Source organism: Silurus meridionalis, chromosome 2 (assembly GCF_014805685.1).
Source record: "Silurus meridionalis isolate SWU-2019-XX chromosome 2, ASM1480568v1, whole genome shotgun sequence".
NCBI lineage: Eukaryota > Metazoa > Chordata > Actinopteri > Siluriformes > Siluridae > Silurus > Silurus meridionalis.
The window spans coordinates 8433573-8493714 of record NC_060885.1 but is presented as its reverse complement, the minus strand read 5'-3'; the positions used below and the strand labels follow the sequence as shown (position 1 = coordinate 8493714).

Below are 60142 nucleotides of genomic sequence, written 5' to 3'. Positions count from 1 at the left end.
TCAGCTCATCCATCACAGTCCCCTCTTGGTTTGTGAAGTGTCCTAATTGGACAATGTGGGGTCCTGAATATTAGAGTAACCGTGTTGTTACTGTATTTATTTTACATGCATATTTTACATGTAATTGTTTGCCATATTTATCAATCATACATTGGTTTATGTGTCTAATAATTGTTATTTTTCAATATGAAATAATGTTTTTTATAGCTGTGTGGTCATAACTAACACAAATTAATACACAATTATAATAAAAATATACAATATATTATATTAAAATAATTGTTTTTTCTTAAAATATAAAAAGGTGGCACAGAAAATTAAGAAAAGAATAATTGCATACACAAAGCAGTTGAACCTGAATTCATTCACCTTTCACAGTTTTCATTGCACTCATTTTAATGCAAGGTATAATGTTTGTCTGTACTAATGTTTTTTAGTCAAGTTGTTTGCTTTTGCTGTATCAACTGCTATTTTATACTTGGATCTTTCCTCAAGAACCCTCATTTATTTTTGAGCTATGAAATTGTCTAAAATACATCTATGCTCTTTTCTTCTTCTTCTTCTTCTTCTTCTTCTTCTTCTTCTTCTTCAACATGTCCAGACCATCTTAATCGCGCCTCCCTCAACTTGTTTCTGAACGTCTTACTGTACATGTGCTGTCCTTCTTATAAACTCATTTCTAACCCTCACATACTTCTCTGACACGCCTGACTTCCTCATGACATCATATTTAAACATTTAGCAATATTTTAGAGATAAAAGATGGCTATTCAAATTATATTATCTACATGAGCTTAAAGGAAAAGACTGGAGTCAATAATCACATCAATAATCACATCAATAATCACATCAATAATCACATCAAGGGTTTTTTTTATTGCTGCACATGGAAGACAGAAAGACCTTCTAGAGGTAATATGTAATCAGAAAGCTTACTTCTAGCTGCATGTGATCTGTGTGAACATGCTTCCTTCTTTTTAGAAGTGGTAGAGGGACGTCAACAAGCATTCACTGTCTATTGTCCTTCAGACATTCCTCAACATTTTGAGCAGATGTCTCTCATTTGGTTTTGCCGAAACATACAACTGTGTGTCATCAGCATTACAATGGAAGCTAATACCATGTTTCAGAATAATTTCACTCAGAGGTATCACATATGAAGAAAAGGGCTAAAGTCAGTTTTTAATTAAGAGTTAGATAATTGCCAGCTTGAAAGATGTAGGTACCTGTAACAGCTCCCATTGAGGGTCCACCTCCGCCAGACCAGAGGGAACCTTCACCCGAATACTGAACACCTTGTAAACCAAAACACACCACGACTGTGTTTTGGATTACGTTTGTGCTGTTATTCTTATTACCGCATATGGATTCTACCATGCCTGTCCTAGGAATATGCTACAGTACCAAACCATTGTTATAGGTAAAATGTTTTATTTTTACAAGCTTGATTGCTTCAGGAATTATCTTTTTGAAGAAACGTGCAAGTAAATGATTGAATAGGGTTAGGGTTAGGGTTAGAGTTAGCTAGTTGATGATTTTAATGCAGAAATAGGTGCATTAATTTGATCTCTTGCTAAAAGATTTTATGTTATATTTATATTATGTATAGGGTGATAATTAAATTCCCTGTCTTTAAATGATAGTCAGGATTTTTTGCTCTTATATTTTCAATTTTGTCATCAAGTCTTTTCCAAAAATTATTACTGCCTATTGATGGTGTGCATTTTACTGTGATGCTTCTATTCCCATTTCATTTTGCTACAGTGCAGAATAAAATCTAGATTATGTTTCAGGATCTGAGGGACCCTGCTAGGTTTCTACATTTTTGTTTTGTTTTTCATTCCCTGAGTTTCCCTGTTTTCCAAACACTCCTGTGTTTAAGTTCTGTTTTCTGCATTTGTTTTCCTGAATTTTCTACCCTATCCAGTGTAGCCCTGTGCAATCCTTGTTTAAGATTATTTATTTATTTGCTCTAGGGAAAGACATTGTTGAGAGGACAAAGATCAGAGAATTTTTTGTGAGGATGTTTTTAGAGGATTTTTAACCTGCCTTATTTTAATTATTGACTCGTTCCACTTTTGTTATGGATTCTGGGACCGGAGATTGTGGAATGATATTTTTGCTGTTTTGTGGGTTTTTTTTTTTATATTTTTGCCTCCTGCAGCAGAGAGTCTGCAGTGCACCCAGAGTCTGTGTCTGCACTTGTTCACACTCCCCTGTGGCAGACTGCTGGGGTTCCCCCCCAAAGGAGATGTGGTAATTACCTAAACTTCAGACTGGAATCATGACTATTTTTAATATTTAACCGTTCTGTCTTTCATTTTTTTTTACATGGATTTTGCATGGCAGGTTTGTTCCATTACTTTTGCATCTTCTAATATTTTTGAGAATTGCTTCCTTGGTAACTTTTTTCTTTTGCAGTCCCTGTTTTTTGTGACTGATTCAGTGCTTTTTGTTTGTGTCCACCTGTATGTCCAGTGCATGTTTTTTTTGTCTCCTCAGTGTCTTTTATATGAATTAAACATAAGCTCTGTGTTTGCATCCGTGTAATTACTGTTTTAAGTAACCCCTGTTAGGGTTGAGACTCAAAACAGGGTTGGCTATGTGAGACAGGTTGCCCCTTATATTATTCATTAGCAAGAAAATCACAAGCAGTCTAAAGTCCATAAACAAAATGTCCACAGATCAAAAAGTGGAATACAACTCACAAATACTAAAACAAGAGTTTGCACCAAAATATTTACTAATGAAATCTATTAAAGTAAAAAGGGTAAACAATTACACTGGAGTAATTCATGAAAAGACATGGGAAACAAAACACAAAAGCCAGACTGCCTGAACTAACAAGGGGAACTTGTACACTGAGGGTGATTGATGGCAGGTGGAAACAGTTAGACAATTAGTACTCGTGTAAGGGCAAATGATAAACTGGTGACATCTAGTGGGGCAACGGAAGAAGTCCTGACAGTGACCCTGAAATCCTGATAATATTAGTAGCATACTCTTAGTAAAGGGAAATTAAGGTCATTTTTGGATCAGCTGGAAAGGTGCTTATATAATTTCCCCCTTTACATTTACATGTTATTGTGGTCACATCCATGTTGGGCCAATGTACAGAATCAGAATCTGGAAAAATGTTTTATTAGCCAAGCAAGATTTCATTTACATGCAGTTTACCTTAACATTTAACATAAAGGTCACTGTAATTAAACATATAATACAATAGAACTATAGACATACACAATAAACAAACCTTTTTGCATTTATAGAAATACAGTTAGCTTTTTCTACTTGTCTCTATTCACTTTTATAAATGAACATCATCTAGAAGATATGGTTTTTCATCATCAGTGTCAATACTAGGAAAAAAAGTAAAAGTATCAACTTTTTATTTGTTTATTTATTTAACTATTTATCAACATTATTATAAGTTATTACAGCATTATCATAGTTCATTAATGTTTAATATGATTTTGCTGTATATTAAACCACTTAAAAGTAATCAATTTAATTGTGAATTTGAAATCACGCTACATCTAGAAGCATCATTGTATTTTATTGAAAATCTGTGATCTCACTCTTACACAATTAGTATAAATAAATAAAAAAATGTTGACACCTTAAATGTACAACTAATATAAAATTACTTTAAAAGCAAATCCAATCTTAGAGCTTGTTTAATCAGATTACGAATCTTTGTGTAAACTGCATTTAAAAACCTGCCTATCTTTTCAAACAGTGAGGTGTTTTTCTCAGCCATCAATCTTGCCAGCAATGCTTGTTCCCATTGAAATTTTTTTATTTCTATCTCAAATGCTTCTCCCTCAAACTTCTTCCTCAGCTCTTCTATCACCTTCTGTCTCTGTGCTTCATTCTCTTTCAGGATTCGTTGTTTCTCTGCTTCTATTGCTCTCTCTGCCTCCTGAAGCATTTCTGTAGTGTAATGTCCTCCACCATTTAAAGTGACCATCGTATCAATCTGGTCGAGGAGTTGGATGACTTGTCCTCGATTCTGATCTTCATTATTAAACATATGGTATCCACCTTTGCATTTCTGGAGGAAATTCAGAAGCTTTGTATTGTTGCGTACAAACTGATGAATAGTTTTCCCCTTTAGCTGATCTCCATGAGTAAATAGAGCCATAGTGTAACTGGAAGATCTTTCCCCAAAAATTGCTTGAAAAATCTCAACAGTTTTTTCATCCTCCTCTGTAAAACTGCCTATTTGAATCACAACTAAGAGGACATGAGGTCCTGGAGCAGAGAATGGAATGCACAGCCTAATCCGATTAATCACCTCATCTGCAGATAACTGAGTGTCAAACAGACCTGGGGAGTCGATAACAAATACTTTTCTGCCATGTATATTTCCATCTGCTTTTTCACACTGTGTGGTTACAGACGAAGAAGATATTTCAGATTTAAAAGCCTTATTTCTAAGTATGGTGTTTCCTGTTGCACTCTTGCCCACACCGGTTTTTCCGATTAGCAACATCCGAAGATCATCACTGAATTCTGTAACTATAGAACATAATATAATTTCATTTATTAATATTATTATTTTTTGTTACTATTTTTGCTAATGTTACTGTACAGTACATACCTTCTTCACTTAAATAATTGTCCTGTTTAAAAATCTGTGGGGACAAAAGGCATTTAGTGTGGTCTATATTATACGTGTACAATTCAATATAAAAATACAATGTACAAAAATCTTGCATATACGATTGGGGGAAATCTGTCAATCAACAGTCAATCAACTTGACATTAGCTTATTATACTCTATAATGAAATTCTTTTTGACTGTTATATTTTGGATAAATTTGATGTTTGAGGAAGTATGCAGACACTTTCATAAGAAAAAAAATCAATACCTGCTGTATACTCTTTGATGTTATGCTTAATCTACTTTTAGATAGTTAGTCTACAATAGAAAACAAAAATTTAAAACTTTACTCTTAAAAAGAGACGCATTATATTATTATAATTATTAGAGTATTATATCATTTGTGAGATTTCAGCTTACCTTAATCCCAATAGCTACCACACCCACAAAACATGTCAGAAGCAGGAGCTTAGAAGAAAGAAGGCAGGCCATGTACTGCTTTAATCGTCCTGAAAAATTTTACATTATGGCTTATTCAAAACTTTTGATATCTTACCATATGACCATAAGGTGAGATATTTAGATGCAAACACCACAATAAGTTCAAGTTTAAGTTCAAGTTTAAGTTCACATACACCAGGGGTGGCCAACCAGTCAAGAGACAAAGAGACACATTTTTTACTGTGTTACCGGAAAGAGCCACATCATACACATGGGCACATACGATAATCACCCATCCCTTCCTCACACACACGCACGCACGCACGCACGCACACACGCGTGTCTCTAGGTTATATGGTAATATGTTTTTTTCTAGGTGCGTGTTCGCTTCGCATGAGTTCATTACAGTATTTTCGTCAAATGCGCATGTGCGTAAAATGAAAATACCGCAAAGTTTCCCGGTAGGGGCAAGATCATTTAAGTCAGGGGTGTCAAACTCAGGCCCGCAAGATCATATCAAATGTGTATTAGAGCTAATACTACAAATCCCAGAATGCTTTGTTAGTGCGTTGACGCGTCAGTCGAGACCGCTGAAAAACTCAGCGCTGGATTTACCAACTTTGCGAAGTACGACTGTGTGTGTGCTGCACAGTTTCCATGTTTCTCCCCGACATACTGTTCAGACTCCGTGCCCAAGCTGCTCAAACACTCTCTGTGTTCAGCAGCACATATCTGTGTGTGTAACTGTTCTCTTTAATGAAGATGAACAAAACACCATTTAGGAGTCTCACTGATGAACACCTTTACTCAATCCTGAAGATTTCCTCACCTCAGAGAATAAACCCCAGACATGATGCACTTGTATCTAAGAAGAGATGCAGGAATTTGACTTCAACCAATCAGTGTCAATCAGAGTGTATACACTGAGCTTGAATAAATGTTGTCTTTATGCACTTTTGTACTCCAAGGCATGGACTGTTAATAGTTGAAAGATTGATGAAAGGCTAGAGAGAGAGAGAGAGAGAGAGAGAGAGAGAGAGAGAGAGAATAAGAAACGAATACCACTGATGTTTTATTTCTAATTTAATTTCTCATCTGTTTATAATATAAAATTTTGTTGTTTCAGATTCAATGTTAATGAAAAACTAAAGTTTGTTTCCATATGGAAAGGGTCAATATTACCTATCTGGATAGAAGGAAAACATGCACAATTGCAGTACATTTTTCAATAAATATTGAGTTTGGCCCTCGTCCCTCGGCCCTCAACCTCGTCCCAGTTTTTAATTTCGGCCCACTGTGAATCTGAGTTTGACACCCCTGATTTAAGTCTTACAATACCGTATTGAACTCAAGCAAAGCGAACACGCACATTAAACAAAACACAAACACAATCTTCGATATGAACGTAAGAGCCGCATGAAACCAGGCATAGAGCCGCATGCGGGTTGGCCACCCCTGACATACACATACATAAAGAGTACGACATGCAGTGAAATGATTTATACGACCGTCCGACATTTAAGCATGAAAAAGGAATAGAATATTAGGATAAAAAATAAAGATAAAGTAGATAAATAAAAAAGTATAAACTAAAGAAAATATAGAAAATATGTGTATATACATGAATCTAGATGGAGATGAATGCTTATGGCAGATATTGACAATACACATTAAAGTGATTTAGTGTCAATGTGCAGTATAGCGTGGTATAAAGTTACAAAACCATTGACAATTTATGAATGACAACCATTCATACATTTTCTTATTAGAAATTAACAGTTAAACACAACTAGGTATATTTAAAGTAGGGATGCACCGAATATTCGACCACAGAAAATTTTCGGCCGAAAATGGCCCAAAAGTGCATTTTCAGTTTGTTGTGATGACGCAAACAGAAACCGCTGCCTGCACGTGCATGTCTAAAACAACATGTCTGTGGTGTGGACGTATTTCAGTATATCTGAGAAAGACCCACGGATAGCGATGTGCAAAACATCTGTCTGTGAAAACTTTCTCCACGTCGGGTTTAATTTATCACCTGAAATCCAAACATCCCGATCGCTATGCTGAATATGAGAAAACGCGGCACAGAAAAGCAAAACCCCTCCGAGCATGCGCACTCCGTCTGTGGCGAACGTTTTTAAAAAGGCAGGAAGTTTCCCAGTGATAGTGTTGTATTGTATCTTTAAGCAGTTGCACTTGTTCTGAATGCACTTTGTTTTTATGAAAGAACATATTTAATTTTACAACCTTTCAGCAGGCCAGAGGGCCTGTACATTATTATTTAATGTACACATGAGTGCATTTAAGTTAAACATTTAAGTTAGAATTTTTATTTATTTTATCCTGTGCATTGTTGCAATGTGCTATAAATAAATATTTTCATAATTTGTAATTGATTTATTCTTTGAATCTTTAATATTTAATTTATGCAATTGAAATGCCTTGATTTTAGTAAGTTTAGTACACAGTCATAGCCATAAATGCAATGGTAATAATAATTGGCATAATATCTTTCGGTGTTTCGGTTTTCGGCCAAGAATTTTCATTTCGGTGCATCCCTAATTTAAAGAAAGTGACAATAAAATATTTTTAGATTTATGACTCACCTGCCATCTTGCTTATGTATGTTGAAGTCTATTTAATCTAACTGTTCACTGTTTCTCAGAGCATAAGTTTTGTTTTACCCGGAAAACTCAGTTTCGCTTTTGAGCAATTGCCCCTCCTATTATTGGCACTTGGCCAAGACTTGAAAAAAAATCAGTCTGCTTTTGTTTTGTGAGAAAATGTATTAATTCTTAATGTTATGTTAACTATGGCAGTCTTTTATTACGATTATAAAATTGAAATTAATGATTAGTTGCTAGAAATTCCTAGCTCTGAAACCTTTTTGGCCATAATTTCCTAATGCTATACATTTTAATGCTACAAGTAGATGTCAAGTCAAGTCAAGTCAAGCTTATTTCTATAGCGCTTTTCACAACAGACATTTTCTTAAAGCAGCTTTACAGAAATCAACAGTTAAGGTGAATGGTGTGTATTTATCCCTGATGAGCAGTTTGATCATAAATCTTTCAACAATACAGAACACTGGGGAGTGAGAACTAACATGAGCACTGGAGTATAAGATTATAAGTAATGTTCTTTCTACAGTCTTATACAGACTTTATGGTTATAAAACTAGGAGCTACTGAGCTCAACATTTGTGATCATCACAGATCCAGCATCAGCTTCTCCATGCCAGAGCCTTTAAACACTCCAGGAGGTCCAATGTCAAAACAACACACATGTAGTGGGATCCAATTGGCACTGGTACGTCTCTAGATGGTTCGGGATGTTCGGTATCTACTTCTTCAAAGGTCCATAATCTTGATGATGTGGGACGTGACTGGAGCTGGCCAAACCTCAGGATGCCTCGGGATGGGGAGAGAAAGAGAAACAGTGGAGAGAAATTAGCGTAGCTACTGTTCATGATATTAACAGCACAAGCTGATAATGTGCATGTGATCATATGTTCTGGAGCACAAGGTTATGATGTGATAACGGTGTTATATATAGATGTGTGAATAACAATTAAAATAATTAGTGCAGACAGCAGAATCTGGTAAATCTCAGGAAATTTGTTGTATGCTTTTACATGATGACTACTACTACTTAATAATTATAAATTATTTATTATTGTTTTTGTATTATTTATTATTATTATTATTATTATTATTATTATTATTATTATTATTACTACTACTATTACTACTACCACTGCTACTAAAACTAGTGCTTATACTACTACTAACAATAATAAGCAATGAAGATTACCTCATTAAAAATGTAAATGATATACTGGTAGTAAAACATGCAGAAATAATAGTAAGCAATTTTAAGAAAATAAATTTAACTTACCAGTAAAACTTTAAACTGCCTTATTGTTCTCATTTTTCATCCCACTCATTTTACTGGTGAGATATAATGTTAATCTGTGCTGAAAGTCAGTGGTATTTGTTTTGTGTTGCTGTAGCAGATAGTTTACATACTCTGATTATAACACATAATTTTTTTTTATGAGCTTAGTGACGATCCATTATAACTATGCTATGTATATTATTTTTCTAGGGTGGATCTCTGAAATGTTTGTTAAGTCAAACTAGTTTAACAGATGGTAATAAGTAAGAATTATTTTGTGTTTGGCCATACTTAAGGTGTGGACTGTGTGCATACAATTTCTAGGGATTTTTCTTTATTGTAAATAAATCTAAAAATAACAACATTGAACTACTGTATTTGTTATTTCACTGGCAGTAACTGAACTGAGAATAGTGGGGTTTTTTTTCAGGATTAAAGCAGAAACGAGAGCTTTGCACTATATATTTTTGGGCAGGCCAGAATTCACCTGCAGTAATTACCAGACCCATATACATTATTTGACAGGGAACCTAATTTAGAACCAAGTACATAACAGCTTTGTTGTCATGGACCCACTATTAGTTTTTCTGATTTTATATTTTGTTTGTTTACTTGTTTTCCTGGTCTTTGTTTGCTTTTTTCTACACAGTCTCACCCCACATCGTCACATATCGACGTTGCCTCGGATGGCGTACACATACGACGCAGAAGGGAGCCCCTTTGCGTCGTTTTTTTAGATACCCGTCCTATACACTTCAATGCAAATCCCTCATCTTCGGATTGGGGTTAGGGTTTGGGTTAGGGTTAGGGTTAGGGTTAGGGTTAGGGTTTGGGTTAGGGTTAGGGTTATGGTTAGCGTTCGGGTCATCTTCGGATTTGGACGCGCCCGGGGGACAACCAACGAATCGGTCGTATGTAGTGGACATTTCGTAACATTATTATTATTATTTATTAAATATAGTATAAATAATCCGATACACTTATTATTATAAATAACAAGTGTTTATTAATATAAATAATATTTATTATAAATAATAAGTGATTAAGTGTATAGGACAGCCATCTACGTTGAAAAGCGACGCAAAAGGGCTCCCTTCTGCGTCGGATATCTACGCCATCCGTGGCAACGCCGATATGTGACGATGTGGGGTGAGACTGTGTTGCTTTTTTCAGTTGTCGTTATTTCATTTTGTACTCACATTCAAACACAAATTTCTCAGTTATAAATGTAAAAGCTACAAAGTAGCTTTTGTGAATTACAGTTATACTGTGGTATTTTAACGTAATCATGGGAGGTAAGTAAGGAATATGAGTAATAAATTTTTATCTACAAATGTTTGCCATCTTATCTGTGATGTAAATGTTGAAGAGAACAAAACTCAGTTGCAGTGACTTATTATGGGCGAAAGGAATTCTGAGATAATGACTAGCATTCCATACTTCAATGCCTTGTGATTCCATCTGGAACTAACTTCACCAAACAACAGTACAATGACCCAAAGCATACATACAAGCTCTAAATGCATAATTTACAGATCAAACAGTCGCAGTGTTATCTAGCATGCAGTGGCCTGCCCAGTCACTGAACCTACTGAACTGCTTTTGGATGAGCTGGATCGCAATTTCAGAAATAATTTTTCAACTAGTACAGAATACCTTTGTCAAATTCTACAAGAGGCATGGCAAAGTATTTGAGCCAGGTTTTTGGAGAATTGTTTTTGGAGAATCGGTGCTGATACCGGTCTTTAAGCATAAGGGAGATGTGCAGACCTGCAGTAACTACAGGGGAATTAAGTTGATCAGTCACACCATGAAGTTATGGGAAAGAGTAGTGGAAGCCAGGCTGAGAGATCAAATCAAATCAAATCAAATCAAATTTTATTCATCACATACACATACATACAGGGTACTACATGCAGTGAAATGCTTATTATGACGGTCCGGCATGAGGGAATAGGATGGGGAAAAGATAAATAAAGTATAAAAAACTATATAAAATAAAATATAAGAATATAAAGATATAAAAGATATATAAAGATATATGTATGTGAGACAAAAAGAAAAAGACGTATATACAAGAAAAATGCTACAATTATTTGGTGGTTTAGATTGTCCATAGAGTGTTCGTGTGCGGTATGCTGTGGTGTAAAAGTGCGTAAGTGTCCGTGTGCGGTATGGTGTGGTGTAAAAAAGTCTGTAAGTGTCCGTGTGCGGTATGGTGTGGTATAAAATAAAATATAAAGTGCACTGTGCTGTGCAAGTCCAGAGATTAAAGTGTCGTGGTGCGAAGGTGAGATATGTATAGAGGGGAATTGTGATGATGGAGAGAGTGGGCCCGTTTTTAGATCCTGGGTGTTTCCTGGTTTAAACTCTGAATGGTCTGTGGGAAGAAGCTCCTCCTCATTCTCTCTGTGTTCGCTTTCAGGGAGTGGAAGCGTTTCCCCGAACGCAACAGAGAAAAGAGTCCATTGTTGGGATGGCTGAGATCCTTCATAATCTTCCTCTGGTCCGGCACCGCGTGCTGTAGATGTCCTGCAGGTCAGGGAGCTTGGTGTGGATGGTACGTTCAGCTGAACCTGGAGGGCTCGTCTGTCCTGCATGGTGCTGTTCCCGAACCAGGAAGTGATGCTACCCGTCAGAACGCTCTCAGTGGTGCAGGTGTAGAAAGTCTTAAGCACCTGTGAGGGTAGTTTAAAGTCCCTTAAGCGTCTTAGATGGTACAGACGCTGCCGGGCCTTTTTCACCAGGGTGTTGGTGTGACAGGACCAAGACAGGTCCTGTGTGATGTGAACACCTAGGTACCGGAAACTGTCCACTCTCTTCACTGGGGTCCCGCTGATGTTTATCGGTTGGTATGACCGCTCCTGCTTTGTGCTGAAGTCCACGATCAACTCCTTAGTCTTGCTGACATTCAGGAGAAGGTTGTTCTCCTGGCACCATCTCCTTAGGTTTTTAACCTCCTGTAGGTAGGCCGTCTTATCGTTGTTGGAGATCAGACCCACCACAACAGTGTTGTCAGCAAAGTTGATGATGGTGGTGGAGTTGGAAGTGGCCACACAGTCATATGTGTACAGTGAGTACAACAGGGGGCTAAGAACACAACCCACAACTCAGTAGAGCGGTTCTGGTGGAGAGAACGGGAATGAAAGTCAGTAGGAGTAAGACAGAGTACATGTGTGTGAATGAGAAAGAGGGCAGTGGAGTGGTGCGGTTGCAGGGAGAAGAGGTGGAGAAGGTGGAGGAGTTCAGGTAACTGGGGTCAACAGTGCAAAGTAATGAAGAGTGTGTGTTAGAGAAGTAAAGAAAATAGTGCAGGCAGGTTGGAGTGGGTGGAGAAGAGTGACAGGAGTGATTTGTGATAGTAGAGTATCTGCAAGAATGAAAGGGAAAGTTTATAGGACTGTGGTGAGACCTGCGATGTTGTATGGTTTAGAGACAGTGGCATTGAGTAAAAGACAGGAGGTGGAGCTGGAGGTAGCAGAGCTGAAGATGTTAAGGTTTTTGTTGAGAGTGACGAGGATGGACAAGATTTGAAATTAGTTGATCAGAGGGACAGCCCATGTAGGATGTTTTGGTGACAAGGTGAGGGAGGCGAGATTGAGATGGTTTGGACATGTGCAGAGGAGGGACATGAATTATATTGGTAGAAGAATACTGAGGATGGAGCCACCAGGTAGAAGGAAAAGAGGAAGGCCAAGGAGGAGGTTCATGGATGTGGTGAGGGAAGACATGCAGGTAGTTGGTGTGAAAGAGGCAGATGTAGAGGACAGGGTGGTATGGAGACGGATGATCCGCTGTGGCAACCCCTAATGGGAGCAGCCGAAGGAAATAGAAGAAGAAGTTTTTGAAGAAACTAACTGTTTACATTTAAAGACTATGTAAAGCTGTTATACCAAGGAGGGATTTTTCAATGAAAATTAAGTTTCTTTTCATTTATATATTTGTTTGTTCAAGTAAATCTTCAAACCGATAAATAACCTAGTTTTTTTTGCATATACTAGATGTGTCCAAACTTTTGACTGTACATAAAGTATAATATAATAAATAAATAAATAAATAAATAAATAAATAAATAAATAAATAAATAACAAATTTAAGTTAAACTCTGACAACTGCACAAAGATGTTCATAAAAGAATAAATAATAATTTCAAAAAGATTTATTTAGCGGCGAAGGAAAGAACTTTACAAGTGCATGACAAAAGAAACAAAATTATGTGTGGAACAAACACATAAATAATATACTTGGCATAACGACCTTGAGAAAAAACATAGGTAAAGATATGATATGTAAATATATTTTCTAAGGCACCAGGCTTTAATTAATACTTCAGCCTTTTATACTTAAACCGATTATTCTGTCTGTCTCTATTAACTGTGTAATCATCAAAGCTTATTGTTAACCTATAGTCCTAATGTAAAATCTATGGACAGAAATAGCAGTATCATCTAGCTCAGTTAGCCACATTGCATGGGAAATAACATGTTTTAAGTTTTATTTTCAATAATACATTTCACTTATGCTAAATAGCATTGTGCCTAATAACTTCCTTATCCAAAAGAAAACAGAGACTTCAAAGCCCCTGATGTGACTAATTGCTTTAAATGTATAGTGTTGTAGAGAGTATAAAAATTTGTTATTAGAAACAGATTCAGTATTTTATACAGATAAAGTGTGAGTAATAAAAACTGTACAAATGTGATGGCATCTTTAACTGTAAAGTAAAAACATAAATGACCTGATGCAGCTTTGATTCAGAACAATACATTTTGTAATTTTGTTAGTCTGGCCAGACATTACAGATCCATTATCATTAATGGAGAAAATTTTGTGAGTAATTATTTGGAACTGTGAAAATGATTAAAATTGAAATTTGAAACATGGCCTAGTGGTGTCACTCCAAAATACCAGAATTAAATTGTCAATCAAAATCTGAAGACACTGCCCAAAATAATAAAAGTAACCCTTTTCTGCCTTTTCTTTTGCTTCCTCTTGGTGTTGCTGAGTTTTCTTCTTATTTTCTCTATCAAATGCTTCTCCTTCAAAATTTTTCCTAAGATCATCTATCTCTTCCTGCTTCATTTTCTTTCAGGATTTGTTGTTTTGTTGTTTCCCTGCTTCTATTGCTCTCTCTGCCTCCTGAAGCATCTCTGAAGTGTAATGTCCTCCACCATTTACAGTGACCACCTTATCAATCTGGTCCAGGAGTTGGATGACTTGTTCTGGATTCTGATCTTCATTATTAAACATATGGTGTCCACCTTTGCATTTCCTGAGAAAATTCAGAAGCTTTGTATTGTTGCGTACAAACTGATGAATAGTTTTTCCCTTTAGCTGATCTCCATGAGTAAATAGAGCCATAGTGTATATGTACATAGTGTAGCCATAGAAACTCAAAAGCATTGCATTGCTGCGTACAAATTGTTGAATATTCTTTCCATTTAGTTGATCTCCATGAGTAAAAAGAGTCAATATAATTACACAAGAAATTATAGTATAGTATTATTTTGTATAATCATTATTTTGAATACAAGAGTTCAATTCAAAGATATTGCTCTTTAAAATAATAAAACATATGACTTTAAATTAGAGCACATTTTTGACTAAATATTTTAAAATAAAATACATTGAAACATTAAAAATGTAACATTTTCAGATGTTATGGTTTTTAAATTTGTATCTCATTGCTTTATCATTTAATTCTATGTGCAAATTTAACCCAACATCTAATATAAAAAATAAAATAGTAAATAATAGGATGCACTTGAGAAATCCAGAGCTAGTATATTACCTTTTATATCTGCATTATAAAGTAGACCTCAGCAGATCTCTTTTTTTCTCAAGCCCATACTATTTTTAGCATTTTGCAATATATGCCATATTTAAAATTTAAAGTGAATTTACAATGATTAATGTGATAAGAACAAGAACTTTTCATGCAAAGTCTAGCTAGATGTTTATTTCCTTGTTTTACATATTTTCAGCCATATATTCTTTTTATTTAATTAGTCAGTCTTTAAACTCTCCATCAAAACACTTAGTCCACGCTCTGAATCATGTGTAACATCCGGCTATTAGGCAAGTCGTGACGTCATCGTGTTGACACAGCGTCTTATTCCCTCAGGCGGGTTCATGATGAAGTTACAGCCTAATTCTTTCAAGTATTCTTGATCCATTCCCCTTATGAATTCCAGGCGCTCCCTGTTTTTGCACCAATGAAGTTGCTACCTTGGTCACTGTGAAGTTGACTTACATTGCCACGTATAGAAATAAAGCAATGCAGTGCATTAAGTAATGCATCAGTACTAAGATCATCTAGTACTTCAAGATGAACTGCTCTTGAACACATGCAAGTAAACAGAAGACCATATTTCTTCAGCTCTTTCCTTCCTTCTTTAATATAAAATGGTCCAAAACAGTCAATACCACTGTAAGTAAATGGAGGTGTAGTTTCCCTCCTCTTAGGTGGGAAATCGCCCATCCTTTGTTCCTGATTACACTTTGTTCCTGATTACACTTCCTGCACTTAATGCACTTGTAAATGAGAGATGACACTGATCCGGTATGAAAATCTGCTTTGTGATCCGCAGATTCAATTTGGCACTATGTTGTACATGGTTATTCTGTGGCAGCTTCTCTAAAGTGGATCTCTGAAACACCTTAAATTTTTACAAAAGAACATCAACCTGTTTGTAGAGCCAAACTGTAGTGACAGATAAACATTTAAATCATTTAACAGACACCATTATTCCAGAGCAACTTACTAACTGTTTAATTGCCTTAAAATAAAAATTTCATATTAGTCTAAATACTGTAAATACTGTAACCATTGCCATTGTTAATAAGAAATTTGTACACAAACTAACAAGTATAATGGCAGTGCCATGTGTTTCAGAACAATTTTCATTAAATTTTTATTGATGAGATCATTAAAAAGGCTAGTGGGATTTATAGGACCTCAAGAGATTCTCAGTGTGTGATAGGGAAAAAAAAGTAGATCATGAAGTAAATCTACACCAATTCACTGCACATCTCAACAATGATCAAACTGTATTGACATTCGGTGCCACCCAGATGAGGATGGGGTCACTTTTGAGTCTGGTTCCTCTCAAGGTTTCTTGGGTTTCTAACCTTTGTTCTCTGTCTCCGCTGTGATGGCATCGTACATGTGTCTCCCACGGAAAACTTTTATTCTGAGCAGTCAATAGATCTGCAGTGGTGGAAAGTCAGCAAAAGATTTCTATATTTCTGTCTCTATTTCCATATATGCAACATTGCATAATGTTGCATATATTCTACATTATATACACACACACACACACACACACACACACACACACACAAACACACACACATCTGTAGTGCTGTGCTTTGCATGCAGATGTTTTTTTTTTTTTTTTTTTTTTTAAGTGGTATTTTTTGCAGTTGACAAGAGCTTTTCACCAACACATAATCTACACTTAACATTATTCCTTTCTCCTTTTCCTCGACTATTTCAAAATAATAAGAATACTTCCATCACAGTAATGTAATTCTCTGGTTTGCCATCTCCGCTTCTGACCAGCTTCTGTTCCCGCGGCTCGCACGTATGAGTGCGCGATTCTACGTGACTACGTTCATTTTAATTTATTAATTTTTTTATGCAAAATAATTTAACTGAAAAGTAACTCACATTACTTTAAAAAAAAATAACCCAGATATGAATGTGTAAATTTATAAAGTAACGCGCTACTTTACTCGTTACTCCAGAAAAGTAATATTATTACGTAACGCACGTTACTTGTAACGCGTTACCCCCAACACTGCTCATCAGAGTGTTTTTCTGCATCATGTAATGACATTATATGTAAATTTTAGCAATATTTCAGAGAAAAAAGAGGGCTATCCTAATTATATTATCTACAGAAAAGACTGGAGTCAATAATCACGTCAAGGGTTTTTTATTGCTGCACATGGAAGGCAGAAAGACCTTCTAGAGGTAATATGTAATCAGAAAACTTACTTCTAGCTGCATGTGATCCATGTAAACATTCTACCTTCTTATCAGAAGTGGTAGAGAGAAGTCAACAAGCATCCACTGTCTAATGTCCTTCAGACATTCCTCAACATTTTAAGCAGATGTCTCTCATTTGGCTTTGCCAAAACATACAATTGTGTGTCATCAGTATTACAATGGAAGCTAATACCATGTTTCAGAATAATTTCACTCAGAGGTATCAAATATGAAGAAAAGGGCTAAAGTCAGTTTTTAATTATGAGTTAGATCAGGGGTGTCAAACTCAAATGAGGCCAAAATGAAAAACTGGGACGATGTCGCAGGCCAAACTCAATATTTATTAAAAATTGACTGCAATTGTGCATGTTTTCCGTCTTCCCTTTCATATGGAAACAAACTTTAGTTTTGCATAAGCATTGAATCTGGAACAACCAAAGGTTAATATTATAAACACATGAGAAATTAAATTTAAAATAAAACACACATCAGTGGTATTCGTTTCTTATGTCTCTCTCTCTCTCTCTATAGACTTTCTAATTTCTTTATAAGGTAGTCGTCAACTTACGACCATTCGACCATTAAGACCACAATCGCTAGCCGCGGCGTACGACAGTGCGTACCAGCTTCCGGCATAATTTCTCAATACTGTACATATAGCCTACTCTACTTACGACCAAATGTTACGTGTTGCGACCGATTTGTCAGTCCCAATCGTGGTCATAAGTCGACGACTACCTGTAATGTAAATCTTTTTTTTACAGGGCAACAACAAAACAACCAATAATAATAATATTTTCCTTCAATTAAAAAAAACAATCTTTCAGCTATTAACAGTCCATGCCTTGGAGTAGAAAAAGTGCATAAAAACATCATTCATTCAAGCTCAGTAGCTACACTCTGATTTACTCTGATTGGTTGAAGTCAGATTCCTGCATCTCTTCTTAGATACAAGTACATCATGTGTGGGGTTTAGGCTCTGAGCTGAGCATCATGTCTGGGTTTAGTCTCTAAGCTGAGCATCATGTCTGGGTTTAGTCTCTGAGCTGAGCATCATGTGGGTTTAGTCTCTAAGCTGAGCATCATGTCTGGGTTTAGGCTCTGAGCTGAGCATCATGTGGGTTTAGTCTCTAAGCTGAGCATCATTTCTGGGTTTAGTCTCTGAGCTGAGCATCATGTCTGGGTTTAGGCTCTGAGCTGAGCATCATGTCTGGGTTTAGGCTCTGAGCTGAGCATCATGTCTGGGTTTAGTCTCTGAGCTGAGCATCATGTCTGGGTTTAGGCTCTGAGCTGAGGAAATACTCAGGATTGAGTAAAGATGTTCATCTCCAGTGAGACTCCTGAGTGGTGTTTTGTTCATCTCCATTAAAGAGAATAGTTACACACACAGATATGTGCTGGTGAACACAGAGAGGATTTGAGCAGCTTGGGCACGGAGTTGGAGCAGTGTGTCGGGGAGGAAACATGGAAAATGTGCAGCACACACAGAGTCGTACTTTGACTTGATCGTGTCTCTACAGTGGAGTTCAATCAGCTCCATTTGGAGTTTGGTTGGTGCGCTTTCCACGTCAACCACAAACGGATTAGTGAGCAGTTCAAATCTGCATTTCTGTGCTTCAAAATCGGTAATTCCCCGTGTAAATTCAGCGCTGAGTACACGGAGTTTTTCAGCGCGGAGTTTCTCAGCGGTCTCGAATGACGCGACCGCGCACTAACAAAGCATTCTGGGATTTGTAGTATTAGCGGTGTATGCGTTATATACTGGCGGGCCAGCTTTAATACACATTTAATATGATCTCGCGGGCCAAATATAATTACACCGCGGACCAGATTAGGCAAAGAGAAGAGAATTTTTGTGAGGATGTTTTTAGAGGATTTTACCTGCCTAATTTTAATTATGGACTTGTTCCACTTTTGTTTTGAATTTCTGGGACCAGAGTTTGTTATATGATATTTTTGCTGTTTCGTGTTTGTAATTTTTGGACATCAAAAATAAAAATTCTAACGTTTCAAGTCTTTCTATGCATGTGTTCAACCCCTTCTGCACCCAGAGTCTGTGTCTGTACTTGTGTTCACACTCCCCTGTGGTAGACTGCTGGGGTTCCCCCAAAGGAGATGAGGTAATTACCTAAACTTCAGATTGGAATCATGACTAATTTTTAATATTTAATAGTTCTGTCTTTGCTTGTTTTTTTAAAGTGATTTTGCATGGCAGGTTTGTTCCATTACTTTTCCATCTTCTAATATTTTTGAGAATTGCTTCTTTGGTAACTTTTTTCTTTTGCAGTCCCTGTTTTTTTGTGAATGCTTCAGTGCTTTTTGTTTGTGTCCACCTGTATGTCCAGTGCATGCTTTTTTTCTTTCCTCTGTGTCTTTTATATGAATTAAACATAAGCCCTGTGTTTGCATCCGTGTAATTACTGTTTTAAGTAACCCCTGTTAGGGTTTGAGACTCAAAACAGGGTTGGCTATGTGAGACAGGTTGCCCCTTATATTATTTATTAGCAAGAAAATAACAAGCAGTCTAAAGTCCATAAACAAAATGTCCACAGATCAAAAAGTGAAATACAACTCAGAAATACTAAAACAAGAGTTTGCACCAAAATATTCACTAATGAAATCTATTAAAGTAAAAAGACTCAAACATAGGAAACAAAACACAAGAGCCAGACTGCCTGAACTCACAAGGGGAACTTGTACACTGAGGGTGATTGATGGCAGGTGGAAACAGTTAGACAATTAGTACTTAGGTAAGGGCAAATGATAAACTGGTGACATATAGTGGGGCAATTAAAGAAAGAGAAAGACAGAAAAGAAAACAGAGTCCTGACAGTGACCCTGAAATCCTGATAATATTAGTAGCATACTCTTAGTAAAGGGAAATTAAGGTCATTTTTAGATCAGCTGGAAAGGTGCTTATATAATTTCCCTCTTTTTGTTTATATAGTTTCCCTCTTCATGTTAACATTGTCACAGCCATGTTGGGCCAGTGTACAGAATCAGAATCTGGAAAAATGTTTTATTAGCCAAGCAAGATTTCATGTACATGCAGTTTACCGTACCATTTAACATAAAGGTCACTGTAATTAAACATATAATACAATAGAACTATAGACATACACAATAAACACACTTTTTTCCTGCTTTAGGCATTTATAGAAATACAGTTAGCTTTTCTAAGATTTTTCCACTTGTCTCTAGTCACTATATATATATATATATATATATATATATATATATATATATATATATATATATATATATATATATGTACAGTATAAATGAACATCATCCAGAAGATATGGTTTTCCAGCTTCAGTGTCAATACTAGGAAAAAAAATGAAAATATAGTATTAACACAACATTATTATTATAATTACTATTTTTATAGTTCATTAATGTTTAATATGATTTTGCTGTATATTAAACCACCTAAAAGTAATTCATTTAATTGTGAATTTGAAATCACGCTACTTCTAGAAGCATCATTGTATTTTACTGAAAATCTGTGATCTCACTCTTACACAAATAATGTAAATAACAACTGATATAAAATTACATTAAAAGTAAATCCGATCTTACATCTTGTTTAAAACAGATTACGAATCTTTGTGTAAACTGCATTTAAAAAATTGCCTATCTTTCCAAACAGTGAGGTGCTTCGCTCAGCCCTCCATCTTGCCTGCCGTTCTTGTTCCTCTTGAAATTCCCGTCTTGCTTTTTCAAATGCTTCTCCCTCAAACTTCTTCCTCAGATCTTCTATCTCCTTTTGTCTTTGTGCTTCATTCTCTTTCAGGATTCGTTGTTTCTCTGCTTCTATTGCTCTCTCTGCCTCCTGAAGCATTTCTGTAGTGTAATGTCCTCCACCATTTAAAGTGACCATCTTATCAATCTGATCGAGGAGTTGGATGACTTGTCCTCGATTCTGATCTTCATTATTAAACATATGGTATCCACCTTTGCATTTCTGGAGGAAATTCAGAAGCTTTGTATTGTTGCGTACAAACTGATGAATAGTTTTCCCCTTTAGCTGATCTCCATGAGTAAATAGAGCCATAGTGTAACTTGAAGATTTTTCCCCAAAAATTGTTTGAAAAACCTCAACAGTTTTTTCTTCTTCCTCTGTAAATCTGCCTATTTGAATCACAACTAAGAGGACATGAGGTCCTGGAGCAGAGAATGGAATGCACAGCCTAATCCGATTAATCACCTCATCTGCAGATAACTGAGTGTCAAACAGACCTGGGGAGTCGATAACAAATACTTTTCTGCCATGTATATTTCCATCTGCTTTTTCACACTGTGTGGTTACAGACGAAGAAGATATTTCAGATTCAAAAGCCTTGTTTCCAAGTATGGTGTTTCCTGTTGCACTCTTGCCCACACCGGTTTTTCCGATTAGCAGGATCCGAAGCTCATCACTGAATTCTGTAAATATTAGAACATGATATTACTTTCATTTATTAATATTATTATTATTTTTTTAACTATTTTTGCTAATGTTACTGTACAGTACATACCTTCTTCACTTAAATGATTGTCCTGTTTAAAAATCTGTGGGGACAAAAGGCATTTAGTGTGGTCTATATTATACGTATCCATTTCCATATAAAAATACAATGTACAAAAATCTTGCATATACAATTGGGGGAAATCTGTGGCCAGCAAGCAGTCAAACAACTTGACATTAGCTTATTATACTCTATAATGAAATTCTTTTTGACTGTTATATTTTGGATAAATTTGATGTTTGAGGAAGTATGCAGACACTTTCATAAGAAAAAAAAAATCAATACCTGCTGTATACTCTTTGATGTTATGCTTAATCTACTTTTAGATAGTTAGTCTACAATAGAAAACAATAATATAAAACTTTACTCTTAAAAAGAGACGCATTATATTATTATAATTATTAGAGTATTATATCATTTGTGTCATTTCAGCTTACCTTAATCCCAATAGCTACCACACCCACAAAACATGTCAGAAGCAGGAGCTTAGAAGAAAGAACGCAGGCCATGTACTGCTTTAATCGTCCTGAAAAATTTTACATTATGGCTTATTCAAAACATTTAATATCTTACCATATGACCATGAGTTCACATACACATACATAAAGAGTACGACATGCAGTGAAATGATTTATACGACCGTCTGACATTTAAGCATGAAAAAAGGAATAGAATATTAGGATAAAAATAAAGATAAAGTAGATAAATAAAAAAGTATAAACTAAAGAAAATATAGAAAATCAAATCAAAATCCAATCAAATTTTATTTGTCACATACACATACATACAGGGTACGACATGCAGTGAAATGCTTATTACGACGGTCCGGCATGAGGGAATAGGATGGGGAGAAAAATAATACATAGAAAAAGAAGACTGATAAATAAAGTATAAAAACTATATAAAATAAAATATAAGAATATATAAAGATATATATATATATATATATATATATATATATATATATATATATATATATATATATATATATATATATATATATATGAAAGAAAGGGATGTATATACAAGAAATGCTCATGGCAGTAAACGGTAAACAACTATATATGTATATACATGTTTCTAGACGGAGATGAATGCTTATGGCAGATGCTGACAATACAAATTAAAGTGATTTAGTGTCAATGTGCAGTATAGTGTGGTATAAAGTGACAAAACCATTTACAATTTATGAATGACAACCATGCATACATTTTCTTATTAGAAATTAACAGTTAAACACAACTAGGTATATTTAAAGAAAGTGACAATAAAATATTTTTAGATTTATGACTCACCTGCCATCTTGCTTATGTATGTTGAAGTCTATTTAATCTAACTGTTCACTGTCTCTCAGAGCATAAGTTTTGTTTTACCCGGAAAGCTCAGTTTCACTTTTGAGCAATTTCCCCTCCTATTTTTGGCACTTGGCCAAGACTTGTGTGACAGAGAGTCTGCTTTTGTTTTGTGAGAAAATGTATTAATTCTTAATGTTATGTTAACTATGGCAGCCTTTTATTATGATTATGAAATTGAAATGAATAGAGATACATATCCTATGATTAGTTGCTAGAAATTCCTAGCTCTGAAACTTTTTTGACCAGAATTTCCTAATGTTATACATTTTAATGCTACAAGTAGATGTGTGACTCACAATTAAAATAATCAGTGCAGACAGCAGAATCTGGTAAATCTCAGGACATTTGTTGTATGCTTTTACATGATGACTACTACTACTTAATAATTATACATCATTTATTATTGTTTTGTATTATTATTATTATTATTATTATTATTATTATTATTATTACTACTACTACTACTTCTACTATAACTAGTGCTTGTACTACTACTAACAATAATAAGCAATGAAGATTACCTCATTAAAAATTTAAATAATATACTGGTAAAACATGCAGAAATAATAGTAAGCAATTTTAAGAAAATAAATTTCACTTACTAGTAAAACTTTAAACTTCCTTATTGTTCAAATTTTTCATTCCACTCATTTTACTGGTGAGATATAATGTTAATCTGTGCTGAAAGTCAGTGGTATTTGTTTTGTGTTGCTGTAGCAGATAGTTTACATACTCTGATCACGACACATAATTATTTTTTTTATGAGCTTAGTGGCTACTTAGTGGCTATGTATATTAATTTTCTAGGGTGAATCTCTGAAATGTTTGTTAAGTCAAACTAGTTTGACAGATCGTAATAAGTAAGAATTATTTTGTGTTTGGCCATACTTAAGGTGTGGCCTGTGTACATACAATTTCTAGGGATTTTTCTTTATTGTAAAAGAATCTAAAAATAACAACATTGAACTACAGTATTTGTTATTTCACTGGCAGTAACTGAACTGAGAATAGTGGTTTTTTTTTTCAGGATTAAAGCAGAAACAAGAGCTTTGCACTATATATTTTTGGGCAGGCCAGAATTCACCTGCAGTAATTACCAGACCCATATACATTATTTGACAGGGAACCCTATTTCAGAGCAAAGTACATAACTGCTTTTTTGTCATGGACCCACCATTAGCCTAGCCTCTTAGTTGTTCTGATCTTATATGTTGTTTGTTTACTTGCTTTCCTGGTCTTTGTTTGCTTTTTTCAGTTGTCGTTATTTCATTTTGTACTCACATTCAAACACAAATTTCTCAGTTATAAATGTAAAAGCTACAAAGTAAATTTTGTGAATTACAGGTATACTGTGGTGTTTTAACTTAATCATGGAAGGTAAGTAAGGAATATGAGTAATACATTTTAATCTACAAACCTTTGGCATCTTATCTGTGATGTAAGTGTTGAAGAGAACAAAACTCAGTTGCAGAGACTTATTATGGGTGAAAGGAATTCTGAGATAATGACTAGCATTCCATACTTCAACGCCTTGTGATTCCATCTGGAACTAACTTCACCAAACAACAGTACAATGACCCAAAGCATACATACAAGCTCTGATTGCATTATTTACAGATCAAACAGTCGGCTGGAGTGTTATCTAGCATGGAATCGCCTGCCCAGTTCTGCAATTTCAGAAATACTTTTCCAACTAGTACATTAATATATATGTTTGGTCGAAGTAAATCTTCATACCAATAAATGACCTAGTTTTTTTGCATATACTTTAAACAGGAGGAACATGCACATATCTCTCATAAATTAAAGACTAGGTGTGTCCAAACTTTTGACTGTACATAAAGAGATGGGTACTTACAAAAATGTTAAGTTACAAAAATAAATAAATAAAAATGAATAAATAATAAAGCTAAGTTAAACTTTGACAAATGCACAAACATGTTAAAAAAAATAATTTAAAAAAGATTTATTTAGCAGTGAAGGAGAGAACTTTAATGACAAGGATACAAGTTCATGACAAAAGAAACAAAACTATGCAAAACCATGTACAAAAAAAAAAGATCTTTTCTCTAAAGACAGTGTGGAACAAACACACAAATAATATACTTGGCATAACGACCTTGAGAAAAAAACATAGGTAAAGATATGATATGTAAATATATTTTCTAAGGCACCAGGTTTTAAGTAATACTTCAGCCTTTTATACTTAAACCGATTATTCTGTCTGTCTCTATTAACTGTGTAATCATCAAAGCTTATTGTTAACCTATAGTCCTAATGTAAAATCTATGGACAGGAATAGCAGTATCATCTAGCTCAGTTAGCCACATTGCATGGGAAACTTGTTTTAAGTTTTATTTTTAATAATACATTTCATTTATGCTAAATAGCATTGTGTCTAATAACTTCCTTATCCAAAAGAAAACAGAGACTTCAAAGCCCCTGATGTGACTAATTGCTTTAAATCTATAGTGTTGTATAAAAATTCATTATTAGAAAAAGATCAAGTCAAAATGAAACTGACCAAAGGGAAAGGTAATATTTAATATTTTATCCAGATAAAGTGTGAGTAATAAAATCTGTGAAAATGAGATGGCATCTTTTCCTGTAAAGTAAAAACATAAAGGACCTGATGAAACTTTAATTTAGAAGAAGAAACAGAAAACAATACATTTTGTGATTTTGTTAGTCTGGCCAGACATTACAGATCCATTATCATTATTGTAGAGACTTTTGTGAGTAATTATTTGGAACTGTGAAAATGATTAAAATTGAAATTTGAAACATGGCCTAGTGGTGTCACTCCAAAATATCGCAATAAAATGTCAATCAAAATCTGAAGACACTGCCCAAAATAATAAAAGTAACCCTTTTCTGCCTTTTCTCTTGCTTCCTCTTCGTGTTGCTGTGTTTTCTTCTTTTTTTCTCTATCAAATGCTTCCCCTTCAAAATTTTTCTTAAGATCTTCTATCTCTTCCTGTCTCTGTGCTTCATTCTCTTTCAGGATTCGTTGTTTCTCTGCTTCTATTGCTCTCTCTGCCTCCTGAAGCATCTCTGTACTGTAATGTCCTCCACCATTTACAGTGACCATCTTATCAATCTGATCCAGGAGCTGGATGACTTGTTCTGGATTCTGATCTTCATTATTAAATACATGATATCCACCTTTGCATTTTCTGATGAAACTTAAAAGCTTCTCATTGCTGCGTACAAATTTATGAATATTTTCCCCTTTAAGTTGATCTCCATGAGTAAAAAGAGCCATAGTATACCTGGGGGACTTTTCCCCAAAAATTGCTTGAAAAATCTCAACAGTTTTTTCATCTACTTCTGTAAACCTTCCTATCTGATTCACAACTAAAAAGACATGAGGTCCTGGAGCAGAGAATGGAATGCACAGTTTAATCCGACTGATCACCTCATCTGCAGATAATTGAGTGTCAAACAGACCTGGAGAGTCGATAACAGACACTTTTCTGCCATGTATAATTGTATGGGCTTTTTCACACCATGAGGTTACAGATGAAGAGGAGGCCTCAGATTTAAAAGCATTTTTTCCAAGAATGGTGTTTCCTGTTGCACTCTTGCCCACACCGGTCTTTCCGATAAGCAGAATCCGAAGTTCATCACTGAATTCTTCTACTGTTAGAACATAACTTTACTTAATTTTTTTAGTTGTGTTGCATGTTCGGGATATTTCATGCCGTCTTACATTACTATACATACCTTGTTGACTTGAGGGGCTGCTCTGTTGCTTAAGGATCTGTTGGATTAAGGCATTTTGAGTGGTATGTGTTAGTTGTTCAATGCAAAAACTGACAGACTGTAAGTACAATAATTATTCATGCAAATTTGGGCACAAACATCAAACATGGGTTGGGCATTTGTTATCTACAATGCTTCATTATCTAATTATAATAAATCTTAAATTGAACATGTGTCACACAAGGTGCTTTTTAACGTATTAATGGTAACAACAGTAAAACTCTATTTGTGTGCCAATCCTGAGCTCAAATTACTTTGTTTTAGTTTCTGAACATTCTCCCCCTGTGCTCACATAATTTTGCTTTGACTTGTCTTGTTTTCTACTACCTCCTAAAACATGCCAGTATTTAAAATGGTTATGAAGCCTGGTGGGTGTGTGGGCAGAGTGTATTCCTAGCTTTAAGTATTCCTGTTTCTCTGTTCAGTTTTGTGCCTCCTGGCATAATGTGATTAATAAGCCAAATCGGTTCTTGGTCATGGTCTAAGGTTCACGGTTTTTCGATCTAGTCTCGTTTTTACATTTCCCTCCTTCACGGTTTTGTCCTTGTATTGATGTTTACTAATTATGTGACAGTAGGTTACCTTCCTGCACATAATAAAACTCAAGCCTCAAAAGGATTCTTACCTGAAGCCCAAAAGTGGCAACAACCACAAAAACTGCCAACAATTTAGTAGAATTCATCCATGTCATGTACTTCTTTATGTGTCCTTTGAGCTTGCTTTTGGAATCAGCCTGAGATTCAAAGCCTAAAAACATAAAAAAAGCCTAAAAAATATATTCCAATAACCATGTAATGTAGCATGTTTACTTTAATGAAAATTAATAAAAACAAATAATGATCTTAAACTTAATATTTGACAATATTTTTTAGAACATTTTATTCTGACCTGCCATTGTACTTGTAGATCTCGGAGACTCGTGGCTGTGTCTAACAGAGGCAGTGTTGTTTTACCAGAAGGATCAGTTTCACTTTCATTTTCTGTTCCAGAGTAACACTTACACAAAACAGAATCTTAAGTTTCAGGTCGTCACTAGGCCATGGGCGTAAATCACGGGGGGGACGGAGGGACATGTCCCCCCCCCGTCCAAGGGTTGTCCCCCCCCAATAAAAATATTTTAAAAAATCGCACTCTCTATTATATAAAAAATATATGTATGTATACCTAAAATAATTGTGTAAGTAGAAAAAAACCCGCAAAAATACATTTAGAAACAGTTGAGTTCCCCCCTCCCCTTCCTCACAGTGGTTTGACCCACTGCCTGTTTTCTCAGTTTATCTCACATTCACTACACACACGAGTCAGGTGTGTGACTGCAGCTCAACTAATTTTCATCTCCATTAAGTAGCGTATTTTATTCACTTATTTTATTCACTAAATAAAGCAATTCTCTATAATGTAGTTGATGCAGACTCATTCATAAATTAGTTGCGGCAAAAATGCTGATTACGGATGTAATTTTCCATGAATCTGCTCTATTAGTGATTAAAATATCACTTATCTAGTGAACGTTAGCTTGTGTACAATAGCTTGTAGCATAGTGCACTGACACTAACACACCAAAGCCGTTTTACATGCAGTGTTTTATTTGGGACGACTTGGAATAATGTTAAAATTAACACACAATTAGCATATTGTTTATCTGTGCATTTACTAAATGATCACTGTGCTACATCTGAACTGACCACACTGTATTTTTATAATCAATTTATATTCTGTTCTTAAGTGTCTTCATTAATTTGTAAATAAAATGTTAAACATTTTTTTAATTCCTTGTTTTTATTGTTGTGATTATTTTTTATGATAGTTTTACTTTCTTTATGTAAAGCAGTTTGAATTACCATTGTAATTGACGCAGTCTCCATGCTACAATAATAATGTACTGTGTCTTTATACTGTCAGTACAATTTAACTGTATTATTTGTCCCCCTCAAAAATTGCTCATGGAGAAATTTTATATTAATTGTCCCCCCCTACTGTTAAATGAAATTTACGCCCATGCACTAGGCTAAAAATAGATGTGGTATTATTTCTGCTTTATTGAGTGAGAGAAAAAAAAGAAAGATAAGGAACATGTACATGGGTCATCTAAGAAATGTTGCATGGTTAATCCATTAAAGTGGGAGGTGTATGCAAATGCAGAACTTTATATTAAACATTTAATAGTGATTAATCACATGATTGTCATAAGTTAAATTACAATTAATCACAACTTAATAACACATTTCTATCTGTTCTTAATGTACCCTAAATTAAAACTTTTCAAGTTTTTAATACTCTAATCAACATGGGCATGGACAAATATGGATGCTTTATACAAATGTATGTTTAATATTAGTGAAACCAAACTCGAAATAGATCATGAAGGCAAAATATACTTGTAAATGTTTTAAAGTAATTATGGTGTTTTAAATGACATAAATCATCAGGACACCAGATGGAACTTTAGTTATGTTTCTACACAATGTCGGAACTCAAATGTCCACAGTGGAGTGGTTCAAGTTTCAAATCAGTTTTAGTTATTCATTACGCAATTACCAATATGCTTTAAAACGTCAAATAATACATAAACAAACCAAATGAAAAGATCTACCAGTCAAGCAATGAGAAGGAGTAAATTGCATTGCAGTCAATTTAGCCCTGTCCGGGAGAGCTCTCGGGTAAGTCAGCGAATGCAAGCAAGTGCGAAGTCCAATGAAAAAATCCCCCTTTTTTTTTCAACACATGGTAAATTTTACATAATTTCTCTAATATCTCCTTTTTAACAATTTACATACACCAATAATACTCTATGCCTATAAGCTTATGCACATTCTGGTAAATTTATCCCTTTTCTTGGAGCATTGTTTACCACCATACAATTCTAATTTACATGTACGAAAAATATTCCCTGATCGCACCTTTTCTTGAAAAATCACCTGATCGTGCACTTTCACAAAACATAACATTTTCTTGTTAGCATTTTCTGATTTTACTTTGTCTGCAAATCATCGTTTGTTTTGTTTACACCTTGTTTAGGCATGTCTTACTTCATCATACCTTGGTTTGAATTAATTCTAGTTTTACCAAACCAGGCCTTTAGATTTAACACTCCAGTTCTTTTCTTCAAATGCTATTTTTAAGGTTTTTAAGGTAAGGTTTGGATGGTCCAGCCCTCACCTGCACACAACATTAAGAAACATACAGACAAGACAACATGGTGGCAGGGGAGAAAGAGAGCTAACACTAAATAACAGAACCACACATATCAAAGTAATATCTAAATGTAAATTTATATATTTTGTTGACTATGTTTATTACATCTTTCCTAGTATTTTCCATTGAACACTCTTATGTATGCAATTGTCAGATACTACCTGTTGGACGATTCTAGGCCCCGCTCATCTGTAGCATTATCGCGTAGTCTTACAAACCAATGAAAACAAGGTTCTATACATTTGTTTTAGATGTGTCACATAACATGATATTCCAGTTTCAAGGTACTATAGTGCAACTTTCCTGCTGCCACATTCCTTTTTGTAACCATGGAGCCCTCTATTTTGTGTATGTGTTATGACAATGGCTATATCAATAGCAGATCTGATATTGTTGGCCTGACATCTTTAGGCATACACCTTAAGCAGTGAATATGTGTATGTTGTGCCCTTTTTCCCTACCAATAGTGCTGAGCATGGATGGAGTACTGTGGCACTTACGACTGATTTAAATTAATCTGATCCACTTCATACTTAACATCTGTATAACCTGCTCTATCTCCTTCATTTTAATGATAACATAAGCACTCAATGAAAGTTGTATACCCAAAATCTTGGAGATACAGAAAACAAAATCTTGGTTTTTGTTTTTAAGAATTTCTTAGATTCTTCTGAGCACTTGTGTAGGGTGTCTTCTGTACTGAAGTCTGCTCTATCTAATGAGTTTATCATGACACATCTTTTAATTGTTAGTTCTGGTTCTGTGAGTATCACACCATAACCAGTTCTACTGGAATTTTACATGACAAGTGATTGACTGGCTAAAGTGAATTGAGGGCGTATGATGTGTATAGGGTTGCCAGGTGTCCCATTGTGATTCATTGTGTGACCGTGCATCTTGATTTGTGAAGAAGCTGTTGCTACTGCTCAATAGTGGCATGCATGCCCTTTTCCACCTTATTAAGTGCAGTGCTAAAGTATGCAGTTAGTTTATGCAGCTTGCTGTTGCATCAACACTGCTGAGGCACATCTTTTTTGTTCTGAGATATCGAGATGGAAGGGTTTGCTACAATCTGGACTGGCCATCTCCTTCTGTTGTCCAAGTCAGCACTTGGCTTGGATTGATCAGTCACATTTATCATGCCTCTTAGAGGTTGTGCTTATAATGCAAAGTCACATATACATGGTCTACTGACCTGCCATACCAAGGAATGAAGGGATGAAGTGTGTGATTTTTGTGCTTTCTGAATACTATCCACATGGGCTAGCTATATTTTATGGCATTGTGCTTAAGTACCCTTCCTAAGTATTATATTTTTAGTTTACAGCATTGTAGCTTCTTTTTATCGACATTGTGCTCATTTTCTGCTATTATATTTAACACAATATAAATTAGTAAATTGTCAAAATACATTAGCAATGAGTTTGGAATTTGTAAATTTGCTAAGTCACGAACCAGTACTTCCGTGAATAATTCCCCATATCTTTGTGATAATTTAGTGTTGGTGTATTGTCCATGATATGTAAATGCAAACAGAAATTGTTACTCTGGCTGTAATGGTACACAGAAGAGGCAGAAGTCTATTATGCTATACCACTTAGTACTTTTGGGAACTTTGTATTTTCATGTTAGAAAGTAAAGTGTGTGGATTCGGGATCACAGGATTTTTTTTAACTATTTAAGTTTATATAGGAATATAGTCCACTAGTCAAACAGTTTGGTGTTTTGTCCTTAATTATTCTGTAGCTCCATTTATTTTTTTATTATTATTAAATTTTTTTAAGCTCTCTCGGTTTCTTGCTCAACTGATCCTTTTAACTACCTCCACTGTCACCTGTACTTGTGTGTGCTTACTAATCATTACATGAGTTGCCACTGTTTGTTCAATTGTTTTGTGACATTCTAACACTGCCTATCAAGTGACAAGTGAATGTATGGATTATTTGTAGGCCTCCATATCTGATCTTCTTCTCTGACCAATGCCCCTAAATCTTTTGAATTTTAAAATTTTGCTCGATCATTGGGGTAAAATATGGAAGTATTTTGCACTTGATACCAGCCCTTGACTTTGTCAGGCAGCTCTACAGAAACTGCCAAAGCTCGTTGTTCAATATTATGTCTAATGTTTTGTTATTGTTTATATGTCTGTATACATTTTCTACATGAAATTTGTATTAAGGTACCAGGTTTTAAACTTAATCCTTTTATTTTTATTGTTCTGTTTGATTCTTAAAAATCCAAGCTTATTGTTATCCTACAGTATACTCTTAAAAAAACATCTGGTGACAGGAATGACATTAATGTTGGCTTACTAAAACACAATGAATAGTTGAATAATAGTTTATAGCTAATGTTAATAATACATTTGAATAAGATTTTTGCCTTGTTGAATTGTACCGATGATAAAACCAATCTTACCCCGACCCTGGAGTTACATATTGCTTTAGTATTTTAGTGTGTTTTGTAAAGTATGCAGTATCGGCATGTTGTTCTTGTTAAGGTTGTCTGCCATTTATGCAGTGTAAATGTCAAAAATGCAGTTCAAAAAGATAATTAGAAATAGCTCAAGTATAAACCAAATTAACCTAAGAGAAAATTGCTATTCAGTATTACGTGCACATAAACTGCATGAGTAAGTAATAATAATTCATAAAAAATTATAGCATCTTTCCATGATGTTGAATATTCATTAATATATTCCTCTGATTACTACACTTATATCAGTTTCTAATTTCTTTAAATACAGAAAAAGAAAACAGTGCTTATGTAATGATGTGATTCTGGGCACATTAATAATACAGAAGGGATTCATTATTTTACCAGTAGTTTGTAGCCCCTCTGAAAATCCCTAAAGATATACTCTGGAAAAGGAATTGGTGTTATTCCAAAAAGTTGCAATATAAAATCAAAGCAAAACTGAAAAATTGTATGCACCTTTCCAAAATAATAATAAAAACCTTCTTCTGCCTTCTCTCTCACTTCCTCTTCATGCTGCTGAGTTTTCTTCTTCTTTTCTATCTCAAATGTTTCTCCTTTAAACTTTTTCCTCAGATCTTCTATCTCCTTTTGTCTCTGTGCTTCATTTTCTTTCAGGATTCGTTGTTTCTCTGCTTCTATTGCTCTCTCTGTTTTCTGAAGCATCTCTGTAGATGTTAGCTGCTTCCTCCACCACTCCGTCATCATCACTATCTACTGCCATCATGCCGGTCACAGCATTTTCATGTTTCTCACCAGCGCATGCCTGTAGGTTCAGACATACAGCAAGCACGAGTATATCTCTATAAGTTAAATCTTCATTTTTCTATATATGTAATGTTTTATTGATATACTGTAATGTACTAAAGGAAGAGCAGTGTTGTTGTTCACAATCACCTGGAAGATGAAGATCTTGGACTTCCCAACAAGGCTCTTACACCCATCCCCTCTGAATAAATCTGTTATTTCCTTAATTTCAATCTGATTATCAAATGCTTCAATTTTCCCTTCTTTTCCATGAGATAGTAATATGCAGACAAAGCAATCTGCATCTTTGTGGTTGGCTGCAGCAGCTATGGTTAAATAGGTTAATAATGTTTCTGCAACAAAATGTATAGTAAACAAGTCAATTAAAAAAAAAAAAAAACATATTCAAGTCTCTTAATTATACCTTCACATAGTTTCTCTTGCAACACTGCCACTTTTTTGTCATTGTAAGATTGTACTTTGTTTAAATGACGGTCACACTCGCGAGGGTAACGCAACAAAACTCTTTTATTGAGAACCTTGTTTATCTACAATCTTCCAATATGCCTTTTTTCTATTCCACCACCAATGCTTACGCATACCACTGACGTCATCACTACGGATACCCATTTATACAAATGCATGTTAAACATAACAGAACATTAACCCAATGTTCTACATCCCCCTTCTTTAGTTTTCTCTTTAGTTGTAACATAAATTCAACATCAGCTTACACTATCAAAAATTCACAAACTTGAATCTGAAATTCAAAGCATATAATAACAAATAATTCAACTGTCACAATTTAGGGATAAAACATTAAACATTTCACTCTAAATTAAGTAACAGTCTATTTGGATCTGTTGGTTTTTTTGGTTTTGGTTTTTTACAAACAGCTTATTATATATATTTTGGGTTAGGTCTTGAAACTCTGCCTGACCGTGTTACATACAATGTTTTTTCTGCCTCCTGGTCAGGTGCAACAGTGTCTGGTGTTACTTTATAGTCATTAGATGTCACCTGTGCACCTGTATGGTTTGACAAAGAACTTGAATCTTGTCTTGGCCTACAATCTCTTGGATGTTCTGCAGGATTGAAATCTTATTGTGGTGGTAAGGTTTCTGGAACAGGCAAGATATGTCTGCGATTCCTCCTGTAATCCTTCCCCTCTGATTCCACCATGTATGATCTTGGTTCTTTGCAGATACCCTTGACAGTCCCTAATTTGTTGTACCCTTGAGGAGTCTGTAGCCTGACCACTTCACCTGTCATCAGGGGACGAAGAGGCTTGCTGGTTCTGTCATAGTAAAGCTTTTGCTTGTAGCGCTTGTGTGTGAGCTGTTTTCTGACAGTGATATGACTTTTGGTAGAAGGGACCAGTAGCTCTGTGTCAATTGGGAGTGTAGTCCGTGTTTGCCTTGACAAAAGTCTTTGCGCTGGTGATCCCAGAATTCCATCACGAGGCGCGTTTCTCAGATTGAGTAGATCAAGAAAGACGTCTGTTCCAGCCGTTTTTTAATTTTTCCATCAACTCTTTTGCACTGCGTACTGCTCGTTCTGCAGCCCTTACCCTATTCTGGACTGCTTGTTACATGTTTGAAATCCCAAGTGTCTGCAAATTGTTTGAACTGCTGGCTGGTAAATTGCATTCCATTGTCTGAGATTACCTTATGGGGAATGCCATGTACTGAAAAGTGTCTCTTTAATTTTGTAATAACAGCAGTTGATGTCAGATTATGCAGCAGATCTATCTCAAACCAACCCGATTACGAGTCCACCAGAACGAGATAGTTTTGGCTATTCCATTCAAATAGACCTGTTGCTACAATTGACCATGGGAGATCTGGAGTATCATGCAGTTTCAGTGGTTCTTTTTGTTGGTGTCGTCTCATGCCATTGCAGATAGTGCATGAACTGCATTCTTCCTCAATGTCCTTGTTCATTGAAGGCCAAAATGCTATGCCTCTTGCTCTTCGTTTTGTTGATTCTGCTCCAGGATGCCCTCTGTGCAAAATGGTTATATATTATTTTTGAAGTGACCTGGGAATCACAACTTTCAGACCTTTCATCACAATCCCATCCCTTATAGTAAGTTCATCTCTGTATGGATAGTATTGACGAAGTTCAGGTGAAAGCTTTGACTGTTGGTCTGGCCATCCCTGGTGTACTGTTCTGCAAAGCTGTTGGAATGTCAGCAGATGTATGTTTTTTCAACTGATCTATCCTTGATGATGAAAGATGTTCCACTGACATCACCTCAAAATCAGCCTTCTAACTATCTGGTGCTTCTGTGGTCTTTATGGGGGCACGTGAGAGAGTATCAGCCAGATACACGTGTTTCCCTTTCTTGTAGCTTATCACAAAATCATACTTTTGGAGTCTCAACATCATACGTTGTAATCGTGCTGGTGCCATGTGCAGTGGTTTGTTGAGTATCGTCACTAACGGCTGATGGTCAGTCTCAATGTGGACTGTTTTCTCATAAATGTTGTCATGAAATTTCGCACATGTAAAGACTACCGCGAGGAGCTCTTTTTCAATTTGAGCATCGTGTCTCGGTTTGCGTCAGAGTGCGTGATGCATATGCTATAGGAGCATTTTGTTGGAGACAGGCCGCACCAAGTCCAAACTGTGAAGCGTCACGTCAGTGTCACTGGCTTCTGAACATCATAATACCTTAATGTTGGTGGGTTTGTAATGCACTTCTTCAACTTGTCAAATGCATCTTGTTGCTGTTTGAGCCAACACCATTCGATATCTTTACAAGTCAGCTCTCGCAAGGGTGCTGAAATGTCGCTGAAATTTGGAATAAACTTTCCAAGATTATTGACCATCCATTAAAACCCTTGTAGGGCTTTAATATTTTCCGGGGGCTCCATTTGTGTGATTGCTTTAATCTTAGAGGGATCTGGCTTAAGTCCTTCATGCGTGAACACATGGCCTATGTAGCATAACTCTGACAGCCGAAACTTGCATTTGAGAGGATTTAGTCTAAGGTTGACTTTTCGTGCACAATCCAGAACTTTCTTGAGATTATCATCATGTTCTTCCACAAGAATATCATCAACTATAATAGCACATGGATAACCTCCAAAAATTTGTTCCATGGCTCTTTGGAAAACCTTACTTGCTGTACTTATTCCAAACGGCATGCTGAAATCGAAATCTTCCAAACGGGGAATTAAATGTTGTCAGCATTGATGATTTTTCATCAAGAGAAACTTGCCAAAAAGAACTCTTTGCATCTAGAAAAGACATTTGGCATTTGAGCAGCAACTTCTTCCACAGTGCGCATGGGGTGGTGTGGACGTAAGAGTGACTTATTAAAGCTTTTTGTGGGTCGCCACCATTGAAGACACCCATTCAGTAGGTTCTGAGACTGGAATAAGGACACCCATATTGACCATTCTTTGCAAGTCAGATTTAAATTTACTTTGCATAGCTACTGGGATTTTCCATGCTGGTCTAATCACTGGATCCACAGCTGGGTCTAGTTTCATTGAGTATGTTATTGGAAGCTTGCCAATCTCATCCTTAAAAAGGTGTGCATATTCAAAATAAATATGTTTTGAAAAACTTGAGTTTTCCTCCCCTAACACATGATAAATTTCTTTGTTAAATGATACCAGCTTCCTTTTTTAGACAGTCAGGTAGACCTATCAATGGTTGCACATTTCTCTGCACCACATAGAACAATAGGTTGTATATCGGTCCTGATAATTGGCAAGTGAACGTGGTGAGGCCTGCTGTGGGACTAAAAGCTTGGTGTTCATTGATGATCGTAATGTTTCTATTCTCTTAATCTTTGTGAATAACGATTCAGAGATTACATTACATTTGGCTCCTGTGTCAACTTTGAAATCCACTGAGTGTCCATTGATGTGCATTGTACAGAACAGTTCAGATTTTGGACTTCCTATTTCCACTGTTTGTACAGCAGTCTTTTTAATTGACACACCATCCACATAGAGGAACGCGTCTGTACTATCTGTGGAATCTTCCTTTGGTTTTAGCTGATTTACTGCTTTTCTTTGTCTATTTGACTTTGATGTTGTCTTGCAGCACTTTTTAAAATGGTTCCATTTATTACACTTATGGCACTGCTGACCATAGGCTAAACATTTTTCTTTTTTTGCTTCGTGTTTTCCTCCACAACTGCTGCAGTTTAGTATAATTTGAGAGGTTCTGCTGTTGGAGTTAAATTTGTGTTTGGTCCCTTGTGTTTTGGTTCTATGGTGCACATTATCCACATTAGTATTGCTTTGCTTGGGCACTGAGAGAGTGTTTGAGTGCATATCGGGTAGCTCATGAATTTGAGACAATTCTATCGCTTTGATCATTGTTAGCTCACTGTCTATTAGCAGATTTTTTTCATGCTATCACTAGTCACACCGCACACAAGTCTGTCTCTTATAAGTTCTTCAGTCAGATCACCAAATCTTGTTTCTCAAATCACTCACGTATGCTTCAATAGATTCACCGGCTTTCTGATTTCTCATATTAAACTTGTGCCGTTCCATTGTGACATTTGTTTCACGGAATTTCCTTTTTAGACATTCCAGGTTCTCTCTAGATTCGGCCTCCGCGATGATCGGTCTTTGTTCTCCTTCTCCCGCGAACGTAGCAGGTGCATACACAAACGCGCGCTCTTGCTCAATGGCTTCTGAATCGGCTAAATTAAGGAGAATAAATGCACTTGTCCTGGCATCTTTATCCGAATGAGCAGCATATCATATTCTTGCTCAAATACTCGCCAGTTCTCTGCAATTTTGCCATCAAAAACTAATGGTTCGGGTCTTCGGAAGCCTTCTGCCATTGTTCTTACGAGAATCTAAAAAAAATTGCAAGTAAGTATTTCCGATGAAAACTTTCTTTTTTCTTATTTTTTTTCAAACCTCCAAAACGTACTTTTTATATTATTCGGCCTGCTTCTGACACCATGTTTGAATGACGGTCACACTCGTGAGGTTAACACAACGAAACTCTTTTATTGAGAACCTTGTTTATCTACAATCTTCCAATGTGCCTTTTTTCTATTCCACCACCAATGCTTATGCATACGTCTGACGTCATCACTACGGATACCCATTTATACAAATGCATGTTAAACATAACAGAACATTAACCCAAAGTTCTACATACTTTAAACCCTAATTCTTGAAATCTGAAAATAAAAATGGAAAGTGGTTATGGGTAAAGTGAACAGAGACATACAGAAGGCTAAAAATGTCTATGTAAACACACACACATACACCAAAAGCAAATATTTAGTCAGTATAGCAGAATTTAGAGATCTAGACTAGATGACTGTTTTGAATGTTTGTGAGTGCGCACCTTTGTGTGAGGTTGTCTCTGTCTATATCTGTACCTCTGCGCTTTGATAAACGTTCAGATTTTTCAAAAGTTTTTTTGTTGAAGATTAGTGCCAAGCCATGCCTCTTGTGGGTCATCTTGTACTCGTCAAGTTTGCTGAAAATTAAAAGAATATACTATTTTTGTTTATTTTCACCGAATAGATTTCTTCATTTTTCTATATATGTAATGTTTTATTGATATACTGTAATGTACTAAAGGAAGAGCAGTGTTGTTGTTCACAGTCACCTGGAAGATGAAGATCTTGGGTTTCCCAACAAGGCTCTTACACTCATCCCCTCTGAATAAATCTGTTATTTCCTTAATTTCAATCTGATTATCAAATGCTTCACTTTTCCCTTCTTTCCCATGAGATAGGAATATGCAGACAAAGCAATCCACATCTTTGTGGTTGGCTGCAGCAGCTATGGTTAAATAGGTTGATAATGTTTCTGCAACAAAATGTATAGAAACAAGTCAATTCTCAAAAAAACATATTCAAGTCTCAAGATTATACCTTCACGTAGTTTCTCTTGCACTACTGAAACTTTTTTGTCATTGTAAGATTGTACTTCAAACCCTAATTCTTGAAATCTGAAAATAAAAATGGAAAGTGGTTATGGGTAAACAGAGAAATACAGGAGGCTAAAAATATCTATGTAAACACACACACACACACACACACACACACACACACACACACATACACACCACAAGCAAATATTTAGTCAGTATAGCAGAATTTAGAGATCTAGACTAGATGACTGTTTTGAATGTTTGTGAGTGCGCACCTTTGTGTGAGGTTGTCTCTGTCTATATCTGTACCTCTCCACTCTGATAAACGCGTTCAGATTTTTCAAAAGTTTTTTGTTGAAGATTAGTGCCAAGCCACGCCTCTTGTGGGTCATCTTGTACTCGTCAAGTTTGCTGAAAATTAAAAGAATATACTATTTTTGTTTATTTTCACCGAATAGATTTCTTCATTTTTCTATATATGTAATGTTTTATTGATATACTGTAATGTACTAAAGGAAGAGCAGTGTTGTTGTTCACAGTCACCTGGAAGATGAAGATCTTGGGTTTCCCAACAAGGCTCTTACACTCATCCCTCTGAATAAATCTGTTATTTCCTTAATTTCAATCTGATTATCAAATGCTTCACTTTTCCCTTCTTTCCCATGAGATAGGAATATGCAGACAAAGCAATCCACATCTTTGTGGTTGGCTGCAGCAGCTATGGTTAAATAGGTTGATAATGTTTCTGCAACAAAATGTATAGTAAACAAGTCAATTCTCAAAAACATATTCAAGTCTCAAGATTATACCTTCACGTAGTTTCTCTTGCACTACTGAAACTTTTTTGTCATTGTAAGATTGTACTTCAAACCCTAATTCTTGAAATCTGAAAATAAAAATGGAAAGTGGTTATGGGTAAACAGAGAAATACAGGAGGCTAAAAATATCTATGTAAACACACACACACACACACACACACACACACACACACACATACACACCACAAGCAAATATTTAGTCAGTATAGCAGAATTTAGAGATCTAGACTAGATGACTGTTTTGAATGTTTGTGAGTGCGCACCTTTGTGTGAGGTTGTCTCTGTCTATATCTGTACCTCTCCACTCTGATAAACTTCAGATTTTTCAAAAGTTTTTTGGTTAAAGATTAGTGCCAAGCCACGCCTCTTGTGGGTCATCTTGTACTCGTCAAGTTTGCTGAAAATTAAAAGAATATACTATTTTTGTTTATTTTCACCGAATAGATTAAACCTAGTGAATAGAAGACTTCAGAAAGTGCTAAAACATTATAGACAGCCTCAGATTCTTGGACACTGTCTATAGTGTTAATGTGGCAAATAAGATAAAAAGGCAAATAATTATATAAATTAATAAATAAATTATACATAATTATATATATTATCCATCCATCATTAGTAACCATTATCATACTACATTCACCAAAGTAGACTATACAACAGCCCACTACAGTGTATATTAGAGAGATACAATAAGAGAGAAACAGCATAGCATTCATGGTAATATCACACAAACACACACACAACCACACACTACATAATAAATGTATTAGTTTTACCTTTCACTTTGCACACTTGTCTCTCTTAGAGGTGCTTCAAACACAAATCAAATGTAAACACTTCCTGTAGTTGCTCAATACTTCAAAAATCCAATTAATTTTTTTGTGGTGGAAGTCTAACAAAGTTACTGTAACCGAGCGTTTTGAAAATGGACAAGTTCGCCTAAAATACATTTCACTAAGAAAATAATGGAAACGGAAGCAGGATTCTGTGAAACGACCAGTCCGACTTTTTATTGTGCTTCATGTTAAGAACAGCATCAATGTGAGCAGGTGCGATCATATAGCTCTCTTGCTTACGGCAAGTCCCGAGGGAAAAAAAGAAAACTATAATACAACTATAAAAAGAACACAGCCCCCTCTTGAGCTATCACACACAATTACACCCAAAAAGTATTTTACACGTCCCCCATTCTAAAGTAAACGTCCAAGTTTACAATCACCCAAAAACAACATATATATATATAATATTGATATGTATATAATATAATATTCATATATATATATATATATATATATATATATATATATATATATATATATATATATATATATATATATATATACACTAGTTAACACACCACAGAACATGTATATGTAATGCAGAATGAAAAGCAATACTAGAACATCTATAACAGTTTCCATTCTACCATTTACATGAACACCTCATGAACACAACATCAAATGACATTTAATACAGAACAAAGTCATCTAAATAACCAGGAGGTTTCCACACTCTACCAGCCCTACTCAAACTTGGCATCAAGCAATCAGCATCTGCATGCATACACAGTCCCTGAGTAGAGTCCGAATGCTGATTCTGTGGAGAAACACCTACGTCCCCACCAGATAACAATGACTCAGAGGGAGTAGAACCCCGAGAAGAATCCGTACCATCAAAAGAGAGATTAGTTGGCAAAGGAGAAACAGGCAGTGTATAAGGGCGCAATCTGTTATAATGCACCACCTTCCCTCTGTCATCACCGTCCATGGGATTTATAATCCGATAGATCAGTCCTTGTTCACCGCAGGAGCCCATTACCTCCACAACTTTGAAAGGTCCCTTCCAATGTGGTGCCAGCTCCATACGACTCTCAACAGGATTATCGAGCCACACCATAGCACCCACTGCATAGGGCTGATGTCGAACACTTTCATCATGGTAGAGTTTTTGGCGTTCACGTGCTTCCTCACTGTGCATGCGTGCTCTACTAAAGGCCGAGCGCAGTCTAAACAACAACGAAGACACGAAATCAGCAGGTGACAAAGATGATTGTAAATCAAATGCACGGACAGGTACCAAAACATCGACAGGGACCCTTGCTTCCCGTCCATGAGTAAGGAAATATGGTGAGAATTTAGTGCTTGAGTAGGGCGAGGAGTTGTAGGCAAACGCTACATGTTTCACAAAGCTGTCCAATTCCCCACCATATGTCAACAGCGTTTTCGCTAATTGATCGGTCAAAGTCCTGTTAACCGTTCAACCATCCCATCTGACTCCGGATGATAGGGAGTAGTCCGTGTCTTTCGAATCCCAAGCATTTGACAAAGTCTATGAACAATATCTGCCTCCAAAGGACGGCCTTGGTCAGAATGTAAAGTCTCTGGAATGCCATGAGTCAACACATAGTCCTCGAATAGACAGCGAGCTACAGTCTGTGCAGATTGATTAGGAAGAGCATACAAACTCAAGGAAGCTCCAAAATGTCAGTAGCTACTCTCTTGAATGGGCGTGTGGTATTCGTGCAGCCCATCAAAACACGTTGTGTTGGAACAGGACCACGACGAGTCTGACAAGCCCTGCACTGCTCACACCACTCTCTGATGTCCTTAAACATTGAAGGCCAGTAACAAGTCAGTCTCGCTTTCTCCCATACACGTTCAGCAGAGAAATGAGCCGCGGCCGGACCACCATGTAACTGCAAAAGTATGTCGGGTAACAAGGGTAGAGGGAACAACAAACTGAATGAATGGGTCACTTGTACGTGAAGTGACAACAGAACGACACAATAATCCATCAATTATTGAAAGGCGATTGAACTCCAGAGTCCAGAGTTTCCTCAGGCATTTAGAGACCCCTTTCTAGTGTCTTCTAGGCGGTCGTTGCCCCAGCTGCACCCAGTGTAGGACAGTTCCAATGTCGGAGTCAGAATGCTGCAATTCCCTCAGGTAGGAAGCATCATATGGCAAATCATGTACACAGAGCCTACTTTGTGAAACAATGTTCGAGTCCAGTACCCGACACCTGATCTGCAGACACAGAAGTCATAGGAGGGTTGGTCGGTGGAGGCTCTGAGCCCACCATGTTAACTTCCTGCATGCTTTCAACGCCTTGACTCATGCTATCCCAGTCAGGCACATCAGGATGTCCAGACAGAGCATCTGCATTCTTGTGGTGATGCCCACTTTTGTAGATGATCGTCCAATTCAGTGGATCCAGCTCTAAGATCCATCTCCCCCTCCTACCAGTCGGATCATCATCAATGGCCATCCGTCAAAGGGAGGACGGTGGTCGGTGATAATAATAAATGATGAAAGTCCAAATTTAGTTTTTGAATTCTCTTACTGCCCACACAACCGCCCATAACTCGTGATCAAAAGTAGACCGGCGCCTCTGTGTAGGGTTTAATGCCTGGCTGGCATATGCTACCACATGTTCAAGCCCATTTTTCTCTTGTGCCAGCACTGCACCGACAGCATATTTTGAAGCATCAGTGTAGACTCTGAAAGGTATATTAAAATCAGGCAGTGTCACAACTGGGGCAGAGGTTAACACATCTTTCAGATAATTGAATGACAGTTCACAATCTTTTGTCCAGTCAAAAGTTGCATTTTTGCCCACAAGCTGGTTAAGCGGAGCTGCATGTTTTGAAAAATCTTTTATGAATTGTCTGTAGTAGGAGCAAAGTCCATCAAAAGCTCTGACTTCAGAAGGAGACTTGGGTGTTGGCCAGTTCCTCACCTTTTCCGTATTATGTGGATCCGGCTGAAGTCCCTTCTGGGACACAACATGGCCTAGGAAGACCACGTGGTCTCTAGCCAAGTGGCATTTTTTCGGATTTAATTTCAAACCTGCTGACCCAATTCTTGTAAACACTTTCTTTAAATTAGACAGATGTTCCTCGAATGTTTTGCTGTAAATTAAAACATCGTCAAGATTCACCATGCAGATGTGCCATGGAAGACCTCTCAGAACAAGCTCCATCAAGCGTTGGAATGTCGCTGGAAAGTTAGAGAGACCCATCGGCATAGCCCGCCATTGGAAGAGTCCGCGGCCAGTTGTAAAGGCAGTTTACACTCTGCCCTCTTCAGCAACTTCAACTTGCCAAAAGCCATTGGAAAAGTCTAATGTGCTGAACCAAGTTGAACGCGCCAATGCGTCCAGCGTGTCATCCACACGGGGCAGAGGATAAGAGTCTTTAACTGTGACACTGTTCAAGCGTCTGTAATCCACACAAAACCTCCATGCACCACATTTCTTTTTCACAAGCACCACAGGTGAGGCCCAGGGAGCTCTCCTTGATAACACCATCTGTCAGCAGGGCAGTGACTAGTCTATCAATTTCAGCTCTTTTCTCAGGTGAGGCACGGTATGCACATTATTTAATGGGAGCTTGGTCTCCTGTTCTAATGCGATGTTTCACAAGAGTACAGTTTCCAACACTTCCTTCGGATGCGCTGAAGATTGTATTGGACACTGAAGGTGCCACCTGTGACATGGCTGCTGCAACTAAGTTCAATGAGCATTGATGAAGAGGCTTAAGTTCAGATTCATTTACCATGTAAACCCGGGTGCAGTCCTTGTTGCAATGAAATGTCTTGTCCTGTAGGATTTAAAATCCTTGCTTTGGTCAGTCCGTTCTGAACCCTGGTGACAGTGTGAGCAACCACCAGATTAGAAGAATCAGGAATGTTTGGCTCCAAATATCCTACATAGTCGCAAGGCACTTTAGCAATGTCCGGCGCACACACCAGCACTGGTACAATTGACTCACTAAAGGCTGGCAAGGTCATAGTGTTGGCTATAGAAACATTACAACACAGCGGAATAAAGTCATTGCTGATGAGAAGTGGCACAGAAATGTCCCGAAGCCTTAACATTGCACAGCTGGTGTCCAGTACAGCATTGTTCCTCAAGAAAAAGTCCCAGCCCAACAAAACAGACTGAGTGGTTTCCCATAGCACATGGAATAGATGCTGCCATGATTTAGTCCCAAGTTGAAAGTTAACTGTAATGGTGGCAAATGTGTCAAGAATCTGCCCATTTACCACACAGGCTGCTACATAGTGCTTTTTCAATGGGCGGTTGCGAAGTGCTGGAAGAGACATGCGAAAGTTCGCACTCATAAGTGATACACTCGAACCAGAGTCCACTAACATTGAAACTGTTATGCCTTCAATCACCCCTCTCACATATTAAATCAGTGGCACTGCATCAGTGGTATTAATGCAAATGTCTTCAGATCTGGAAAGGTTGCCATTCATAAAGTTAGTTAGTAGGCCCGTGGGCAGATCAGTGACAATAGTTTCCCGGCTGGCTCTGCCATACTGGGAGATGTAAAACGCACTCCACGCTTCTTAGAATCATGCCTGTGCCCACCGAAACTCTGAGGACTTGGACTAGGACTGCGCCTCACTGGGTATTGAAAAGGAGACTTGTCCCTTCGTACATGGTATTGTGTATCTGGTTCCTCGCTGTGCTGCAGTACTTGTTTATCAGGTGAACGACCACTTTGCGAGTCATAAGACCCTCGTGACTGGCACCCACGGCCGCCACAGTTGCACCTGCATGTTCGACTTGACTGTGAGTAAGCTTCACTGCACTCTTCCATGCTGCCAAAGGCCAGTCTACTTCACAACTTTCGATTTTCCTCCCCCACATATTTTAACTCCATCCTCATCTGCCTCATGTCCTCAGATAACCTCTTCACTGCTCTATACAGCCCATCATTATCAGCAAGAGGTTAAACAGCAGCAATTGAACCAGAATTAACAATGAATTAATCCCACGCAGCGCGAGGGCGTGCCGATAAACTAGCTTTAAACCAATCCATGAACGGTTTCTGTCCAAACGACTCTTTTAGTCTGTCCTTCACTGCTTTGTAATTAGCCTGGATGGTAGTGGGAAAAGTGTCCCAGAGTAGAAAGGCTGCATGGCTCAAGCGCGTCGGTAAAATACTCACCAGTTCGTAATCATAAGAGGACGCTCCGTCTCCCTCCGTGAGCTCTTTTACGACAAACTCAAACTGGCGTGCCCACCACGTGAAACTCTGCTTATCATCGCTTGAGAACGGCGGGGCAACTCGATCCTGACATGCCCGTAACTTCCCACGCGGTGTTGTCTCGAGTAGTAGTCATCATCCTCTTTAAACATCATCTTGACCACGAGGCGCAAACGCACGCGAGCTAACTAGTTACTAACTTTGTAACTGAGCTAAGTTTATTAAACAGCCAAAGAAACGCACACGCTATACTAAAGTCAAGAAGCAAAACAAACCGCTGCCACCAATGTAACCAAGCGTTTTGAAAAGGGCCAAGTTCGCCTAAAATACTTTTCACTATGAAAATAATGGAAACGGAAGCAGGATTCTGTGAAACGACCAGTCCGACTTTTTACTGTGCTTCATGTTAAGAACAACATCACTGTGCGCAGGTGCGATAATATATCTCTTTTGCTTACGGCAAGTCCTGAGGGAAAAAAAAAGAAAACTATAACAACTATAAAATGAATACAGCCCCCCCTTGAGCTATCATACACAATTGCACCCAAAAAGTCTTTTACATTACATTAAATATACATTTGAAATGTAAATGGAACATACACAATACAAAACTGTAAAGAATTTTGACCAGATGTAAAAAAGACTCACCTAGAGTTTTCCAATAACAAACAATACGGTGGAATAATGGACTGCTTATATCAGCATACATCATCATTCTCCTACTGCAGGGGTGGCCAACCCGCATGCGGCTCTTTGCCTGGTTTCATGCTGCTCTTACATTCATATAGAAGTTTGTGTTTGTGTTTTTTTTTTAATGCGCGGGTTTGACTTAAATGATCTTGCCCCTACAGCAGACATGCCCAAAGTCCGGCCCCCAGGCCAAAAGCGACCCGCGTTCATATTTCCACTGGCCCGAAGCCTATGTCATAAAATCAATAATATATGGCCCGCCAGTACAGTTGTCCACGGTATAAAATAAACTTAAAAATAGATATTAAAAAAAGCATTTTTATATTTCACCACAAGATGGCAGTAAACTTGTGGCCGAACTCTCGCAAGCCCGTTTTGCGCCTGATCTGTTTTTTTTTTGCCCATTTCTAAAAGGCAACTGGAAGTAAGTAAAGGAAAGTTGACAGCGAGTGCCGCTGTTTCCAGGACAAGTGGAAATTGGAATATTTTTTTACTGAGTTACGAAACAACTGTGTCTGTCTAATTTTCCAAGAGACTGTGGCTGTGTTCAAGGAGTTCAATATAAAGAGGCACTACCAGACGAAACATGCTAATTACGACAAGCTAACTGGGAACCAGAGATGGCAAAAGTACACACATCCTTTACTTAAGTAAAAGTACAGATACTTATGTTTTAAAATACTCGGATAAAAGTTGAAGTACTGATTATACTTTTTTATTCAAGTGAATGTAATGAAGTCTTGGCTCGGACATGTACTTAAGTAAAAAGTTATTACTTCTACCTGTTTTAGTGTCACACTGGACCTCACATCATATTAATTAGATAGATGCAGTTTGGCATCTACCAGAAGTGCAAATAGTGCAGATAATTATGAATCATAATTACAGCATGTGATATATATGTAAGCATATGTACAGTGATTAAATATAAAGGCTGTAACAGTGCAGAGATGTGTGGACATCATTAAGAGCCTTTGCTATGTTTCCACACGGACAGTTAATGAGGTGATACCGGAGAAACTGCACCAAGTCGGGAAGCTTTTATATACAGTGAGGAAAATAAGTATTTGAACACCCTGCTATTTTGCAAGTTCTCCCACTTAGAAATCATGGAGGGGTCTGAAATTGTCATCGTAGGTGCATGTCCACTGTGAGAGACATAATCTAAAAAAAAAAATCCAGAAAACACGATGTTTGATTTTTTTAACTATTTATTTGTATGATACAGCTGCAAATAAGTATTTGAACACCTGTCTATCAGCTAGAATTCTGACCCTCAAAGACCTGTTAGTCTGCCTTTAAAATGTCCACCTCCACTACATTTATTATCCTAAATTAGATGCACCTGTTTGAGGTCGTTAGCTGCATAAAGACACCTGTCCACCCTATACAATCAGTAAGAATCCAACTACTAACATGGCCAAGACCAAAGAGCTGTCCAAAGACACTAGAGACAAAATTGTACACCTCCACAAGGCTGGAAAGGGCTACGGGGAAATTGCCAAGCAGCTTGGTGAAAAAAGCTAAATGGACATATAACAATAACAAAACATTAGACATAATATTGAACAACAAGCTTTGGCAGTTTCTGTAAAGTCAAGGGCTGGTATCAAGTGCAAAATACTTCCATATTTTACCCTAATGATCGAACAAAATTTTTAAATTAAAAAGATTTAGGGTCAATGGTCAGGGAAGAAGATCAGATATGGAGGCCTACAAATAATCCATACATTCACTTGTCACTTGATAGGCAGTTTTTAGAATGTCACAAAGCAATTGACCAAACAGTGGCAATTCATGTAATGATTAGTAAGCACACGCAAGTACAGGTGACAGTGGAGTTAGTTAAAAGGATCAGTTGAGCAAGAAACCGAGAGAGCTTGAAAAAATAAAATAATAATAAAAAAATAAAAGGAGCAACAGAATAATTAAGGACAAAACACCAAACTGTTTGACTAGTGGACTATATTCCTATATAAACTTAAATAGTTAAAAAAAAACCTGTGATCCCGAATCCACACACTTTACGAGACGTGGAAGAACATGATGATAATCTCAAGAAAGTTTTGGATCATGCACGAAAAGTCAAGCTTAGACTAAATCCTCTCAAATGCAAGTTTCGGCTGTCAGAGGTATGCTACGTAGGCCATGTGTTCAAGGCCACGCGTGAAGGACTAAAGCCAGATCCCTCTAAGATTAAAGCAATCACACAAATGGAAGCCCCTGAAAAAAAATTTAATTTTTTTTTTTTGAGAATTGACTTGTTTACTATACATTTTGTTGCAAAAACATTATTAACCTATTTAACCATAGGTGCATGCAGCCAACTACAAAGATGCAGATTGCTTTGTCTGCATATTCCTATCTCATTGGAAAGAAGGGAAAATTTAAGCATTTGATAATCAGATTGAAATTTAGGAAATAACAGATTTATTCAGAGGTTTATTAAAATGTTAAAGCCCTACAACGGTTTCTAGGGATGGTCAATTATCTTGGAAAGTTTATTCCAAATTTCAGCGACCTTTCAGCACCCTTGCGAGAGCTGACTTGTAAAGAAATCGAATGGTGTTGGCTCAAACAGCAACAAGATGCATTTGACAAGTTGAAGGAGTGCATTACAAACCCACCAACATTAAGGTATTATGATGTTCAGAAGCCGGTGACACTGACATGTGACGCTTTACAGTTTGGACTTGGTGCGGCCTGTCTCCAACAAAATGCTCCTATAGCATATGCATCACGCACTCTGATGCAAATCGAGACACGATGCTCAAATTGAAAAAGAGCTCCTTGCGGTAGTCTTTACATGTGCGAAACTTCATGACTACATTTATGGGAAAACAGTCCACATTGAGACAGACCATCAGCCATTAGTGACGATACTCAACAAGCCACTGCACATGGCACCAGCACGATTACAACGTATGATGTTGAGACTCCAAAAGTATGATTTTGTTATAAGCTACAAGAAAGGGAAACACATGTATTTGGCTGATGCTCTCTCACATGCCCCCAGATAGTTAGAAGGCTGATTTTAAAGTGATGTTAGTGGAATATCTTTCATCATCAGGGATAGATCAGTTGAAAAAGCATACATCTGCTGAGCCGACATTCCAACAGCTTTGCAGAACAGTACACCAGGGATGGCCAGACCAACAGTCAAAGCTTTCACCTGAACTTCGTCAATACTATCCATACAGAGATGAATTTACTATAAGGGATGGGTTTGTGATGAAAGGTCCGAAAGTTGTGATTCCCAGGTCACTTCAAAAAGAATATATAACCATTTTGCACAGAGGGCATCCTGGAGCAGAATCAACAAAACGAAGAGCAAGAGGCGTAGCATTTTGGCCTTCAATGAACAAGGACATTGAGGAAGAATGCAGTTCATGCACTATCTGCAATGGCATGAGACGACACCAATAAAAAGAACCACTGAAACTGCATGATACTCCAGATCTCCTATGGTCAATTGTAGCAACCGATCTATTTGAATGGAATAGCCAAAACTATCTCGTGGTGGTGGACTCGTATTCGGGTTGGTTTGAGATAGATCTGCTGCATAATCTGATATCAACTGCCGTGATTACAAAATTAAAGAGACACTTTTCAGTACATGGCAGTCCCCATAAGGTAATCTCAGACAATGGAACGCAATTTACCAGCCAGCAGTTAAAAAGATTTGCAGACACTTGGGATTTTATACATGTAACAACCAGTCCAGAATATCCACAATCCAACGTACTTGCAGAACGAGCAGTACGCAGTGAAAAAGAGTTGATGGAAAAATCAAAAAGGGCTGGAACAGACGTCTTTCTTGATTTACTCAATCTGAGAAACACGCCTCGTGATGGAATTCTGGAATCACCAGTGCAAAGACTTTTGTCAAGGCAAACACAGACTACACTCCCAATTGACACAGAGCTACTGGTCCTTTCTACCAAAAGTCATATCACTGTCATAAAACAGCTCACACACAAGCGCTACAAGCAAAAGCTTTACTATGACAGAACCAGCAAGCCTCTTCGTCCCCTGATGACAGGTGAAGTGGTCAGGTTATAGACTCCTCAAGGGTACAACAAATTAGGGACTGTCAAGGGTATCTGCAAAGAACCAAGATCATACATGGTGGAATCAGAGGGGAAGGATTACAGGAGGAATCGCAGACATATCTTGCCTGTTCCAGAAACCTTACCACCACAATACGATATCAATCCTGTAGAACATCCAACAGATTGTAGGCCAAGACAAGATTCAAGTTCTCTGTCAAACCATACAGGTGCACAGGTGACATCTAATGACTCTAAAGTGACACCAGACACTGTTGCACCTGACCAGGAGGCAGAAAAAACATTGTATGTAACACGGTCAGGCAGAGTTTCAAGACCTAACCCAAAATATATATAATATAATAAAAAAAAAAAAAGATCCAAATAGGCTGTTACTTAATTTAGAGTGAAATGTTTAATGCTTTATCCCTAAAATGTGACAGTGTGAGTTGAATTATTTGTTATTATATGCTTTGAATTTCAGATTTAAGTTTGTGAATTTCTGATAGTGTAAGCTGATGTTGAATTTATGTTACAACTAAAGAGAAAACTAAAGAAGGGGGATGTAGAACATTGGGTTAATGTTCTGTTATGTTTAACATGCATTTGTATAAATGGGTATCCGTAGTGATGACGGCAAACGTATGCGTAAGCATTGGTGGTGGAATAGAAAAAAGGCACATTGGAAGATTAGGGGATAAACAAGGTTCTCAAAAAAAAGAGTTTTGTTGTGTTAACCTCGCAAGTTTGACCTTCATTCAAACAAAGTACAATCTTACAATCACAAAAAAGTGGCAGTGTTGCAAGAGAAACTACGTGAAGGTATAATCTTGAGACTTGAATATGTTTTTTTGAGAATTGACTTGTTTACTATACATTTTGAAGCATTTGATAATTGGATTGAAATTAGGGAAATAACAGATTTATTCGGAGGGGATGAGTGTAAGAGCCTTGTTGGGAAACCCAAGATCTTCATCTTCCAGGTGACTGTGAACAACAACACTGCTCTTCCTTTAGTACATTACAGTATATCAATAAAACATTACATATATAGAAAAATGAAGATTTAACTTATAGAGATATACTCATGCTTGCTGTATGTCTGAACCTACAGGCATGCGCTGGTGAGAAACAAGAAAATGCTGTGACCGGCATGATGGCAGTAGATGGTGATGATGACGAAGTGGTGGAGGAAGCAGCTAACATCTACACTAGGGGTGGCCAACATTTTTTTACTGTGTTACCACAAAGAGCCACATCATACACATGGGCACAAACGAACATCACCCATCCGTTCCTCTCTCTCACAAACACACAGACACACAGACACACACACACACACACACACACACACACACACACACACACACACACACACACACACACACACACACACCAGATTTATTGTAAATGTCACACACCAACATGATAATGACAGAAATTGACTCCTACAGTACTGAGACCACAGGCCAGTCAATTTCAACAATGAACATTCTGTGCACACACACAAACTTTTAGTTTAACCAAGTCCACAAACAAAAATATAATAATTTACAACAGTGTTTGTGAAGTTCAGTCCCTTTTGGAAATTCCTGGTTGATGTTAGCATGGAGTGAGCTAAGGTGGTGCTGAAGATTTAAAACTTTGAAATGCGCTAATGACGCCTGACATAAGGCAGAATGACTTGTCGTTACGTTCAACAACAAAATATAAACTCTCCCACTCTGTTAAAACCGTCCTGTGTTCATCTTCATATTTTCGTTTTGCTGTGCATTTTTCCCTGCCATTTTGAGAGCGAACTTGACACAAATTGTTTACTTAAAATTTAAGTAAACAGTTTGCATATCTAAGTTTGTGTTTGTGTTTTTTTTATGTGCGTGTTCCCGTAAAGTTTCCCAGTAGGGTAGGGGTGCCCAAACTTTTTGGCTCATTGGCCATATTGACTTAAAAGAAATTGTCACACATGCCAGCATGAATTTTACATGCCACTGATGGGGGAGAGGAGTTGCTTTTAAAATTAATTGAATGCAAGTATTTTATGAAATTTGACTTAAACTCAAACCTTTATTCAACAGAATCAACAAATCACGTTTTCATTAATGCGAAGGGTGATACTGAGATCTCGACTGCAGTAAACTGGGCAGTTCTGGTTTAAAAACGGTGGTTTTAATGCGCAAAATGTCACGCAGGTGGGAGTCGCTTAGTCTTGTTCTCACACGGTTCTTATTCATGTTCATAACTGAGAATGTCTTCTCGCACAAGTATGTCGAGCCAAACAAGCGCAACATTTTCTTAACAAATGTTTGAATCTCTTGGAACCTGTCTTTATCCAGCTGCTGGTAAAAGTTGACAAGAGGGAGTTGTTGGTGCCAGCTGCAATACTCCGTGTCACACTGCAGCTCAATAAACTCCAACTGCAGGTGGGCTGGAACGTCACTGGGATCCATGGAAAAAGGAGTGGAAAAAAGCATGATCTCCTTTTCAATAGTTGCAAAATCCCTGAAACGCTGTTGAAACTCCTCAGCCAAAGATGAGATGTTTGCGGCATACCTCCTCATTTGCGCATTGATATTGTGCACTGGAAAACGGGTCATTATTTCTTGCAGAAATTGGAAATGTGTGGTATTGGGCTGCGTTTGTGACAGGTGGCTTTGGAAAAGTAGCAGCTTGGTCCGAAAGGCTTTGATATGTGATTACAGTTGGCTTATCACTGCATTTTGCCCCTGAAAGCTCGTGTTCAGGGCGTTCAGATGTCAGGTTATGTCGACTAAAATCCAAAATCAGCCAGCCAAACAGGATCGGTTATTTCTGGCATTGGTTGTCCCTTTTTTTTGCCAAGAATTGTCAGATTTCCTCTTTAAGAGAGTAAAAACGATGCAGTGCAGACCCCTGACTGAGCCATCTTACATCAGTGTGATACACAACATCTCCGTATTCAGCGTGAATGTCCAGTAGAAATTGATGAAACTGGCGGTGGCACACGGTTTTGGAGCGAATATAATTAACAGCCTTTATCACCGGTTTCATAACGTGATCATATTTCAGATGTGATTTTATTCCACTGTAGTTTTATGTCATCTACAGTGGAACAAACAGAATCAAATAAATCTGTCCCTCTTGTTTGGTCCTTAAGGCTCTGGAGGTCAAGTAGCTCTTCACTCACGTTCATTTCACTGTCCACTCCTCTCAAAATAATAGTAACTAAGCGGTGTCGGATGCATCCGTGCTTTCGTCGCAGGCTAACGGAAAAAATTCAAACTCCACTCCAACTGTCTCTTAATTTTAGATAACTTCTTTAATCCTCCGAGACACAGTGCTATGAGCCAGGCAAACATTGGCGAACTGTTGCTTTTTCTCAGGACAAATGTTCTCTACCATTTTCATCACAAAGTCTTTAATAAATTCACCCTCAGTAAAAGGTTTGCAGTGCTTGGCAATCAGCATTGCCACCTCATAGCTTGCCTTTGTGGTATTTTCATTTGTTAAACCAGCTTCAAGTTGCTTAAATTTTTCACCGCGTTCGTTCCCAGCAGAGGTGGGAAGTAACGAAGTACAAATACTTTGTTACTGTACTTAAGTAGATATTTTTTTGGTATCAGTACTTTACCCCCCTTATTTATTTTTATTAACTTAACTACTTTTACTCATTACATTTTTACACAAATATCTGTACTTTCTACTTCTTACATTTTCAAAACAGAATCGTTACTTTACTTTTAATCCATTGATTTGGTGAAATATAATTTTTTAATTTTCACTGTGCGCCGATTTCAGCCGAACCATCGATTTCCTGTCATTGCGCATCTTTTTCAATCCACTGGTGTATAAAGTCCTGACTCTCACTCACCACAGATGTAGACTAGTTTATGAAGCTAAGAATCAGCGGGGCAGAAGGCAGTAAGAAGTTTGGGGTTAACGTGGATGAGACAGAGGGAGTCAGTGATATAAACATGACTGAGATCAGACACATTCCTGATCATCATCATCTTTTCTCTGCTTGTGTTCTATATGTGGATCTATAGCCTGGACACATTCATTAGGTAACAACATTTTTAATTCGGTTTGTATTAATATATATATTTGGCTGTCAAAATTAAAACTATTTTTTATGGCACTAAATGTTATTAACGCAATCAATTCAGCGCGCATTTCTGTTTTTACCATTTTTATAAACAAATATAAATACATAAATAAATAACTAAATATAAAAGAGGCAAAATAAACATTTATCCATGACGTCCTTTCTTTACTTAGATATATAATAAATAAACTCCAGATAAAAATATTTTTAATCAGTAAACTTTTGTTTTTTTTATGCGAAAAGTCTCAAATCAAACACCGAATCCGCCATGTTTTACACAATTTACCGTCTGGGTGGCGTTTTGTGGGTTTTTCCCTCAATATGGGGACACAGGCTTAAATTACTGTCTTTATTAATCGTACAGATAAAAACAATCGACCATTCAAATCTGTAAAATGTCTGACTATATACGGTGAGGAAAATAAGTATTTGAACACCCTGCTATTTTGCAAGTTCTCCCACTTAGAAATCATGGAGGGGTCTGAAATTGTCATCGTAGGTGCATGTCCACTGTGAGTAATAAAAAATAATCCAGAAATCACAATATATGATTTTTAAACTATTTATTTGTATGATACAGCTGCAAATAAGTATTTGAACACCTGTCTATCAGCTAGAATTCTGACCCTTTAAAGACCTGTCTGCCTTTAAAATGTCCACCTCCACTACATTTATTATCCTAAATTAGATGCACCTGTTTGAGGTCATTAGCTGCATAAAGACACCTGTCCACCCCATACAATCAGTAAGAATCCAACTACTACCATGGCCAAGACCAAAGAGCTGTCCAAAGACACTAGAGAGAAAATTGTACACCTCCACAAGGCTGGAAAGGGCTACGAGGAAATTGCCAAGCAGCTTGGTGAAAAAAGGTCCACTGTTGGAGCAATCATTAGAAAATGGAAGAAGCTAAACATGACTGTCAATTTCCCTTTGGACTGGGGCTCCATGCAAGATCTCACCTCGTGGGGTTTCAATGATCCTAAGGAAGGTGAGAAATCAGCCCAGAACTACACGGGAGGAGCTGGTCAATGACCTGAAAAGAGCTGGGACCACCGTTTCCAGGGTTACTGTTGGTAATACACTAAGACGTCATGGTTTGAAATCATGCATGGCACGGAAGGTTCCCCTGCTTAAACCAGCACATGTCCAGGCACGTCTTAAGTTTGCCAATGACCATTTGGATGATCCAGAGGAGTTATGGGAGAAAGTCATGTGGTCAGATGAGACCAAAACAGAACTTTTGGGTCATAATTCCACTAAACGTGTTTGGAGGAAGAAGAATGATGAGTACCATCCCAAGAACCCATCCCTACTGTGAAGCATGGGGGTGGTAGCATGATGCTTTGGGGGTGTTTTTCTGCACATGGGACAGGGCGACTGCACTGTATTAAGGAGAGGATGACCGGGGCCATGTATTGTGAGATTTTGGGGAACAACCTCCTTCCCTCAGTTAGAGCATTGAAGATGGGTCGAGTCTGGGTCTTCCAACATGACAATGACCCGAAGCACACAGCCAGGATAACCAAGGAGTGGCTCTGTAAGAAGCATATCAAGGTTCTGGTGTGGCCTAGCCAGTCTCCAGACCTAAACCCTATAATGAATCTTTGGAGGGAGCTCAAACTCCGTGTTTCTCAGCGACAGGCCAGAAACCTGACTGATCTAGAGAAGATCTGTGTGGAGGAGTGGGCCAAAATCCCTCCTGCAGTGTGTGCAAACCTGGTGGAAAAACTACAGGAAACGTTTGACCTCTGTAATTGCAAACAAAGGCTACTGTACCAAATATTAACATTGACTTTCTCAGGTGTTCAAATACTTATTTGCAGCTGTATCATACAAATAAATAGTTAAAAAAATCATATATTGTGATTTCTGGATTTTTTTTTTTTTAGATTATGTCTCTCACAGTGGACATGCACCTACGATGACAATTTCAGACCCTCTCCATGAAAAGAGACCTAAGACCTTGAGAAACCTTAAAGGAAAATGACAGGCAGGTGGAATGCATGTTCAAATTTGTCCATTCCAGCAGATAACCAACAAGATATTCCTGTATACATTTTCTACATAAAATTTGTATTAAGGTACCAGGTTTTAAACTTAATCCATTTTTTTAATTGTTCTGTTTGATGCTTAAAATTCCAAGCTTATTGTTATCCTACAGTATACTCTTAAAAAAACATCTGGTGACAGGAATGACATTAGTGTTGGCTTACTAAAACACAATGAATAGTTGAATAATAGTTTATAGCTAATGTTAATAATACATTTGAATTAAATGTTTGCTTTGTTGAATTGTACCGATGATAAAACCATTCTTACACCCACCCTGGAGTTACATATTGCTTTAGGGATTCACTATTTTAACAGTAGCTTGTAGCCCCTCTGTAAATGCTTAAAGATATACTCTGGAAAAGGACTTGGTGTTATTCCAAAAAGTTGCAATATAAAATCAAAGCAAAACTGAAAAATTCTTTTCACCTTTTCAAAATAATAATAGAAACCTTCTTCTGCCTTCTTTCTCGCTTCCTCTTCATGTTGCTGAGTTTTCTTCCTTTTTTCTATCTCAAATGTTTCTCCTTTAAACTTTTTCCTCAGATCTTCTATCTCCTTTTGTCTCTGTGCTTCATTTTCTTTCAGGATTCGTTGTTTCTCTGCTTCTATTGCTCTCTCTGCCTCCTGAAGCATCTCTGTACTGTAATGTCCTCCACCATTTACAGTGACCATTTTGTCAATCTGGTCCAGGAGCTGGATGACTTGTTCTGGATTCTGAGCTTCATTATTAAACACATGGTATCCACCATTGCATTCCCCAAGAAAACGCAAAAGCTTTGCATTGTTGCGTACAAATTTATGAATATTTTCCCCTTTCAGTTGATCTCCATAAGTGAAGAGAGCCATAGTGTACAGGGGGGACTTTTCCCCAAAAATTGCTTGAAATGTCTTAACTGTATTTTTATCTTCATCTGTAAATCTGCCTATTTTATTCACAACTAAAAAGACATGAGGTCCTGGAGCAGAGAATGGAATGCACAGTTTAATCCGACTGATCACCTCATCTGCAGATAATTCAGTATCAAACAGACCTGGAGAGTCGATAACAGACACTTTTCTGCCATGAATAATTGTATGGGCTTTTTCACACCATGAGGTTACAGATGAAGAGGAGGTTTTAGATTCGAAAGCCCTTTTTCCAAGAATGGTGTTTCCTGTTGCACTCTTGCCCACACCGGTCTTTCCGATAAGCAGAATCCGAAGTTCATCACTGAATTCGTCTACTGTTAGAAAATAATAACTTAAATTTTTTGTCGTGTGGCATGTTTGGGATATTTAATGTCATCTTACATTACTATACATACCTTGTTGACTTGAGGGCTGCTCTGTTGCTTAACGATCTGTTGGATTAAGGCATTTTGAGTGGTATGTGTTAGTTGTTCAATGCAAAAATTACTGTAAGTACAATCATTATTAATGCAAATTTGGGCACAAACATCGAACATGTGTTGGGCATTTGTGTTCTACAATGCTTCATTATCTAATTATAATTAATCTTAAATTGAACATGTGTCACACAAGGGGCATATTAATGAAACATATTAATGGAAACAGAACTAAAACCAATCCTTAGCTCAAATTACTTTGTTTTAGTTTCTGATCATGCTCTCACTGTGTTCACATGATTTTGCTTTGACTTGACTGGTTTTCGTCTACCTCCTAAGAACATGCCAGTATTTAAACTGGTTATGAAAATTATAAATTAGCATGTGAAGCAGGGTGGGTGCGTGGGCAGGGTGTAAGGTTCATGGTTTTTCGATCTGGTCTTGTTTTCACATTTCCCTCCTTCACGGTTTTGTCCTTGTATTGATGTTCACTAATTATGTGACAGTAGGTTACCTTCCTGTACATAAAACTTTAGGTTTAATATGATTCTTACCTGAAACCCAAAAGCAGAAACAACCACAAAAAATACCAACAATTTAGTAGAATGCATCCATGTCATGTACTTCTTTATGTGTCCTTTGAGCTTACTTTTGGAAACAGCCTGAGATTCAAAACCTAAATACATAAAAAAGCCTGAAAATATATATTTCAATAACCATGTAATGTAGCATGTATATTTTAATTAAAATTAATAAAAACAAATAATGATCTTAAACTTGATATATGACAATATTTTTTTAGAACATTTCATTCTGACCTGCCATTGTACTTGTAGAGCTCGCAGACTCGTGGCTGTGTCTAACAGAGGCAGTGTTGTTTTACCAGAAGGATCAGTTTCACTTTCATTTTCTGTTCCAGAGTAACACTTACACAAAACAGAATCTTAAGTTTCAGGACGTGACTAGGGTAAAAATAGGTGTGGTATTATTTCTGCTCTATTGAGTGAAAGAAAAAAAGAAAGCTAAAAAACATGTACACTGGTCATCTAAGAAATGTTGCATGGTTAATCCATTAAAGTGGGAGGTGTATGCAAATGCAGAATTTTATTTTAAACAAAATAAAAAAATAACCAAACACAGGGAGGCACAAAAGCTAGGTCAACATTATAGGAGAGTGGAACAATGGGTAAATACTAGGGCTGTCAATCGATTAATGTTGGTGGTTTTGTAATGCACTCCTTCAACTTGTCAAATGCATCTTCTTGCTGTTTGAGCCAACACCATTCGATATCTTTACAAGTCAGCTCTCGCAAGGATGCTAAAAGGTTGCTATAATTTGGAATAAACTTTCCAAGATAACTGACCATCCCTAGAAACTGTTGTAGGGCTTTAATATTTTCTGGGACCTCCATTTGTGTGATTGCTTTAATCTTAGAGGGTTCTGGCTTTAGTCCTTCAGGCGTGAACACATGGCCTATGTAGCATACCTCTGACAGCCAAAACTTGCATTTGAGAGGATTTAGTCTAAGGTTGACTTTTTGTGCACAATCCAGAACTTTCTTGAGATTATCATCATGTCCTCTCACCTTCCAAAATCTTGTTAAACAATGTTGTTAAAAACCCCACTTCCATCTCTCCTAAACATCTCCATGCTTCTACCGGTATGTCATCTGGTCCAACTGATTTTCCACTCTTCATCCTTTTAATCGCTGCTTTCACTTCCTCCTTACTAATCCTATCCACTTCCTGCTTCACCATCTCCACACCATCCAACCTCTCTCTCTCTCATTTTCCTCACTTCTGTTTTTTTAACCTCTTTCTCTCTATGCTCTCCTGCACTTCCTCATTCCACCACCACGTCTCTTTGTCTTCCTTTCTATTTCCAGATGTCACAACAAGTACTTTTCTAGCTGCCTCCTCATCACTCCTGCAGTAGTTTCCCCAATCATCCAGCACCTCTTCACCACCACCGAGCATCTCTGACCTCTTCCCTGAACCTCACCCTACACTCTTCCTCCTTCAGTTTCCACCATCTTATTCTTCTTTCAGTCCTCACTCTCCTCCTCTTCTTCTTTGCCTCCAAAACCATCTTACAGACCACCATCCGATGCTGTCTACACTGTCCCTTGCCAACACTTTACAGTCTCCAATCTCCTTCAGGTTGCATCTCCTGCATAGAACATAGTCCACCTGTGTGCACCTTCCTCCACTCTTATACGTCACCATATGATCCTCCTTCTTCTTAAAATACTTATTTACCATTGCCATTT

General features: G+C 37.1%; 4 protein-coding genes and 2 long non-coding RNA genes across 16 annotated transcripts in view; all 6 read right to left on the bottom strand.

Moving 5' to 3' along the window:
• Nucleotides 1–2537: 2537 nt before the first annotated feature.
• On the bottom strand, nucleotides 2538–7747 carry LOC124395536 (GTPase IMAP family member 7-like). 2 transcript variants are annotated; one of them, XM_046864112.1, is made up of 5 exons: nucleotides 7657–7715; nucleotides 5027–5115; nucleotides 4875–4924; nucleotides 4604–4637; nucleotides 2538–4521 (listed from the first exon to the last, which is right to left on the bottom strand). In XM_046864112.1, exon 5 carries the CDS (start codon nucleotides 4493–4495, stop codon nucleotides 3644–3646), a length of 852 nt encoding a protein of 283 aa, XP_046720068.1. In that variant the 5' UTR covers nucleotides 4496–4521; nucleotides 4604–4637; nucleotides 4875–4924; nucleotides 5027–5115; nucleotides 7657–7715; the 3' UTR covers nucleotides 2538–3643. The 2 variants fall into 2 exon arrangements, with proteins under 2 accessions (XP_046720068.1, XP_046720058.1); XM_046864102.1 differs by lacking the exon at nucleotides 4875–4924 and having other exon boundaries at nucleotides 2540–4521; nucleotides 7657–7747.
• Nucleotides 7748–19939: 12192 nt separating this feature from the next.
• zgc:194443 (uncharacterized protein LOC100170776 homolog) lies at nucleotides 19940–23105 on the bottom strand. 5 transcript variants are annotated; one of them, XM_046864143.1, is made up of 5 exons: nucleotides 22747–23104; nucleotides 21889–21977; nucleotides 21445–21494; nucleotides 20623–21367; nucleotides 19940–20267 (listed from the first exon to the last, which is right to left on the bottom strand). In XM_046864143.1, the coding sequence occupies exons 1-5, from the start codon at nucleotides 22751–22753 to the stop codon at nucleotides 20262–20264; spliced, it is 897 nt and encodes a 298-aa protein (XP_046720099.1). In that variant the 5' UTR covers nucleotides 22754–23104; the 3' UTR covers nucleotides 19940–20261. The 5 variants fall into 5 exon arrangements, with proteins under 5 accessions (XP_046720099.1, XP_046720080.1, XP_046720119.1 ...); XM_046864154.1 differs by lacking the exon at nucleotides 19940–20267 and adding an exon at nucleotides 21737–21786 and having other exon boundaries at nucleotides 20291–21367; nucleotides 22747–22767; XM_046864124.1 differs by lacking the exon at nucleotides 19940–20267 and having other exon boundaries at nucleotides 20290–21367; nucleotides 22747–23105.
• A 1652-nt stretch (nucleotides 23106–24757) lies between these two features.
• LOC124395526 (GTPase IMAP family member 9-like) lies at nucleotides 24758–27588 on the bottom strand. Of its 2 annotated transcripts, none has more exons than XM_046864080.1 (4): nucleotides 27460–27588; nucleotides 27197–27318; nucleotides 26533–26569; nucleotides 24758–26448 (listed from the first exon to the last, which is right to left on the bottom strand). In XM_046864080.1, the coding sequence occupies exons 1-4, from the start codon at nucleotides 27464–27466 to the stop codon at nucleotides 25550–25552; spliced, it is 1065 nt and encodes a 354-aa protein (XP_046720036.1). In that variant the 5' UTR covers nucleotides 27467–27588; the 3' UTR covers nucleotides 24758–25549. The 2 variants fall into 2 exon arrangements, with proteins under 2 accessions (XP_046720036.1, XP_046720044.1); XM_046864088.1 differs by having other exon boundaries at nucleotides 24758–26445.
• Nucleotides 27589–28939: 1351 nt separating this feature from the next.
• LOC124395565 lies at nucleotides 28940–39181 on the bottom strand. 5 transcript variants are annotated; one of them, XR_006927641.1, is made up of 4 exons: nucleotides 38590–39162; nucleotides 38323–38457; nucleotides 33139–33341; nucleotides 28940–33007 (listed from the first exon to the last, which is right to left on the bottom strand). It is a non-coding gene; the product is annotated as an uncharacterized LOC124395565 (long non-coding RNA). The 5 variants fall into 5 exon arrangements; XR_006927644.1 differs by lacking the exons at nucleotides 28940–33007; nucleotides 33139–33341 and having other exon boundaries at nucleotides 37957–38457; nucleotides 38590–38934; nucleotides 39132–39181; XR_006927646.1 differs by lacking the exons at nucleotides 28940–33007; nucleotides 33139–33341 and having other exon boundaries at nucleotides 37957–38457; nucleotides 38590–38792; nucleotides 39132–39180.
• Nucleotides 39182–39453: 272 nt separating this feature from the next.
• On the bottom strand, nucleotides 39454–40729 carry LOC124395579. Its single transcript, XR_006927647.1, has 3 exons — nucleotides 40451–40729; nucleotides 39938–40071; nucleotides 39454–39601 (listed from the first exon to the last, which is right to left on the bottom strand). It is a non-coding gene; the product is annotated as an uncharacterized LOC124395579 (long non-coding RNA).
• A 15641-nt stretch (nucleotides 40730–56370) lies between these two features.
• LOC124397380 overlaps nucleotides 56371–60142 on the bottom strand; it is a 22684-nt gene continuing 18912 nt past the window's right edge. The window contains exons 6-7 of the mRNA XM_046866975.1: nucleotides 57852–57878; nucleotides 56371–57770 (exon numbers count right to left, since the gene is read on the bottom strand). Of these exons, the coding sequence (XP_046722931.1) occupies nucleotides 56851–57770; nucleotides 57852–57878 (947 nt within the window). The 3' untranslated portion in view covers nucleotides 56371–56850. The remainder of the gene's footprint in view (nucleotides 57771–57851; nucleotides 57879–60142) is intronic.

Coding starts and splice junctions, on each gene's coding strand:
- LOC124395536 (XM_046864102.1), bottom strand. Junction 4,638..5,026: donor TGGTAGCTATTGGGATTAAG/GTAAGCTGAAAT, acceptor TTGTCCCCACAG/ATTTTTAAACAGGACAATTA. Junction 4,522..4,603: donor CAATTATTTAAGTGAAGAAG/GTATGTACTGTA, acceptor TATGTTCTATAG/TTACAGAATTCAGTGATGAT.
- zgc:194443 (XM_046864124.1), bottom strand. Junction 21,495..21,888: donor TGGTAGCTATTGGGATTAAG/GTAAGCTGAAAT, acceptor TTGTCCCCACAG/ATTTTTAAACAGGACAATCA. Junction 21,368..21,444: donor GAAGGTATGTACTGTACAGT/AACATTAGCAAA, acceptor AATATTTACAGA/ATTCAGTGATGAGCTTCGGA.
- LOC124395526 (XM_046864080.1), bottom strand. Junction 26,570..27,196: donor TTGCCACTTTTGGGCTTCAG/GTAAGAATCCTT, acceptor TTAATCCAACAG/ATCCTTAAGCAACAGAGCAG. Junction 26,449..26,532: donor CAGCCCCTCAAGTCAACAAG/GTATGTATAGTA, acceptor ATGTTCTAACAG/TAGAAGAATTCAGTGATGAA.